The sequence below is a fragment of the Ostrea edulis genome, chromosome 7 (genome assembly GCF_947568905.1).
Source record: "Ostrea edulis chromosome 7, xbOstEdul1.1, whole genome shotgun sequence".
In the NCBI taxonomy this organism is placed as follows: Eukaryota; Metazoa; Mollusca; class Bivalvia; order Ostreida; family Ostreidae; genus Ostrea; species Ostrea edulis.
Window position 1 is genome coordinate 77,837,418 of NC_079170.1, and position 72,089 is coordinate 77,909,506.

Here is a 72,089-nt window from a genome sequence, read left to right on the forward strand (position 1 = left end):
AATATAAATGTTTAAACGGTCCCTATGTTTTTATGAAAGTTCAGGTTTTATTCTCCGTGTCCATTAGATGTTTTATAATGAATAGTTGTATCATAATAACAAGTAACACTACCAGAGCTGCAGATCAGTTGAAGTAGTTCTATTAGATAACAGATAGAAATGTGTAAGTTAGCTCTTTCTCTAATTCTTATCTACCTTATAACTACTATTCCAGTAGTGTACCAACAGTGTCGTCGTCATCTGGAATTTCGTTTCAAATTCTTTGGAAGATTGTCAAACAAAGGCTATAAAACGATCTTTTCGGCAGAAGGGTCAACCTATGGGGATGTATTGAAGAAATGTTCTACGTTCTGTAATGGGGATCAGCGGTGTATTGGTCTAGAACTCTGTCAAATCAGGGACGATATTTTTCGGTGTCGTGTTTGTTGTGGATGGAAGATAATTGGAAGTAATCATGTGGATGAACAAGCTGGTTGCAAGTATCTAGAAATGGTAATTATATTCAATGTTCACGAGTTAATTGACGTAAAACAAAATATGCAATAATACTTAAGTACATGAATGAGAAAATACTTAAGTGATCGGAATGTCTGCGGAAAATACGAAATTAAATGCAAAACAAAGTTAAACTTCGTATGCCGGTATATGACATTATTGTATTATGGTTTTCAGAAATTCAATGAAAAAAAAATTCCCATGTTTTAGCTTTATCTTTGAAATGAATCGAACATCGTTACGTATCAAAACGCTTGTATACCAAATCATTGTCAGAAATTGATAAAATTTGTTTTACAGGACCAAGAACACAGGGAGAACCGTAAGTAGAGATCGATGAAACATGTTCATATTGAAAAATTACTGAGTAGTACGAAAATCCATAGGTTTGTACTAGGGCTATCTGTAGGGGATGGTATTTACAATATTATGGACGGATGGGAAAACGTGAAACACTTAATCAAAGAGCACTAGAAAACAATAGTTTATCAATAGGATTATACATCAGTGTCAATGTACGACGACACAATCTCTATTGAATAGTAGACTAGTCTCTCTCTCTCTCTCTCTCTCTCTCTCTCTCTCTCTCTCTCTCTCTCTCTCTCTCTATTTCTCTCTCCATATAGACATAACACACGTAGGGATCGCCCTATCCATTTAATGACACTGAATAGTATAATCTGCTTTCATAGCATTATCATCATACAAAGTAGTATGTTAATCTTAAAGTATACATACACGATGTGACCGTTAGACCTAGCAAAGCATGACAGGTGAATATAACGAACAGTGATCAATCGCAAAACTCCTATAAACATTACAGAATAGGATGAAATGTCAATGACGTACCCCGAGTGATAATCATAGTTCAGTCCAGAGTGATTAATTAGAAAGCGACATATTAAATCACTTCTTAAATGGACAGCAACATCCAAATAATGACTATACAACGGAATACATAAGACGAACTACATGACTCGTCTACTCATTCAACACAGGACATATGATTAGTAAACATGTAAACGTATACAATATTGTATATTTTCATTTAAAGGAACTCGTGAACTCGTTCATCTAATTAGTTACATCACTGTTTTTCTAATGATTGATAATGTAATAAAACTGTTATAATAAGAATTATTTCATTTCTTTTGAACAAATTGAGTTAGCGTCTTGTATTTTGACAATGAAATCTAAAACACGAATAACTGTTTAGGCAACCGATGGAGGAAAATGGCGGCGTCCAAATGGCTCACAAAAGTTTCAGTGAACTTCTTTGGAAATCATCTCTTCTCTTTTGGCAATTTTAACTTTTTATCTTAGGGAGATTTTTTTCCCGCGTTTCGAAGTATAGCGGAAAAATATTGTATATACGGATTTTTAGTCATGTGATGTGTGTTATTCGTGGGCTGATAATTTTCAGCCAATGAAAATACTTGCGATGTGTTCGATTGTGTGTATCAGGTGCTCATTCTCTAGCCGCCTTTCGAGCTGTGAACTCAAGTTTTCTTATTTTCATTATAATGAAAATGTCATGAAATAAGATTTGGAGTAATATAGGATGCCCAGTTTTCAGAGTTTTTTGGTCCCAAAATTCAAGGGGTTCCATCTCTGTTTTCCCCCTAGGCTTCATATATTACATCATTTTCCCCCATAGAATATTCGAGAATAACTGTGAAGATGAATTTTGCACAATGTGTAGACACTGTTATGTTTGAATATGAATTATAAGTGAATATCATATATTAATAAATAGTCGGCGTCTAATAACTACGGCGGACTGTTGGCAAAATATATAATTTAGTTTTCGTCATCAGATATGGAAATATAGTGGATACCGCCATTTACTTTCACTTTTGTTAACGCCAATAACTCCCGTTATACATTCTACGAACGAGAAATATTTTCTCTTGGGAGGCTGAAAAATAAAGTTCTGAATTTAGGTACTTGTAAGTACTATATATATTAAATATTTTTTTCTTAAACCTTGATAAACCAAAATATGAAGAAGAAGAAGAAGAAGAAGAAGTAAAAACGCTGCGGAATTTTTTAACGTGCTGAACAAGATACATGTACGATGATTGTGTCGTTATTTCTCTATTACGCAATTACCTCATTTGGACCCAAAGTCTCATGACGCGTCACAATTTTTAACACACATGGAGGCAGCAACTACGACACTGTACATCATGAAGCGCACTATTTATTACACTTATTCCTATGTGGCATATTTTTAGATGTAATTGGAATCAAAAATCGAAATAAATACTCATAGTATTCGATCCACCATTGCCTAAATTAGTTCGATTACCTCATATTGAACAAGTGACAAACACCGAAAAAGGCACGATGAATGATCATGTTTACAAATAAAAACGCAATTGGATTTATTGTTTCACATTACGTTGATATCGATGTTTTGTTCCACAAATGGCTGGAATAGTAAAGATGGACATTTTACAACACAGATATTGGTAATCGTTTTGGAAATATTGATATCATACCATAGATTTGACTAAATGCATACTATTTAACAGTTGCAGCTATCGCATCGTTAAGTACAGTCTTTGTACACACTGGGGTTCCTTTATATGCATCAAACGCAGTAGATGGAAAAACGAAATGCATAAACCTTACACAAATTGCACACTCCAGGGGAGAACAAAATCCATGGTTACGAATTGGTCTGAAACGGGATACCAATGTGAGGAAAGTTTTATTATACAACAGACAGGACTTGGTTGGTAAGATATAACAGATATAGAAACAATTGCTTTCTCTATCTCCATCCTTTCTCTGCCTTTTACGACATACTACTTTTAGGATTATCATAATTTGACATATTATATCATAACAATCTAGTTTGCCAATACAACGTATATCAATTGTTTGCTTTCAAAACAATGACACCATACGTTGATAAAGATAACTGTATTATCTTTAATGACAAATCAGTTGAAAGAGATTTAATGAACATTTTGTAGGCGCAGGTATCATAGAGGATGGTAAAACACTTTGACTTAAACTCACATGCCAAAAGTATGTCACCTCCCCCCAAAGATGGCCGCTTATATTTTTGTTTACGTGTAAAACTTATACGGTACCAATTTTGATGCACCAGATGCGCATTTCGACAAATAGTATCACTTCAATGATGCTCAAACCGAAATTATTGGGAATCAAAATAACAATTAACTTGTAGGAGCTAAAAGGAAAACTAGAATGCCAAACCAACTAGAGCCAAATTCGTCCAAGGATAAGAGCTATGCATGAGGGAGATATTCCTTAATTTTCAAATGAATTTCTAAATTTTGATCGCAGCAATTGAATATACATCCGTAATTTCAAGCTAGTAACGCAGCACTAAGCTACTGGGCTGTAGGGACCCTCGGGGAATAATAGTCCACCAGCAGAGGCCTCGACCCAGGGGTCATAATGTAAAACTTATACGGTACCAATTTTGATGCACCAGATGCGCATTTCGACAAATAATATCTCTTCAGTGATGCTCAAACCGAAAGTTTGGGAAATCGAAATAACAATAAACTTGTAGGAGCTTTAAACTTGAATGAAAAAAAAACGCTAAATATATTGCTTCCTAGAATCCTAGTTGTGCCTCAATATTTTGTAATAAAGCCTTTCTATGCAATTACTTTCTGACTTCGTTTTGGTAGACTGAAATAGAGGAATATGATAAAAATGTCTGACAGATTCCAGGCACAGAATATTTTTCATTTTAAGTGATCGGTGGTACGGATATAAACAATTCTATGTTTTTATGCTTTTCCAAAACAGGCAAGATATTTTAACTTGGATTTAAGTCGGAAGATTGTGGGAACAAAACTTATGGGATTGTGTTTCGTTGTTTCAAATCCTCCGTCAATCGGGAACGTTGATCGGGACATTTGGGTAAATTTCCAAAATAGTTCACGATTGCAGACCACAAATACTCATTCAGTACACTAATATACCTTTGAAAATTAATATTACATTCAACAAATGCCATCATTCGAGTTCCCTGGTATGTAAATGTCCCCCAAACACACCATTTCAAACTGCATGAGAATCCCTTTCTAAGTTTAATAGTCCATACATTTTCCCGATATTTTCCTTCAAACACCTTTGCCGCTTTCCTTCCACGTTCAGTTAAATAACACTTTTCTTCTCATCAATGATAAATTCTCAGCACTTTCGTAATAAGTTGAGATCTGAAATGGGAACAACATGTGAAATGGATAACTGAAAAGGCCTCAAAGCGTTTATTATCCCTACGCAAATTAAAATACTCTGGATTAAGAGAGAGTTATCGTCTTCGAGTTTATAAGTCCCATATAAGACCGATTTGTGAATATTCATACCAGGTGTGGTCCACATGCGTCATATCTACTCTATCAGATCAAATCGAATCCATCCAAAAGCGTGCTCTCAAGATCATACGACCATTATACTCCTACCAAAAAGCTTTGGAATATACCCGACTTGAAAACCTATCTGATAGACGCAAAAATATATGTTTAAAACTTTTCAAGGATATGGAAGACCCATCCCATCGACTTCACTGCCTCCTTCCTAACATTTGCGAAAACCTATATAATCTAAGAAACTCCTCAAAATATTATTTACCAAAATTTAAAACAAACCGTTACAAGAACAGCTTCACACCCTGGTGTATACTAAACCAAACGCATACATAAGCATACATTGTATTCTGAAAGCTAGTCAGCAAACCTTTAATCCTTATTTCAGACTCATTAATTTGGTTGTTTTGTTTTAAGGTTAATCGATCCTCGTGTGATGTCATAGCTTTTTGCAAAAATCTTTATCAAATTAAACTTTACGCATGAAAGAAATATATCTTCAGAGGAATTTTATATACTACATGAAATAAAAACTTTGGTGAACTATTGATATTGAAAAAGTGTATATTTTCTATAGATAATCAATTCTTTATAATTAAAAAAAATGTTGTCAAGGGCAATAACTCCTATGCTGGAATTTCTTCTACTGCATGTCTATTGTGCATGATTTCCCTTATATCCACAATTAATTTATACATATTTATGAATTAACAGTTTTCTTAAACTGTTGACATTTAACATTTGTCATTTCAACAAGATTTTATCTATTTCAATTATTCTGAACAACGGAAATGTGTGATTTTCTGATGTTAACATATACTTCCGTTCTTTTATGTCTGACATCTTTAAAAATGTGGCAACATACACATTTTCTATGGTTATTGTTTAAATTTAACTATATTGAATGGAAATTAATACAGTTTTTGCACTTTTATCCATAGTTATTGATAAGTCACATGAGGATCGATCGACCTTAACTTATGTACGTCCATTTATTAATATTTTTCTCCAAATATTTTATTGTATGTAAATGCTTTTTAAATTATTCTTTGTCTTTAATTTCATGCCTATTCTTATCACGTTTATATTTTGCTAATATTCTTATGTGTTTATCTTAGTTATTGTACTTTCAACTTTGAAAGTTGCCAATGAATAAATATCTATCTTTCTCTTATGCTTGTTGTTTACATTGGCAATGTAGAATTAGCAGAAGGGAAGGGAACTTTCGGTTTACATACGATAAAAATTGTATACGGTGACTTGTCTTTGACTAAAGTAAGTACATTCGTAAGTTTGAAATAAGATTTTATTGATAATAAATATCGATTTACTTTTTTACGGTGGTCAACTTGGGAGATATTTACAAACTTTTGGCACGTGAGTTTACATTGCATAAGCATCTTACATTGGACAAGTGTTTGTCAATTACCCAGTTGATGCAAACTTCTAAATCTTCTTAATATTTCATTTCGTTTCCTTTCTTATAATTTGCATAGTGTTCGACGTTAAACACCCCCCAACAAAACAAAAACCTTTAGTTATTAATCTTAATTATAATGTTTTATTTTGGTAATCTTACATATATAAGATCATGTGCCATAATGCCATTTACTTTCATTTAATTTGTTTTATTGTATTATTCTTTTTCATGTCCTGGTAAACCGCCTTAGAGTAGTTTGTTTTATGTAAGGCGCTATATAAATTTTATTAGAACTATCATTGTTATTATCACATTCGATTGCCTAAAGAGACGTGTATCACCATCGGAATCCGGAACATAATATAAAGTCACGGATTATTTGGTAATTCTCGTTTAGTAATGGGCAAGAATCGATTGCATCTGAAACACCCGGGATTTTTCGTATACAGCCATGCCGGTCACGTAATATCAACAGGGGTACTTCCATTTAATCTTGTTTACACTGGTAGTAAAATTGTTTTCGACAAATACATAGATTTTGCGATACAAACGGTCGCAAATCAGATAAAGGATAGAAAGGGATGTATATCTACTTTGGATGATGTCAAACTTCATCTTTTTCCAAACCTTCAGTTCACGCAGAGGAAAGGATGGTGTCATTTATAAGAACACCACGAGCAGCAGAACAGTGCAGAGCGTCAGAGTGATTACTACATTCCATGAAAGCTGAACACAAAGAAAAACACACTTGTTCTGGCGAGTTTGCTTGCCAACCAAGATATTTGTGCTGACTCTTAAAACATAGATTGAGTAACATCCTGTCAATCTTAAAAATAGGCATATTTAATGGATACCCTCATCCACATATGCGCAGTGCATATATTTTACAATGGTGTTCATGTGAGATCAAGCTGATAATAAAGCATCACATATTAGGGAATTTCTCACATATAGAGAAATCCTTATGAATTTTACAAAACTAAAACCAATGATAAATCAATGATACCGATCAAGATTTTAATCGAAAAGTTAGTTGTGGTTGCAATCAAAACATGTTTAGGTTTAGGTCAAATTTGAGGTTTGGTCAACTGCTTAGGCAAGGCCAAAATTTGGATCAGAGCCAAATCTGAGGGCAAGGTAGGGGTCAAGACATGGGATGAGACCAGGGTTTATAGTATGTCCGAGAAAATAAATGCGCTGTTTCGTGTATGTTGCAGGAAATTGTCTGTGTATCAGCATGGCGGCTTTATGTGTAATACTCTTTGAGCGCAGACGATTAGTTTTTTGTTGAATATAGATATCCGTCAGTCATTTATAATTTTTATGAGAAATATTTATTAATCTTTATGAAGATTAAGTTTTAGATTTCATTCTTCTGTTAACAAAACACAAAGCGTAAAACCAATAAGGGGAAATTCTACAAGAGCCACGATATGTAGAAAACGGGAATTCAATATGAACTTAATGAATATTTATTTCTAAAGTTTCTTCTATAGTAGTATTCTGATATGTCAATGATGCCATCAGTTTAGAATATGCGAAATGGGTGTTATTCATCATGTTTTATTAACGTAGAATACTTCAATTTTATCAACAGGTGATCGACTCCATAATGTAAGGGTAACGGTCACAGGACATGGGAGGGATTATTCTTGTGGATTTTTCCCGGGACCAGCTGCAACTGGTGATCTCGTCCTGTTCATGTGTGAGAACGGTGTTACTGGTGTTAACGTCACAATTCAGATCCTATCTGAAAATCAGTCCTTGGATTACCTTACTCTCTGTGAAGTAGAGGTTTTTGATTAACTTTGACTGACGCTTCCCTACCACTGGAGATACACGATTAGCTGAATACATGTATATATATATTGTATGGTTATGTTTGTTTTACGTTCCGTTGACAATGTTTCACTCATATTGAGACGTCTATTGTATGGTGGTCTGTAATCATTGTCAATTCCATGACAATATCCTGTGTATTACTTTCTTTAATCATATATACTGTAAGGATATTCATAATCATGTTGATATATCAATACCTCCTCCCCTCGTACAAAATGTCTAATCTGTCTTTTTAAACATTGATAAGCGTCTTGGTATAATTCGTAATAAATTACCATAAACGCCAATGCGTACTCTGTTACCCAACAACCTTGAACTTAAATAGAAATGTACAGTGGAACCTCGGTAATCCGAACGCCATTAATCCGGACGCTTCGCCTTCCGGACGAATTTTCTAGGGAACAGAATTCTTATAGGTTATTTTGCATCATTAATCCGGAAATTCATGTTTCGGATCCGGACGGTCATTTTTTAGTACAAAACATTAAAATGCATTGAAAATTGTACCGTTAATCCGGACAGTAATTTTTTTAGGGAAGGTCTGTGTCGGACAATTTTAGCAAGGCGTAAATTGTAAAGAAACAAACCAAACTGTCTAATTGAAGCGATTACCATTTAATTAGGTGGTGTGTGATGATATGTCAGTTAGATAGCTAGCAAGTGCCGATCGAGACATGGTATTGCCAATTTTTGCACATAAGATCTGTATTGCTTGGAGCGTTGAATTTTGTAAATAAATCTGTAGTTTATAATTTTGATCAAATAGCCTAATCGTATTAATAAATTAAACATCATGCCATAATGACATGTTTTATCGAACTGCTAAACATATCAGTTGTACTGATTCGTAAATTGATAGCGGCTTATTCAAATTCAAAGAGTGTAGATCGTACCTCTAGATTCTGGATTTTATACTGTAGATTGACATGAAATATGCATGTTTGTTCATGCACATGTATATGTAGTAAGTTTTTAATGTTTAGAATGTAACGCATATAGAATGTACCAGTCTATGATTGACTTTTGTTACGATGTTGTAGAACTTTATTACTTTCGAATTTTTAAACTTTCAGTAGAAGTGAGAAAATTACCATTTTCAGGAAAATGACAATAATAGGTCTGCGTGGCTAGATTAAAGCAGTGGTAGGCTTTAATATCACTATTTTGTTATCCCGATTTTGGCTTGGATAATTATAGAATAAGAAATATAAACTCTGGCAGATGGAATTTTGGTTAAAAAATGTTGTCAACTGATATGATAAACCTGAAATTCTTAAATCAACTTTGTACGATGAAGATTGTTTTAATAGACCGCCGAACTCGTGAATCGTGACTGATGGGAATAACCAGCTTCTTTACGAAGTTAAATTGCGATGAAAAGTTTGAATTGTAAAAGATATGTTAGTTACTACACTGTAATGATTTATTTATTTATAGTTACATATATAATAGTGCTTCATTACTTGTTTTATTGCATACGATACAATTTTGTATAACAATTTGTAGTGCTAATATAAATGTACACTGTAAGCACAGGGAAATACACTGCACATGTATATTTCAATTTTATTACTTTGAAATGCATGTAAATGTTAACATTATCATAATTTATTTACTAATGTAAATGGTCAAATCCAATGATAGAATGTGGTTAATTCACTACGCATCAATAAAGTAAGCATATTGGTTACTTATGTAAAGATAGAAAATATGCGATTCAGTTATCCGGAGGTTTCATTTATTCGGACGATTTTGCTGGGAACCAAAGTGTCCGGATTAACGAGACTTCACTGTATATCCATCCTATATTCATTAATCTTAGCGGAAGATTGCCCTTCTCCAATACAGCAATCGACAATATATTTAAAATCCCCACACATTGTAAAACTTTTATATAACATAGACGTAGTTGTATCGTTCTTTTCAAGCTGATTTTAACTACGTTATTTTCACCTTTTCATGAACATGTGAACAATTACTTAAAATTTGATGACATCACCACTGCTTTTGAATTGTGTGGACATATCGTGCTTGGAATTATAATGAATGTAAACAAATACCGTTGTTACCTCCTGCACCTAAAGAGTCATAACGGGAGGTAATTTGACCGTAAAACTGGCAACATGTCGTGGATATCAATCTTGTGTTTAAATAGGTGACTCGCGTATGGGTTTTTTTCCGATAATTCTAGAATAAATGCCATTGTAAGCAAAATGTGTTGGTAAACTTTGATATGGTTATAGATTTGTTCTAAAGTCCACTGGATTTACTGCTTTTTAAAAGCAAAATTATCCCTGGAAAAGCAATATGATGGGTGAGGGGAATAATAAAGGAGTTCTTTTGAACAGAAATTAGTTTAACATATTTCCGAAGAAATAGTTTTTTCATAGCTGAAAAATGCATAGGCTATAAAACACACATATTGTATTTGTATTGCATTTGTATTATATTTGTCAGTAATGTATGCACATAAATTATCAATACCATTATGAAATATCATTCACGCACTCTGTGAGTGCTACGTTGTCTGTGCTAGATGTAGGTTTATAGTATTAGTGTAATGTTTAATATAATTCACTGTATACATGTAACTAATTTTTGTTGATATAATATAATTTAGACAGTCTTTTACTGATTTTTGTTGATATAATATAATTTAGACAGTCTTTTACTGATTTTTGTTGATATAATATAATTTAGACAGTCTTTTTAACAGCACAATTGTGTGCAGCATAGAGAAACAAATGACTTACTGACTATTGATTTTCTGTATTATCAGCATAGATGTAAATTATTTTTATTGGTTTTATTTACAATACTTTACATATAATATATATACTGCTTTTTGATGTGATATTGTGTCAGTGTTTATTTTAATATGTGGTAAATAAAAATAATAATTGGAAGTTCAAAACAAGATGGACAACATACTTTAGTGGGGCTATGTAGAGATTGTATTTCATATTAATTGAATATTTGAATGTCAGAACATGTTGTGTGATGATATCAGATATCGTGACACACACAGGAGTCGTGTAATCATACCAGACGGTGCACGTCCTCCGAGGAAGAATGTTGTGTTTGGTGCTGTGCGTTCTATTCCTATTTTATCCATTACAAACGGATTCGACAGAAATTAAACCCCATGCCTTTGTGAAAAGTAAGAATGTAAATCTTATACGGTACCAATTTTGATGCACCAGATGCGCATTTCGACAAATAATGCTCAACCGAAATTTTTGAAATCCGAAATAACTATAAACCTGTAAGAGATATTTTAGGGAAAAACAGAGTGCCAAAAATTGGAGTGAAACTCGCCTAAGCATGATGGAGATAATCCTTAATTTTGAAATGAATTATCACAACAATTAAATATACATCCGTATTTTCAAGCTAGTAACACTGAGTAATACTTAGTTACTAATAATCCTATTTATAGCAAACCATTCTAGATAATATTCAATTATCAGAATGCGTATCTATAACAAAATAAAATTATTTATAGCATTCAGCTTAATGGGATGATTAATTTTAAAGTCATTTAAATCATAAATCTTATAATAGATCGATCTATAATTCATTTGTCTAGAGTTATCATTTTATTCCCATATATCTGTACAATTACATAGGAAAATTTCTAAATTCTAAATTCTTCAATATTAAGTAGCAATGTAGAAGGAATAAATTTAAAATATCGTATTAAGTAGTATTTTCCTAAAACATTTTTCATTACACATCTTTTCTGTCACACGTTTTCTCTCCCAACAGGTGAGGTTGGTTCTTTTCTGAAGCATGCACCGTGGAAGCACACCGACATGTCCGCTTCTCTCAGTGGTCCAATGATTTTGACTCTCCAGTCCAAATATAAGTTGGGTTTTCAGAAAGAAGTGTAAGTATATGTAAACGGCGTTACGAAGAAATAGACTTGCTGTTGAAGGAGTGGTATCATTTTTATTATACGTGCATATTATAACATTCTTTTTTAACATCAGCATGTAGTCAATGAATAGAAAAACAAGAAAGATGAATGAAACAATCAACTATCGCAGAACACTTCTGTGAAAATATATTCAGTATATTGTCATGATCAATGCATACGTAGTCTTATACAAACATGTAGATAGTGCTTGATTTTCATTTTTTCTGGAATTAGACCTCTAAACATTCGACACAAATTAAGCACAAACCTTGATTCATTTCAAATGGAGGAATTATTTCTTCCGAATATAGTGTTAACTTTGTATTTCTTTTGTACTTAATACATGAACATACAAAACCGTCCTAACAATCTACATTCTGTTGATCCCCATAATAGCAAAGTTTTAAAAGATTTCAAAGAATTTGTCAATCATTGTTAAGCGAATAATTGTAAATATCAATACATTTAACAACCATCTGTGATTTTGCATCCACTATGAAAATTGCTTATTTCAACACTTTAACATTTTGTCCTGTCATTATGTTTAGTTCTTTTCTTGCATAAAATTCAAGGATACTCTTTTCCGTTATCAGATATCTCTGAGAAACATACTGAAAAATCAATGCAAGATTGTTCTTTACGTATTAGATTGCTCACTGCATTCTAGCTCCAGACTGCATCACGGAACTTATCCAACGCTACGTCCCAACATGTTATTCACGCTCAAAGATGTCGATCATGTCAACAGCTACATCCACGCGGACAAAACAATAATGATATATTGTTACTTTTCACCTCTTAATGATACACTATTTTGATTCTAGTTCATTATGTTCATAATTCTGATGTTATGGTTGCTTCATATATCTTACATATACCTAGAACATACCCGGTGGCGAGTATTTTTTAAAATCTGGTGATGTAAAAGTAATTTCATTGTGTTTTTGTGAAAGAAATTGGCTTTAAATTGTCATTAGCATTGTCTATTGTAAAATGAAATACAAGAGAATGATATACATGAATTTCTATTCTTTACCAAAAGTTCCTGAAAAGTACAAAGACTGCTCAGAAATTTTGAAAATGAAGCCACACAGGAAAAACAGAGATGGTGTCTATACCATCTACCCCACTGAAGGAAGTAAGATAAAGGTGTTTTGTGACATGACAACAGACGGAGGCGGGTGGACGGTAAGTCAATTAAATATATATTTGAATGATTACATTAATTCTTCAAAACTACACACCTAATTATATATTGAATATAAATCACAAGCTCAGGCAGGTGACGGACATGTTATCCGGTATGTCTGGGTATATAAAAACTAAACATTGTAATACAAATGTTACCACCTGCGCAAATCTAAAGAATGAGTCCACTCACTGCACAGAAATGGCCCGTGGTACTTTGCTTAAGAAAAAATCAATAATACTCTGTATGTTTTTGTCTCATCTTTGATTTCAAACTTTCTTAATTTCAATTTTTGCTTTTAACCCCACGCATCAAAATTAAATATTCGTTTAATTAATACAACAAGGATATGCTGCATACATAAATTTTTCATTGATTTCATGTCACATCCCTTTTTAAAAGCATGTACAAAACAGGAGCATATTTCTGTTCACATGTCTTTTTTTTCTTATGATGAGAGTGTAAAAAAAATCAAGTGTACTTTTTTGTTTTGTTAGTATACTCCGTTTACGATATTCAATCTGTCTCTAGTCTTATGAATAACGAAACAATGGTAACGGAAATAAATTATATTCATACCCACTGAGATCTATACCTATTCGATAAATAGAGCTATGTCTGCAAGTTATTCATCCTAATCCAGTAACGGTGATACTAAGTCTACATTTCCAATTCAATCAGAATCAAATACACATGTATAATAACTCTTTCATTGATCACTGTATAGTTTTCGGAACAATCCGATTTTGCAAAATAATAATAACCATACAACAAAATAAATTTAGCTACATGATATGGGGCTCACGTTGGGTGTGGCTGGTCGACAGGAAGTGTCATTTCCTCCAAAGCACCTGGTCCCATATCTGGTATATTCAGGGATCCGTGTTTGCCCAACTCCCTATTTTGGATTTCTTATAGCAGTTAAGAGGTTTATCACCGTTCGTTATCTTCACCTTTCATTTTGCTAAAATCAATTAATTTTTGAAAAGTGAAGAATCTAGCATATCTTACTGATGTAACTTACAGAGATCCTTTTCTCATAGGTTATAGCTTGGTGGTTCATTTACAATGTGTGAATATGGTACAGTGAATTACTTGTAAATCAAACATCAAACCAAATTCTGAATATCAATGTGTATGTGACATTTCTTGATCTCATTGAATTCAATTGATTTTGCCTCATGCTTTTTTTTTAAAAACTGTTCATTGTTTCTCAATTTTAGTTTTTTAATTCCATAAATAAGTATTGGTTTGGGTAATATAACGGGAACATTTTGTTTACATCAATTTATCAGGGACTTAACGTCAAGTCCCATTCATTTTACAAGCCTGTGTAATATATGATCGCATTAATGTTTGAAATTGTCACTGAAAAAGATGATGGTTACCACTTACATTCATAACAGAAATTGAAACAGATTTTGAATTATTTTCTATGGATAAAGTGTGTGAAACTCACCGGTACCTGTCTCATTTTCTATTGATAAAATGTGTAAACATCACGAGTACCTGTCTTATTTCAAATTAATTCGTCGACAAAAACCACGCCAAAAAAAATTCTATCCAGAAATACAATTCATTGAAAGAGTACGAAATACACCTGAGAGTGTCGCTTCAGTTTTTGCTGACTACTTCTCAACTCTGTACGAGCCTGGAATAAATTGAAATATATGACAATCAATTTTACAACAATGCCACTTCAGAGTACAATCGTATCAAAATACTAGAAATTCAAAATCCTATCGATCTTCCAAGGTGGATATATTACAGAAAATGAAGTGGTTGATTCTATAACACTAGCGAACTAAAAACCCCTGGGCCGATAAAACTCAATCATAACATTTGATTCATTGAACAAAGTATACTATCAAAATATCTGTGTATTCTTCAACAGTATAATAGAACTATGTATAATTTCCTCTGGATGGAAACAAAGTTTGAACGAAAGGTGAAGACAACGAACAGTGATCAATAAAAATAGTTCCTACAAGCAATACAAAATAGAGAGCTGGGCAAACATGGACCCCTGTACATACCTGACGTGGGATCAGATGCCCTTGCAAAATAGAAATTACTTGATGATCCCAGTAGAGAAGGTATATTTGCTAAAATCACCAGACATCGTATTATGGGGTCAGTATTTTTTATGAAAAACTTATACGGTACCAATTTTGCAGCACCAGATGCGCATTTCAACAAATAATGTATCTTCAGTTTATGCTCAACCGAAGTGTTTGAAATCCGAAATAACAATGAAGTTTTAGAGCTTTTATAGGGAAAAACAGGGTGCCAAAAAGTTGAGTCAAATTCGTCTAAGGATAAGAGCTATGCGTGAGGGAGATAATCCTTAATTTTGAAATAAATTTCTAAATTTTATAACAGCAATGTATGTGATATTAAATATCATCGTCCTGAATATGTATATTTGTAGTTCATCAGATTTGATCCAATGTCAGCAAAGATCCAAAATGTTCCATTTGTCCTAATAAATGATGTCTTTCAATTGAATCTTTTCGGCGAATTTTCCCTTCGTCACCTTAGCTATGATTCTCATTTACAAATGTGAATTGTTAGGAAAAGGAGCAACCGCTGCCTTAGTTTTGACGCGGTCGTGGTAAGAGCGGTGTTCAGGGGTTCAAACTCATATCTCCCGGATATAACGCGAACGTTTTACCACTGTACTACTGGCACATATTATGTATCATTTACTTATTTTTCCTTATTTTTCCATTTATTTTTCAGGTGATACAAAGAAGAATGGATGGAACCACAAATTTTCAAAACAAAAAATGGAAAGATTTTGCGGAAGGATTTGGTCATCCGGATCACGAATATTGGCTTGGTTAATATTTAATTTTTGTAGAGTGAAAATTATTTTTACATAGTTTAAACAAAGTACTTGAATATGAAAGGTGAAGATAACGAACATTGATCCATCTCATAACTCCTATAAGCAATACAAAATAGATAGTTTGGCAAATAAAAGTAGGGGGAATGGAAATGGAATAGAACATTTATTTTAATCACCGTTTCCTCATTTCTGAGATTTTTTCGAAGATAATATACTCTGTATATATATATATATATATATATATATATATATATATATATATATATCAATTGATTTATAAGTATCGTATATCTATTCGAAAATACTCTTAAATATTTTGAAATTTTATAACATGTATAAAAAGAAAATATACAGTTTCAATTTTGAGCTGAAATTTCAGAAGTACACCACAGCATAACTTACAAATAAAAATAGAATATTAAAACTGTTTTGTTTACAAACATGAAATATTAAGAATATGTAATTCATTAAGTTACTGATTGATCACTGTTCGCTATCTTCACCTTTATTTAGTTACGTACTTTTGCAACAAAATGTTAGGTAAGATGCATGTCTATATCTTCATACATCAAATATGTTGTTCTTATGTCCTTATGTGTTGAAAATTCTTTCAGGTAACAATGCCGTGCATGATTTAACTAAAAGCGGTAAAATGAAACTAAGAATAGACATGAAGAGGTTCAACGGGGAACAAGGATTTGTACAATACTCGACCTTTATTGTCGGAAGTAGATCTGATAAGTACAGGCTGAAAATAACGGGATTCCGGGGATCATTCGGAATGAGTAAGTATTTATTGTTATAGTAATTAGTATCACTAGTTCTATAAATTAATGTATATGGTGATTGTCTAAAGAGATATCAAACACAATGTCTATTTATACTATATTCTGCTTATACAGCAAATGGGCTCTACATAAACGGAACAGGGTTTTTAGTTCTTACAATGAATTACATTCAAATAATCAATAGGGTGTTGCTAAAACGCGGAACGGAAAACAAAACGGAAGACCGAACGGAAAACGGAAAATATTGTATGCAACAATGCTGTGAGGAGGGCAGCATTTTGCAGAATAAAAACAATTATCATGAAGAAGAGAAGCAGACATTACAGAGAAAGTGAAAAGCCATCCACAGAATCCACCGTTTATAACACCCTATAATTTTAATAGGTATACTGGGACAGATTTTCACTTTGACATGGACTGTAATTCAGAAATTCTGACAGTTGTTTGAAAAGCTGAAAACATTACCCTACGATATTTCAGTGGTAGTCGACCCCCACACCGCCGCGGTGGCCAAGAGGATAGAGCTTTTGTCCTGCATGCGGAAGGCCAGGGTTCGAATTCCGGCCGCGACAGACCTAAGTCTTTAAAAACATGTTCACTGTAGTGAAAGTTTCATCGTCAAACGCTCAGCATCAGGTGTAAATGTCACGGGTCCTCGGAGATGACCTTAAAAACGAATGGCGCGTGTCACAGTAGGTATGACACGCTAAATAACCCTCACTGCTCAATGGCCATAAGCGCCAAACAAAGGTCTTTTGAATCATATTATAAAATATTATTACACTGTATCATCTCGACAGAATAGAGCAAACAAACAAGTGTGTTGGCAGTTTTTGTCATGGCTTTACTTATTCTAAAATATAAATGACAGAACAAATTACAATACAATGTATAAATGATAAATGGAAATTCACAATGAGCAATGAGACATCAATGATTATATTCCATATTATCAATGGCCAAGAACCGTCAATGCTTAACCAATATTCACAATGAAGTCCATCATCAGTAAGCGTTCAATATTCATAGGTCAATGAAGTTCAATGGTAAATGTTCGATATGTTCGTTGTATGATACACATTAAATGATGATCAATGGATTTTACACACAATGGTCTACATCGACTTTTCCAATAGTGTATGATGTAGAAACAATGAAAATAGCACAATGGCGGAAGCCCAAATTATTGGTCAGAGACTGGAAAATTAGCAGAATCGGCGGCAGGGCTTCCAGCAAAATTCGGCCATATGTCTGAAGGCGTCAGATCCCATTATCTGATGCATGAAGACATCCGCCACAAGCGGGCATATTTTGCCCATGCCATGGCAAAACTGCACTACTGAGGTAAAGATGGATAAATTGGAAATTTTCACACAAACCTTCTTGTATACCAATCAAAAATACAGTTTGGGCAATATCAGAGAGATGGGTACCATCTGGGTATAACTTACGGGTACAGTTTTGTAAGTCAGGGTAATTAATGTAGCCACCATTTCTAGAGATCATGAAATTGGACATGAAACTGTTTATCCTAACCCTTGCTTTTTCGGCTGCGATGTGCGAAAACATGTGCCGATAATATTTCCGTGGTAAGATTTGAGACCAAATGATTCTACATCTAGGTAACATAGAATGGATATTAGCAAGTGTTAATTTCATAATTTTTTGAAGATGACGCAATGACACGGTACCAATACTATTTACCCCACATTATAACACTGACATCCGGATAGCCAAACTGTCGAACAACTTCACGTAACCGACGCTTTACATCTTCCCAAAGCATGCTTCTCTAGCCAAACCATCTTACGAAAATGTTTTGGGACTGAAGATGTACATGTATATGTTGGTTTGAATAATTCGCAAATGTATGCTGGTGGGCGTATTGCATTAAAGTTGAACCCACTATCCAAACTGTAATACCGGTACCTGCAAACTCAGCATACTGTTAGCAAACAGTTTAAATGTTGCAAGGTATTTTATACCCGAAGATAAGATTGAACAGCATTGGATTTCCAACAACCTTTATCCTTAATTTCGTCTTCGAGTACGCCTCTAAGAACAAATGTGTGGCCCCACCTATTTGAAATGAATGAGATTCAAAAGTACCAGTGTCCGGGCCAATAAAGGACAAGGTACGGTTTTAGCCAAAATCTGCCCGGCGTTTATGGAGGAAAATTATTTTGCGTTGCAGATATTTTCCTGTCAAATTCCTAAAAGAGTGATTTATAGTATCTCTCAAAAGCATATGGAAATCAACTCATCTACGCGCATGCGTAGTACATAATCAAATAAAGTAAGGGCTTTCAGGTTATTTGTGGTGTTTTCATGGTTTTTGTATTGATAAACTTGTGAAATTGAACACCTCTTCCCTCTTTTAAGCACACTATCTATAAATATTCGCCCCGCATGCGGAAGGTCCGGGGTTCGAATCCCGGCCGCGACAGACCGAAGTCGTTAAAACAGGTAATGACAGTTTCATCGCCAAAATGCTCGGCATCAAGTGTGAATGTTACGGGTCCTTGTAGATGACCCTAACACCGGATGACCGGTGTCACAATGTGGCACTGGGGGTCTTCAGTGTTCTACTATATCTGCAATGGTTGCAAAACTATTTAGTTGTTTGGGGAACACTAATTCACTTTCATTTTTGAAAACAATACAAAACAAAAAAAGTTTGTGTAGCTAAGATAGGGATTAATATACATTTCTTGCAAGGCACTTTTTACTAAGGAATATATGTTACTCATTAAAATTATTTTTAAATTGAGGTGCCTGAAAGATAATTTGCTCCATATGTGTTACTCGTATTACTATATGTATTTTAATTTACAATGATTGAAATAGATTATAGGCGCATAGATCGGGGTTTTTTTAAAAGGGGGGTGACTTCTCAAAACATTGACAAACACAAAAATAGGGATTTTGGTATCATTGGAGTGGGTTGATTACATGTATCCAATGTATCAATTACAAATACATTTCATCTATCTTTCTCTACTACTATAAAATGCAGTCCGGGGGAGGGGGGTTACACAAAGCGAATACACAACATATGGATAGATCTATATATAGATATAATATTGAGACTCGCAGTATTGAGCATTCCGTCAAAATTTTGTTTTTCTCCATTCGAGATAAATATACGATGTATGTATATACTTGCATAATCAGAAAATGCAGTTTAGATTTTAATGGTTTTCTTTTATCATGGGGCAGGGGTTGGTTAGCAAGTCTTAAGTTTTATTTCTCTTGTATAAACTATCGAATGATTTTTGTATTTTACAACTTTTAAGAGGGTTTCTTTGAGCAAAAGTGGATACGATGACACTAAATTGCGCAAACCAAGTGTTGGGGTGTACAAGCTTTGTGTCGCTCAGTTGTACAGTACCGAACACATTGACGATTTTTTGTGAAGAAACCTGATAGTGGTGAGTGAGAATGTGTTTGAATATGTGCATGAGAGACGGTCTGTTTGAGGCATGGTATATTTATGAGAGAGAGAGAGAGAGAGAGAGAGAGAGAGAGAGAGAGAGAGAGATTTTTACTTAAAAAGTTTTCATGTTTTGTTTGTTTATTTTACGTCCTTTCGAGAACTTTTCTCTCAAATTGAGAAATCATCAGCTGTATGTGAAGTACCACATATACCCTGGGTCGAGGCCTCTGCTGGTGGACTGTTAGTCCCCGAGGGTCTCTACAGCCCAGTTGCTAAGTACTTCGTTACTAGCTTGAAAATACGGATGTATATTTAATTGCTGTTATAAAATTTAGAAATTCATTTCAAAATGAAGGATTATCTCCCTCATGCATAGCTCTTATCCTTGGACGAATTTGGCTCCACTTGTTTGGCACGCTGTTTTTGGCTATATTTAGCTCTAAAACTTCATAGTTATCTCGGATTTCAACATTTTGGTTGAGCATCACTGAGGAGACATTATTTGTCGAAATGCGCATCTGGTGCATCAAAATTGGTACCGTATAAGTTTTACATATAAAACCTATGATTAGCACTTAAGGCTATAGCATTGATTTTTTTTAACGTGCCAATACCTGTTGTGACACAGGACCTCCTTTTTTAAGGTCACGAAAAGCTGAAGGTATCGAATAGTGATGAATTCGAATTTGCGTAATTTCTATAAAGAATACAAAATAAAGAGTAGGGCAAACACGGACCCCTGGACACAGTCGAGGTGGCATCAGGTGCCTATCTGAAAGACCCGTGATTCTCACTTTTGTCGAGCGTTTGTCGAAGAGCACATGCATGTCTACCTCTCAGGTTCGACGTGGCATGTCATGAGCGGGGTTCGAACACACAATACCTCCCGGTTACGAAGCGAATGCCCTACCACTGATAACCGTAACCGTTTCATAGTTATCTTCCCTTTGAAGTTGTGTTTCTAGTTTCTCAGAAACACTGAGTTTTTTCCTGAGTATACCTATGAAATGACATTTTGCTCCAACTTAATACCACGCATATAATATTGAGAATATACATATATGGAATATTGCGTATGCCAATTAAAAACAAATACCGATGAATTCTATTGTGTTCCGATTCGTGAAAAATTACATTGGTGATAACCCAAACTTCGCATAAAATTCAGTGATTTGAATTTGAGCTGCCTTTGATGTCATCATTTTTTTCCGAATGCACGCGAGACTCTAACAAATATAAAAAAAAAATCTTAAAATTCGCCACAATAAAGGAAGTTGGAGACAGAAATAAGAAATCACTGTTACCAGCATATAAATGTTTCTTTAATTAATTTGGTGTTCAAACCATTATATTTCTACACCAGAAAAGCTTTCCGCGAATACCTGCAGTTTTTGCCCCTGTGCGGCATATCTGATGTGGTTTCAATTTCCATTTAATACCCATTCAAATCAGTACAAAAACCAATAATTTCGCATTTATTAAGAATTAATAGTTCTATGTGTGATACAGTTTTTATTTCCTACTCAAAACATCGCTTGGGAAGAACTCGTATATTACGTCAAAATTAACGTCAAATTTGGTGACGTCGTCAGGTTAATATAAAGTTTTCCGTTGAATATATTACAGCTACTATTGTAGATAAAGAATAACAATGCTCATTTACATAAATGGCACATTCTCAAATACCAGATTTAGTATTTTGGTGAATTTCCTTGACAGGGCAGATTTTGGCTAAAACCGTACCTTGTCCTTTAGTTGACATGTGGAGTACCGCCGTAAAATGATATGATGTTAGAGGTTTTGAATTGAGGTGGCAAAAGAATGGGCCTTGAACATGTGGTCTGATTGATAAGAATTTATGTAAGTGGGGCAAATAAAGTGGATGTTTGTTGAGTAGTATTTGAATTGTGGCGCCTTTGCGAGGTTGAACAGTTTTGAACCCCGCAAATATGAACTTGATAGCTTATGCCACTCATGTAACATCTAGCAGGTAAATATATTTAATTTGCTGCCCGATATGCGATGTAATTAAAAAAATGATGGAATGGTGGTGGCAATGAAAATTTGTTACGAAATATGCTAAGCGAGTGAAACGTTTTCTTTTGTGAAATCTGTAAAGGAAGCGATCATTGCGCATGGTCAAGATGATGATGTTGCGGAGATTGACGATGATCGACGATGGGCATTGCACTAATCAAGGACATGGGAGTTGTCTATCTTGAGCACATAATTGTTCTAGTCGTTCTCAATAACGGGACTTAACTGGTATTGAGTTAAGTCTGATTATGTGTAAATTTACATGTGAATGCGCGTTAATGACGTTTTGCCACCCGGGGGAGGGCATGTAAATACCTGTGTTCTTTCCATTCTCTACCCATAGGTGTCGTTACTCGCGAACACATCTGTCAATGCCGACATTTAAATATTCTTGTAAAACGCATTGTAATTTCTTAAACAGACGCGTAACTTCAATTTATCAAGCAGAATTTTAAGATAAAATTGATCTACAGCTCGTAAACAAATTCCTACAAATTTAGATTTTAATCATAATAAAGTATTTTCTTCCGATTTTGGTGTTTTCTTAGTTAAATTAATCATTTTAATCCTTAAATCCTTAAATTTTGTTTCGTTTTCCATTCCGCTCCGTCTTCCTTTCCGTTTTCCATTCAGCGTTTTAGCAACACCCTTATCAATACGTACTGGCGTAACAAAATAATTTCGGTTATCACTTTGTCGGCATATTGCCATTGCACCACTTGTTACTTAATGTACTTATTTATTCACAGAGGATTCCCTTGCTTATCATAATGGGATGCAATTCTCCACAATAGACAACGATAACGACCGGTGGAAAAATAACTGTGCCACAACGTATGGAAATGGATGGTGGTTCAACGTCTGTCATCATAGTAATCTTAATGGTATATACTATAGAAAACCAACATCCGGTGGTAAAGGAATGAAGTGGTATTTCTGGGGTCACAAAAGCACAAATGAACCTTTGAAATATACAATGATGATGATTAAGCCAAAGGCGTAATGTAATTGGACATGTTCCTGATCAATAAATTCTTAGAACTTGATTGGTTATTCATATTCAACTATATCATTAATTTGATACGTTATCTCAACTTACATATAGTACACTACAAGTAACAGAATTGTTTTAGAAAGCGTTTTATTCCATACGATTTTTGTATCTAATATGACATTTAGTGTTTTCATAATGTAAAAATTATAGCCTTTCCATTCTTCTCACAGTTCTGCCAATTCACTCTTTGCCAATCGGAACCACGATATACGTTTTTCAAAAGAAAGGATATATTGTTTTAATTCATGGAAATAACCAATTAGTTCACACCTTAATGTAGAGGACGCACCAACAGGACTGAGGTTACACGACCAGTCTACGTCATAAATTATCTCTTTAAATTTTCTTGTTTACCGTTATTGGTAGCCTTGTGGTGAAGGCTTTCTCTGCCCAACAGGGGAGTTCCAGGTTCGATTCTTGATCCCGACTCCGCGTCTAACTCACGACATTTAACGTAGGTAGCAACATTTCCAAAACCAGGCGTCCAGCTTAACAATTGACAATCACGGTTTTGTTAACACGGAGATTCCTATTACAATATGCGTTAGGACAATAAAGAACGCTGACTGCTACCTCGACGACAGTTTACATTAACGCTGACAACCTCTTTACATAATTACATAATTGCCAAAATTTCCAAAGGAAACAACATACAAACAAAAATAGAAAGAAGGATTAAATAAACTTGTTAACACTTGCAAAAATTATTTTGAGTATATTGAACTTGAAAAAAAAAACATAACAGGCACGTAGTAAAGAAAAAGTATGACGATGTGAAAACTACTGCAGAACTTCAAAAATGATAATAAGAGGTGAAGATCACGAACAGTGATCAATCTCATAACTCCTATAAGCAATACAAAATAAATAGTCGGGCAAACACGGACCCCTGGACACACCAGAGGTGGGATCAGGTGCCTAGGATGAGTAAGCATTCCCTGTCGACCGGTCACACCCGCCGTGAGCCCTATATCCTGATCAGGTAAACGGAGTTATCCGTAGTCAATATCAGTGTGCCAAGAACGGTATGAAACAGGTCAGATAGCATTTGACCCAATGATAGGTTGCATTGACAAACTAGATCGTTATAACGACCATAGAATTTGCGAAATGCTGACTTCAATCGAGACTGTTGAAACCATTGTACCATCAACTTGTTTGTCAGTAGCTTACCTCGAATTAAAAACTGACCATACGCAGAACAAGCTCTTACGTATCGAATCAGTTAAGAGATATAAACACCATATGCAGGTGATAATGGAATTTTGCTATATAAATATAGGAAGTTGACGATAGAGAAGCTGAAATCATCCCGTTTGTCATACAGTTAAGTTGTCATTTTGCTGTTAATATCTACTTTCAATAAAATATCTAAGTATGAAGCAGAAGTAGACGACTCTGTGGTGTCTTTTATTTCGAGCTAACATTGTAGTAAAGAGTAATCATCGTGAAAATTGATTAATTATACAAATATATGAAGTATATGTTGTAAACGTGACGGTTAATGTTGTAATAGTCCAAATAGTGGAATGTAAATATCCCATAAAATTGGCATGATCAGCACCTATTTCAGAGATAAAGCGGTTTTGAAATTCGATCATGATTAGGGTAAAACAAATTAATGACTAGGGTAAAGTAAACTTGATCAATTCACTGACTAGGGTAACGCATATATATATATATATATATATATATATATATATATATATATATATACAACTTAGTAAATTAGTAAAATGTTGAATTAATTGGTTTTTTCAAGGTTTATCCCAAATGTGTTACTTTTGTATTAATCTTTGGAACAATCGGGTATCGAACCCGGGACCTATGCATTACAAGTTAGGTGCTACCCAGGCCGATATAAACTATATGGTAATGATACTGCAATATAGAATTTAAACCTATTTCGGAGATCATACAGACTATTCATACTGAGAAAACAATTTTAGAGAAAATGTAGGAAACGTTTGGAATGTCTTTAAACATCACGAAAATTTAATTCTCTGTGTCCGCAATTTTTAAGTGAACACAGTGGCAAACTCAAGCAGAATTTTAATAATGATTAGGGATGTACTCTACATCGTCATAATGGCTGACTTCCTTTAAAAACATGGAAGAAAAAATTAATATTATGAACATCTGACTTTTCCTTTTCAATTTAAATACCTATCCCAGTAGCTCAGTAAGTTATGATACCGATTGGTGAATTGTAGATCGCAGGTTCGAATCGAGCAGGGGTTTTAATATTTTTTCAGAATATCTTCTACTAAAACTGTATTTTTTGACAAAATACAGTAAATTTGAAAATTTTCAACTTGAAAATATTGTTGTACATGTAAAACTTATACGGTACCAATTTTGATGCACCAGATGCGCATTTCGACAAATAATGTCTCTTCAGTGATGCTCAACCGAAATGTTTGAAATCCGAAATAACTATGAAGTTTTAGATCTAAATATAGCCAAAAACAGCGTGCCAAACAAGTGGAGCCAAATTCGTCCAAGGATAAGAGCTATGCATGAGGGAGATAATCCTTCATTTTGAAATGAATTTCTAAATTTTATAACAGCAATTAAATATACATCCGTATTTTCAAGATAGTAACGAAGTACTTAGCTACTGGGCTGTAGAGACCCTCGGGGACTAACAGTCCACCAGCAGAGGTCTCGACCCAGGGGTCATAATGTAAACTTATACGGTACCAATTTTGATGCACCAGATGCGCATTTCGATAAACAATGTCTCTTCAGTGATGCTCAACAGAAATGTTTGAAATCCGAAATAACTATGAAGTTTTAGATCTAAATATAGCCAAAAACAGCGTGCCAAACAAGTGGAACCAAATTCGTCCAAGGATAAGAGCTATGCATGAGGGAGATAATCCTTCATTTTGAAATGAATTTCTACATTTTATAACAGCAATTAAATATACATCCGTATTTTCAAGCTAATAACGAAGTACTTAGCTACTGGGCTGTAGAGACCCTCGGGGACTAACAGTCCACCAGCAGAGGTCTCGACCCAGGGGTCATAATGTAAAACTTATACGGTACCAATTTTGATGCACCAGATGCGCATTTCGACAAATGATGTCTCTTCAGTGATGCTCAACCGAAATGTTTGAAATCCGAAATAACTATGAAGTTTTAGATCTAAATATAGCCAAAAACAGCGTGCCAAACAAGTGGAGCCAAATTCGTCCAAGGATAAGAGCTATGCATGAGGGAGATAATCCTTCATTTTGAAATGAATTTCTAAATTTTATAACAGCAATTAAATATACATCCGTATTTTCAAGCTAATAACGAAGTACTTAGCTACTGGGCTGTAGAGACCCTCGGGGACTAACAGTCCACCAGCAGAGGTCTCGACCCAGGGGTCATAATGTAAAACTTATACGGTACCAATTTTGATGCACCAGATGCACATTTCGATAAACAATGTCTCTTCAGTGATGCTCAACCGAAATATTTGAAATCGAAAACAACTATGAAGTTTTAGATCTAAATGTAGCTAAAAACAGCGTGCCAAAACATCAAAACATCAAAATCAAATTTCTCTGGTGTAGCATACCTCCATAAACAAACTGATTCTGGAAACAGTGTATAGTTGATTTGGATGGGTCAAATGTATATTTTTTCGAACATATACATATCAATGTATCATGAAAGATTAATACATTTGAACTTGAATTGTCTTAAAGTGTGAAACAGAATCAAAGAAAAACTGTCAATTGATGAAAACGAGGATGGAGAGCGTTTTGCAAAAACGAGTAGAGTGTTAGAATAGAGGAGGGGATGACTTTAGAGCTCCTCTGAAAATAATTCTTCGCCATCCTCTTGACGTGCGTTATCCGTTTCTACGGGAGTAAGAAAAAATCTTGAAAGGGACGTTAATCAATATAGAATCAATTACTCAATCTAAATACTATACGATATTCCGATACCAGTCACCTTCTGATATGTTGTATACAGGATGTCCCCATGGGTGTTTTAAAGTGACTGTGTCATTTGATGAAGACTAAAGTAAAGGTAATGGTACAAATACAGAGTGATACGATCCTCAACTTTACATGAATGGTGAGATTCTACGCCTTCCTCAAACCAGAACACACTACTTGGTGGTTAACAGAATCCTCCTTCAGGGTACTTGCTTCGCCGGGTTGAACAACCATACAGCTTTTATCGGATCCATTGACAACTGAATTGGGCACTGTTGCAAACTTACATAAACAGGAATCCGTTTTTGCCCAACTCTTAATTTTCCATTCTTTATAGGACTTATGAAATTACGGTTCTTTACTTTTTTGCAATAATTAGTTTTAAAAACAAAAACAATGTTGATAAAAGTTTCGTCAGCTAGAACCAGTGCATATTTCGCACGTAACCTATCTAATTATTTCGACTTCTTTCTTGGTTATTAAACACAAAAGGATAGATGGTATGCGGTTTTTGTTTTAGTGTTTTGTGATTCGATATTCCTCTTCTACAGTTTATCCATTCCGAAAAAGTATGTTAACGAGATATGACTTCAGAAAAGACAGACGTTAGAGTAGTAGGAGTTTTCTTTTTAACGTCAAAAATTCATTGGGCTCACACGTACCCTCGAATTTTCTCTGACCTAACCTTCAGCGTGTGTTACCTGACTAACTTTCAAATACCTTAATTCTTAAAAATGCCGTGCAATATGAATGTTGGAAGATTGCTTTAGTTTGGAGATTAGAGAGTACTAAGGTTTTAGAACTTGGTCTCAGAAAGAATCGGATTTTCTATTAAAAGGAAATTTTGAATTTTGTCAAACATACTAATTTTGTATTAACTTTAGAATACACAACGTATGCGCAACACATAGGACACACATGTTAATCGGGCCAAAAATGATGAACATGTATTGATAAGCATCTGGGTTATGTTTTGACGTATTCGTGGAGTTCATTAACTAGAATTTATACACGAAATGTTGTGTGAACCATCGTTGTTTACAGCTGACCAATATCTTGCGCGAACATTACTACATGGAAGTGCTATTTGTGTTTCATGGTTGTATCATACACAAACGGGGATGAACGATAACACATAAATGGCGATGAATGTTAGTTTCCTTTTATTTGTACTACTCAACCACATAACACGGGAGGGATAGTGCATATATTCTTATCTATAACCGGAAAGTATAGCGTGAGAGATTTTTTTTCCCTTCAGAATGAATTGATATCCGTTATGTGAGCGAGTTTGTGTCCTTGTAAAATTTGATTACATAGTTGCATGTTGAGAAAGTTATCGAAATTCTGTGTTATATTCTTACGAATGAGATGGGTTGTTCTTAATGCTACAATAATATTATATCAGTTTACATGATTTCAACTTATAGTTAGTCTAGTGTTTGGTAAGCTTATTGCATGAAGTAAAGAACTATGGAAAGCCAAAGGGTTCAATATTCTATCTTTGTAATTATGTATTTGTTGTTCCTAAATGCGCCATCGGTTCAATGTAAATAGAAAAATGTCAATCGTTATCTTCACATTTGTAGTGCATAACGGTATATTCGTCATTTGAATTGCGTAAGATGTAAATGGAATATATGTTTGTGTAGATGCGTAACAAGTGAATGCATTATTTATTTAATGTAAATTTGAAATTGGATCTTCGTCATCCGTAGTTGAGCATTTGCACATTGTAGTTTGTAAAGCCTATGCGAGTTAAATCTCTCACCAGAGGGCGTATTACGCTGCGTTACAACACCTCTGTCAACGTCTAAATGTCAAGATTCTTGGCAAAACTTACCTATACCTATAGCATCATGGATAATAATTTTATAAGTTTAAGTTTTATGCTTTAAATCTTAAAGTAGGTTCACAAAAACAACGAATTCCATGATTATACTAGTATTATTGAATGAATGAATATTTATATAAACCTTCTAATTCGCTCAGATGTCTCATATTTACCATCTTCTGATTTTAAAAAAGTCAGAGAAGTGTTTGATTTGCTCAGATATTATCATTACAATTCGATATGCTAAGTTAGTTTTTGTGCATTTTGATATAACTTTTTAGACGTTGACAGAGGTATTAGTGGAGCGTAGTGGGAACGCTAACTCTGGGTAGAGATTGATGCGAGTTGTGGTTAATGTGTTTTGGTAATCCGTCCGATGTTAATTCGCATTTGCGCAATTCAACATTTGTAAATTGTTCTACCATTATGACGACAGAGGGCGCGCGCTACATCGTATCTTTTGGGAAACAGACTATAGAATCATATAGGAGGATCAGTTAACACTCGGGACTACTTAGGTGTTTAGCACACTCAACATTAACCGGTTGGCGCTAAAAGTCGTTGAAAATGTGCTGCTGAAGTAGTTTGATCAGAGACTTGATGTAGAACATTGTTGTAAGCATCAATATAGATGACTGGACTGATTTTTTCCATGAGTTTACTTTAAACAAACAGTGTATGCCATTTAGTAACCATATACCACCAGGGACGTTACATTTATTTGTGCGAAACGAAGAATTCTTGTACATATTTGCTTTGATTGGGATTGATTTTCGTTTTCGCGCCCCTTCCTCACCATTTTTGCATTGCTGTCACTGAAATACGTAATTCACAATATTAAATAGTTAATATGTACATTTGGTAAGAATTCTAAAACATGCAAAAACTATTCTGCTTTCATCGGCGTCGGAAAGTGAGGGGGGGGCGGGCTAAACCAACAAAAAAGTTTCTACGTCGTTTGGGGGGGGGGGGGGTATTATGTCTATCTTTGCAAAAAAAGTGGAGGGGGGCTAAGCCCCTCCCTAGTCCCCCCCCCCCCGGTTCCGACGCCTATGGGTTTTATATTTGTAAACAAAGTGAATCAGTTATCATTTTACCAGTTGTTTTCATTAAATGACAGCCAACCTTGAATGTAACATATTTAAAGTTTTTATGTAATAGACCAGTCGGGCTATTTTTCCATAATTTTTACTAGGCCAGGCCATAAAACCAGTAGCGTGAGCCATGGCCTAGATTTGAATTTTACATTATTTCCACAAGCACTTGTTTCGTATCTGATCACCCCCTTCTTTTTCTCTCCACAAGATCGCTAACTCAATTTCAGACACCCAAATTTCAAAACTCCTATATTTTTGTTAAAAATGTATCATTGATCAACATTACCGGGCGTATTTTGATATAGTTTAATTTGAGATACTTTTCTCTTGTCAAAAAACTTGTTCCAGTTGTCCTCTGTTAAGCCTCTTTATTGTAAACCACTCATTTTGTCTGTTTAAAGCAGAGAAAGACACATTATCTTTTTATTTCATAGTCTAGCTGTTAGAGGTTATTTATAAATCTTGTTGACCACATGTAGAGTCCTTGTACATATATGTAAATATACGCTTCCTAGACTCTAAATATTTAGAGGATGTAGAAGTATTCTTGCAATTAATTTTTTACTTAAAGCAAACACGAGAATAGAGGGGAAACAACTGAAAATCCCATGATACAGTTAATTACACTAAAAAAGAGTAACAATTCCATTTTTAGTGTAATAATTGCCCTGTTGGGAACTTGTGTCCAACCTTTTAAACAATCGTAGTGATGAACCATCGGAATATTTTTTCATGATTGATTATCAGTATAATCGGACGCACTATAATTGATTAATAATCGATTATTTTCAAGTATTAAATTTGTTTATTATTGAATGAAGAATGAATTGGTAAAGAATTTGGGGTGATTTCTGAAATGCATTTTTATGTATTTTTATCATTGGATTAATTTATTAAATTAATACTTATGAATTAGTTACATTCACAGAAAATAAATCAAGAAAGCATGAGAATAAATCACTTTAAGTTATATTTTGATTAATCGATTATCAAAAATTTTAATAGATTATCTATAATCGGGGGCCATTTCGATTATATAATCGAATTTTTCTATTAATCAGTACATCGTCGGAGAAGAAACTCTATTTATGATAAACAGAAGGAATGAAACTCATAGTAAAAATATGGTGTGAATTTGCTTATCAAAATATCTTCCTTGCACAAAATAAAATAATTTACCTCGGACTTCGAAAGGCCGGGAAAATAATAGCTCCGAGGGAATGTCACATAAACTGGTCCTCCAATATGATTCTATAGTCTGTTTCCCAAAAGATTCGATGTAGAGCGCGCCCTCTGTTGTCATAATGGTAAAACAACGAACAAATGTTGAAATGCAGTAAACGAATGAGCAAATTCGAATGTCGAACTATCATCGAACGGATTACCAAACATTTTTACTGTAACTCGCAACTGCAATGTGCAAATACTCAAATACGGATGACGAAGATCTAATTTCAAATTTACATTGAATAAATAATGCATTCACTTGTTACGCATCTACACAGACATTACATTCCTTTACAGCTTACGCCATTCAAATAACGAATATACCGTTATGTACTACAAATGTCAAGATAACCATTAACATTTTTCTATTCTATATTGAACCAATGGCGCATTTAGGAACAATAAATACATGATGACAAAGATAGAATATTGAACTCTTTGGCTCTCCATACCAAACACCAGAAATGCTATGATTTGTGACTTTTCACTCTATGAAAATTTGTACTTTGGCTCTCCATAAAGAACACATTCAAAATATGGAAATACATGTTTAGTATGTATCTTTTATGTCTTTCAGTTTTTTCATCATGTACATGTATTTTTCTGAATTTGTGGAAACAGAAATACTTTTTATATGACATATCTGTTTGAGCTGTATTGCATTGTTTCTAAAGCCGTGTACATTTCCTGTCTGTTCAAATCCTCTCTTCTACTCCATCTTTTTTTTTCGTGCATCTTCTCACATCACTCTCAGATTTACAATTATTTCTTTTATGCAAAATGTTTACTTGTTATAATTAGATTTAATATTTGCTGAATATACATGCTCTCATATTTCTTTATGCTGGTCTAAGAAAGAGAAGGTTTGCAAATATGAACGTGTGTATCATTACTTGAATTAATTTGGATATGTCTGGACTAATGTTTAGAAATCAAAGACATGGAAACAATCTCTTTTATACAATGGGAAACTATGAGATAAATATGGCTTCGTGTGTAGAGTTACAAAAAGAATTATTTTCTCCCTACATTCCCTGAAAGGTGAAAATAACAGTGATCAATTTCATAACTCCTATAAGCAATACAAAATAGAGAGTTCGGCAAACACGGATCCTTGGATATACCAAAGGTGGGATCAGGTGCCTAGGAGGAGTAAGCATAACCTGTCGGCCGATCACACTCGTCGTGAGTCCTATATCCATAAAATCAATCTACATCGAAAATTGCGTGTACATTTTTTTTTTTTTTTTTGGCTTTGTAAGAAACTTTGTGATAGTTTCTGGATGAGGTGTCTTGATTATATTAAAATAAAACCTGGGCTAGTACACATATTAGATAGTTTGATTAAATACTTGTCATTACCTGTCGTATCTGCTTAAAATTCCCAATTGTCAGTACCATGACACCATGTTAGTAATTTGAAAATCATCGAATATAAGATATTCTCCACTCAATTATGCATACCAGCTTAATTGAGAAAGCGGTGTAGCGTATGCAAGTTTTGGTGATCTAATGAATTTCAGTGAGATATAAAAATATACTTATATGCTTTATCACGTTTGAGACTAGGAATAATATTAGATAACATTAAACGTTGTTCGCTTCCTCAAAAGGGATACAAGTACATGAGATCCTTTGTAAGATTCTTAACCCCCATTGTAGTCTCGGGTTGATGTTTTGTTTATACAATACATGCTGATGTTTTACACATAAATGCGAAGACCTCTGTTACTGTTGCTTTTGAGGAGATTTTTATTTTTCCTATATACAGTAAAACAGGGTTATAGCGAACCTTCGGGCCCAGCAGAAAACACCAGTTCGTTATAAGTAAACTTCGTTACATCCAACAAAAGTTTTGTTATATTCCTCTCATTGGGAAATGGAAATCACTTTGCAACAAACATGAATTCGTTAATTTCTTATAAATATGAATTCGTTATATGGAATTTTGCGCATTATAAATAAAATTCTATGCCTCATAAAATCTTTTATATGCAAGCTTTTACATTGTAATTTCATGATAATTTATAATTTGCAATTATCATTATTTATTGTATTATGATCGGGTTCAACTCAGATCGGGATCGAATTCCAAATAATGAAAATCCGGTGAAGCACGAAATTTTGCTCAGGAATTTTGCGCTTTATAAATGAATAAAATAATAACAATAATAAACATGAATTCGCTATAAGCGTGAATTCTTTATAAACAATAATTCGTTATAAGCGTAAATTCGCTATAAGCGTGAATTCAATATAAACCTGGATTTTTTTATAAGCGTGAATTTGTTATAAGCGTGAATTTGTTATAGGCGTGAATTCATTATAAGCGTGAATTCGTTATAAGCGTGAATTTGTCATAAGCGTGAATTTGTTATAAGCATAAATTCGTTATAAATATCAATTCGTTATAAGCATGGATTTGTTATTGGAGTAAAGGACTTATCGTAAAACTAGCAAAAAAGGGAGACCTCCAAATGTGTGATAACTGGAGAGGAATAACATTGCTCTCAGTCCCCAGTAAGGTATTCTGCAAAATACTTCTCAGCAGAATAGATGAAGCTATTGATGATAAATTGAGAGAAGAACAAGCTGGGTTCAGAAGAGGAAGAGGCTGCATAGACCAGATGTTTGCCATTCGTAATATTATCGAACAATGTATTGAATGGAAAATGCCACTATACATCAACTATATTGACTTTAAGAAGGCATTTGACAGTGTGCATAGGGATACATTGTGGAAAATAGTTATATCATATGGAATCCCAATGAAGATCTGTAACCTTATGCGAGCATTCTACCAAAACTTTGAATGCAGTGTCATATTAGAAAAGAACATCTCTGAGTCCTTTAGTGTCAAATCTGGAGTTAGACAAGGATGTATATTGTCACCTATCCTCTTCTTAATTGTCATTGATTGGATCCAAAGAAACAGCACAGCAGATAAGAAGAGAGGTATCCATTGGACTCTGTTCAGCAACCTAGAGGACCTAGACCTTGCAGACGACCTGGCAGAGATCTCAGGGAACAAGACCCATCTACAAGAAAAAACAGATCAGCTGAACAAATTTGCCAAACAAACTGGTCTTAACATCAACACCAAAAAGACCAAGATGATGACAATAAATACTCCAGTGGAACCTGTGGTTTTAAATGGAGAACCGCTAGAGGAGGTAGAGAACTTCACCTACCTAGGAAGCATACTTAGCAAGGACAACGGTGCCGGGAAAGACATAAAGGCAAGACTCAACAAAGCACGTGCAGCATTCGCCCAACTCCAAACCATCTGGAAATCAAACAGCTACAGTCTGAGGACCAAAGTCCAACTTTATAACAGCAATGTGAAATCAGTCCTCCTGTATGGGTCTGAATGCTGGCGTGTTATAGACAGTGATATGAGAAAAATTGAGGCCTTCCACAACAGCTGCCTTAGAAAAATAAACAGAATCTTTTGGCCAAACAAAATCAGTAATAAAAACCTACACCAAAAGTGCAAAAGCAAGAACATCAGCACAGAGATTAAACAAAGAAGAATGAGATGGCTTGGTCACGTAATGAGAATGCCCCAGAACAGGATTCCCAAAGTAGCTCTACACTGGACACCACCTGGAAAGAGGAAAAGAGGCAGACCACGTACCACCTGGAGGAGAATCGTAACATCAGAACTAGAGGAAATGGGCTACTCATGGGGACAGGCACAGTATATTGCCAAGGACAGAGGTAGATATAGACAACTTGTTGAAGCCTTATGTCCCACCGGGGACGAAGAGGATAAGTAAGTAAGTAATGGATTTGTTATAAGCGTGAATTTGTTATAAGCATGAATTCGTTATAGGCATGAATGTGTTATAAGCGTGAATTTGTTATAAGTGTGAATTCGTTATAAGCGTGAATTTGTTATAAGTGTGAATTCGTTATAAGCGTGAATTTGTTATAAACGTGAATTTGTTATAAGTGTGAATTTGTTATAAGCGTGAATTTGTTATAATCGTGAATTTGTTATAAGCGTGAATTCGTTATAAGCGTGAATTTGTTATAAGCGTGAATTCGTTATAAGTGTGAATTTGTTATAAGTGTGAATTTGTTATAAGCATGAATTCGTTATAGGCATGAATTTGTTATAAGCGTGAATTTGTTATAAACGTGAATTTGTTATAAGCGTCAATTCGTTATAAGCGTCAATTCGTTATAAGCATGAATGTGTTATAAGCGTGAATTTGTTATAAACGTGAATTTGTTATAAGCGTGAATTTGTTATAAGCGTCAATTCGTTATAAGCGTGAATTCGTTATAAGCATGAATGTGTTATAAGCGTGAATTTGTTATAAGCGTGAATTCGTTATAAGCGTGAATTTGTTATAAGCGTGAATTCGTTATAAGTGTGAATTTGTTATAAGTGTGAATTTGTTATAAGCATGAATTCGTTATAGGCATGAATTTGTTATAAGCGTGAATTTGTTATAAACGTGAATTTGTTATAAGCGTCAATTCGTTATAAGCGTCAATTCGTTATAAGCATGAATGTGTTATAAGCGTGAATTTGTTATAAACGTGAATTTGTTATAAGCGTGAATTTGTTATAAGCGTCAATTCGTTATAAGCGTGAATTTGTTATAAGCATGAATGTGTTATAAGCGTGAATTTGTTATAAGCGTGAATTCGTTATAAGCGTGAATTTGTTATAAGCGTGAATTCGTTATAAGTGTGAATTCGTTATAAGCGTGAATTTGTTATAATCGTGAATTTGTTATAAGTGTGAATTCGTTATAAGCGTGAATTCGTTATAAGCATGAATTCGTTATCAGCATAAATGTGTTATAAGCGTGAATTTGTTATAAGCGTGAATTCGTTATAAGCGTGAATTTGTTATAAGCGTGAATTTGTTATAAGTGTGAATTCGTTATAAGCGTGAATTCGTTATAAGCGTGAATTTGTTATAAGCGTGAATTCGTTATAAGCGTGAATTTGTTATAAACGTGAATTTGTTATAAGTGTGAATTCGTTATAAGCGTGAATTTGTTATAAACGTGAATTCGTTACGCAGTTGTGTTAAGTAGGGCCATAGAAATATGTCGGAAAAAAAGCATTAATAAACAGATCAATTTGTGACAAATTCTGTAAAAACAACCCTTTTATACAAAAACAATATGTATATATCATTAAGTGTATATTGACCTCCTATACATTTTTCACCAGACCGACAGTCTCTACATCAACTCTGTATCACGTGATCAAATATCAAGATAAAAACGTATCGTGTATGCATAAATCGTTGAATTGGCACGATATCCAGATATCATTGCAAGTTGAAGTTAATATAACTTCAAAGCATATTAATTTCTTAATTTGAAAAGTGCTGAGAGCAAGTTTATTGCGACTTGCAACATGTCTAATTTTTGCATTGAATATGCAAGATGAAGCGATTTTTGCACATACGAAGTTGAATCTAGCCTGAAAAACATATTTTCTGTTGAAGCCTGAAATTGCTCCCCTAACTTTCCTTTTGCACTGAAGTTCACATGTCGCATAAATCAAACATCTTTCACTTAAAAACCTCGGGGTGTCGTGCCAATAATGAAATTTTTATATACGGAAACCCTGTTTATGCAAATGAGTCCATTGTGAAAGTAACTATACGTGCAGATTAGGGGCGATATCAAGATCACAATATAATATGGATATTACTTTAGCATGTATGTTATATAGAAAAGAAATTGAAACTTTTTCAATATCAAAGAGAATTAATATAACCCATTTGACAGAAACTTTTACGCGATTACAGTTTACCGTTTGACAGCGGTGGTAAATAACGAAACAATATTTTGACATTTCCAACCACAAAAGGACTGTAGATATGTACGTCATGACCTTCATCATGACGTATTTTTCATTGTGACGTCGCGCAATGTGCCAGTGCGGTAAAGTACATTTATGTACAGGACTGGTGTTTATGGGGAAAGCCTTAACTCAACCGCGTATAAGCGTGAATTCGTTATAAGCATAAATGTGTTATAAGCGTGAATTTGTTATAAGCGTGAATTCGTTATAAGCGTGAATTTGTTATAAACGTGAATTTGTTATAAGTGTGAATTCGTTATAAGCGTGAATTCGTTATAAGCGTGAATTTGTTATAAGCGTGAATTCGTTATAAGCGTGAATTTGTTATAAACGTGAATTTGTTATAAGTGTGAATTCGTTATAAGCGTGAATTCGTTATAAGCGTGAATTTGTTATAAACGTGAATTTGTTATAAGTGTGAATTTGTTGTAAGCGTGAATTCGTTATAAGCATGTTTTACTGTATATTCTATAAAAACTTGTATTTAGAACATCATAGAATAATCAATTTATAGTAAATGAATAAATGATTAACAAATGTCCATTCCAAAGTCCTTTATAAATACCCAAATTGCAGTATTTCATTATAATTGTATACATTTATTTTGATGTAGCCTTTGTATTTCAAAAATTAATTGTCACCATATTTTTGATTTTCTTAATTTTCATTTTTATACAAATTTTATAAATTATGTGTATGTTCACTTTAAAACAAATATTTCATTTTCCATAGTCACCATTGTCACACAGAGATCATGCTCTGCGTCGACGCGGTGGCCTAGAGGTTGGAGCCTTCGCCCCGCATGCGGAAGGCCGGGGTTCGAATCCCGGCCGCGACAGACCGAAGTCGTTAAAACAGGTAGTGACAGTTCCATCGCCAAACGCTTGGCATCAGGTGTGAATGTCACAGGTCCTCGGACATGACCTTAAAAACGGATGTCCCGTGTCACAGTAGGTGTGGCACGCTAAAGATCCCTCACTGCTCAATTGCTGTAAGCGCCTTTGCAGCCCTTCCCGGTCTTGGCGACGTATCCATATGAGTGAAAAATTCTCGAACGAGACATTAAGCAAGATACAATCAATCAATCAATCATATGTCATTATTATGAAGCGTTATGGTAAGTTTTGTTAAAATCCAAGATTATTAATGTGCCACGTTTTGCATGATTCTTACATGTACTGCTAATGGAGGCGGCGGAAATACCAAAATATTGATATAGGACATCCATGGAAATGTCACTGAAAATTGTACGTTTTTACAATGGCTGGATCTACAGTTCTCTAGTTCATCACATTGTACGTTTTTACAATGGTTGGATCTGAAGCTCTCGAGTTCATCAAATTGTACGTTTTTATAATGGTTGGATCTACAGTTTTCTAGTTCATCACATTATACGTTTTTATAATGGCTGGATCTACAGTTCTCGAGTTCATCACATTGTACGTTTTTATAATGGTTGGATCTGAAGCTCTCGAGTTCATCACATTGTACGTTTTTATAATGGTTGGATCTGAAGCTCTCGAGTTTATTACATTGTACGTTTTTACAATGGTTAGATTCACAGCTCTCTAGATCATCACATTGTTTTGACGGAGATACAGTTCTACTGCTATAAATTTATCATTAACAAAATTGAATTTGTATAGAGTCAGACAGGAACACAGATATACGTTCCGTTTACAATCTTGGATAGTGGTCTATCTGTTTACAGTCTTGGGTAGAGGTTTACAGTCTGGGGTAGAGGTCTGTATGTTTACAGTCTGGGGTAGAGGGCTTTGCGTTTACAGTCTGGGGTAGAGGTTTACAGTCTGGGGTAGAGGTCTATGCATTTACAGTCTGGGGTAGAGGTATGTGTGTTTACAGTCTGGAGTAGAGGTATATATGTTTACAGTCTGGGGTAGAGGTCTATATGTTTACAGTCTGGGGTAGAGGTCTATATGTTTACAGTCTGGGGTAGAGGTCTATGTGTTTGCAGTCTGGGGTAGAGGTATGTGTGTTTACGGTCTAGGGTAGAGGTTTACAGTCTGGAGTAGAGGTATATGTGTTTACAGTCTGGGGTAGAGGTATGTGTGTTTACAGTCTAGGGTAGAGGTTTACAGTCTAGGGTAGAAGTCTACATGCTTACAGTTTGGGGTAGAGATATATATGTTTACAGTTTGGGGTAGATGTCTATGTGTTTACAGTCTGGGGTAGAGGTCTATGCGTTTACAGTCTGGGGTAGAGGATTACAGTATGGGGTAGTGGTATATGTGTTTACAGTCTGAGGTAGAGGTCTATGTGTTTACAGTCTTGGATAAGGTCTATGCATTTACAGTCTGGGATAGAGGTATGTGTGTTTACAGTCTGGGGTAGAGGGCTGTACATTTACAGTCTGGGGTAGAGGTCTGTGTGTTTACAGTCTGGGGTAGAGGTCTATGTGTTTACAGTCTGGGGTAGAGGTCTATGTGTTTACAATCTGGGGTAGAGATATGTGTGTTTACAGTCTGGGGTAGAGGTTTATAGTCTGGGGTAGAGGTTTATGTGTTTACAATCTTGGGTAGAGGTATGTGTGTTTACAGTCTGGGGTAGGGGTTTATGTGTTTACAGTCTGGGGTAGAGGTTTATGTGTTTACAATCTGGGGTAGAGGTCTATGTGTTTACAGTCTGAGGTAGAGGTCTATGTGTTTACAGTCGGGGGTAGAGGTTTGTGTGTTTACGGTCTGGGGTAGAGGTTTACAGTCTGGGGTAGAGGTCTATGTGTTTACAGTCTGGAGTAGAGGTCTATGTCTTTACAGTCTGGGGTAGAGGTCTATGTGTTTACAGTCTGGGGTAGAGGTCTATGTGTTTACAGTCTGGGGTAGAGGTATGTGTGTTTACAGTCTGGGGTAGGGGTTTATGTGTTTACAGTCTGGGGTAGAGGTTTATGTGTTTACAATCTGGGGTAGAGGTCTATGTGTTTACAGTCTGGGGTAGAGGTCTATGTGTTTACAGTCTGGGGTAGAGGTCTTGCGTTTACGGTCTGGAGTAATGGTCTGTGTGTTTGGAGGGGAGGCATATACATGTATACTTCATTAAAGTTTTGGTGAAGTGAAAGTATTTGCCAGGCTCTCATTAACTCACGCTCGTGTTTCCGCATTGTTTGGCATTTGTTTCCTTTTATTTATCATTGTGTTTAAATGCAACCCTTTTATCAACTTCCGCCTTCGCTGAATTAGCGCTGTACTTAATATTCAACATGTTTATATTTTTGTAAGTTCATCATGTCTTCTACACCACACGTTTGTACCTGCGATTGCACTTCAAAAGGTAAATAGATATCAGAGCTTATGATACGTATTGCTCTTGTAAAAATGTGCTGTTAATTTACTCCATTTTCAGCTGGTGTCGATGGAAACCATTGTTTCATTTTCTAACAGTCAACACTGTAGTTGTCAGAGTAAGCTATGTTTATGAGGATTACTCTATTGAATTTTGAAGACCGTAAAATCATTAAATTTTGTTGTGGTTCAAGTTTCGTGTATTCCGTGAGTACCTCTATCACATGAATGTCAAAGCACACCGAAAATACGACATTCATATGATAATTCAATGTACGGAAATCATAAACACGAAGTTACATCCAAATGTAACTGTTCTACCCCCCCCCCCCCCGAATGTAACGAATTCCATGCTAGTTGACTGGGATTGGTTTATTTTTCATTTTAATTGCATGAATTTAAATCTAAATCGGTGCATGCTATTTATGCGGTGTTTATTGAATGTTCATTCCTACAAGTACTAGGCACCTGATCCCACCTCTGGTATATCCAGGGATCCGTTTTTGCCCACTCTCTATTTGGTATTGCTTATAGGAGTTATTGATCACTGTTCATTATCTTTTTCATGAATAGTTGCATTCTAAAATCCTGCTATTGATACATCATTACACATGGCAAGTGGCTCATAAAGTCAAAAGAAGATTTCTGATTTTATTACTTAAAAAATCATACCATAATACTTAATCTTTTCATGTGTTTCTGTCTTCTAACACAGCAATTCGCGAATAACTCATCTAACTTCGTGTCGGTCTTGAGTTTCAAAACATATCATTAATTTTTATTATTTCGGATCCTTGCACATAATTTTTGGATTCTTAAACAGCGATTCAAGTGGTAAATTTAATCTAACGTACAACTTATCTTATCGAGTTCACGGTGGGTCTGACCGGTCGGCAGCGGATGCCCACTCCTCTTAGACAATCAATCCTAACTTTGGTATATCCAGTGTTCCATGTTTGCCCAACTCTCTATTTTGTATTCCTTATAGGAGTTGTGAGATTGATCACTGTTTGTTATCTTTGAATTCTGCCTTTCCAAAGAATCTGATATAAAAGCATCCATTAGATTGAATTGTTTTTCTTTTTTATATTTATTCATATTCACACTAAGGCCACACCAATTTGTAAAATAGTACTTCGGATTTTCAAACAAAAAAAGTGAGGCGAGAGGGCGAAATTATTTAACAAATATTATTTTTCATTTTGGAGATAAAAATTATGAGGCGAGTGAATACAAGAAATATAAATATTTTTCGTTGAATTAAGTGTGATTTTAAAAGCGAGCGCCTAAAAATAAAGATCTAAAATCATCAGATATGATTTGTTTACCACATAAACTTAATATTTTTCAACTTTGTTGATATAGTTTACAATAAAGAAGAAGTATTTCAGGTTTCAAAGACTTATTTTCTTTATACCTAATACATGTACTTTGCAACATTAACTGATACGGCCTTTTTGAAGAATTTTATCTAAGTTTCATTTCTACAAACTTTCGATTCAGAGATATGCATATTGCTAGGGACATGTCCAGTTTTGAAATCTCCATTGCGTCGCTTTGAACATTTTCTTGAATTTTGATAGGACATCATCAAACCTTTTGTGAATTTGTCGTTAACTGTCGGTCCAGTTTAAGGTGGCTCACTACACCCAGAAATACTTTCTCAAATCAGTACGAATTGATATGATGATATACAATAAGCATATATGCCAGAAAGGCAAAAAATATACAAATTTTGATAAAAACACGATTTTCAATAAAAAAAAATTATTTCAACACATATAAACAAAAGATTCTGGGGAATTTGAACTCGAGATCTGCGGTTCACCAGCCCAATATTTTAACCACTGAGCTACGATTCTAGACAAACAAATCGATCGATACAAATAATTTCACAAAACATTTAAATCACCATCTTGTGACGTGGTGTTATACAGAGTATAAGCTTTAGTGTAGTGAGCTACCTTAAAATAATCCTCAGTACCCTTTGCTTGTTGTAAGAGGCGAATAAATGGGGTGGTCCTTCAGATAGGGCTGCAAAAACTGAGATCCGTGTCACAGCGGGTGTGACACGATAGATCCCTTCCTGTCATAAGCGCTGGGCATAGGCCTAAATGTTGCAGCCTTTCACCGGCAATGGTAACGTCTTCATGTGAGTGAAATATTCTCAAGAGAGACTTTAGACAATATATAATCAATCAACCAATCGTTCGCTGTCGATGTTCTCTAAATAGTGGCATCGAAAGTTCCATCGGCTTCCAGTTCGATTGCAGCATAAGGAACAACTTCCAAACCAGTGTTATGAAGTATCGTACATATTAAGATAGACATAATGAATAACTTAACCGTATTACACTGTTAAGAAATTTCTCGAGAGCCATTGTCAGCACAAACATCAAGGTCATTTGTGCTCTTGTTGTAAAACATCGAAAATATTTTACGGATATTTCTAACACGCGGGCGGATATTATTTTTTGATGATATTATAATTTGGATTTATTCCAAATAAAAGCGGCGAATCCGAGGAACTAGATTACAAATTGTTCCTATTGTAAATCGCTGTAGAGGTTATACAATGATATATCGCTGTATAAATTTTATACGATTACCACTATCTTATAAGATTACCACTATCTCTTCCCTCGTTTACAGGGTGCACAGCGGGGTCAGTATTTGCCGGGATCATCGTCGGAATCCTCGTTACCGCCATTCTCCTCCGCGGCAAGTGGAGTGGAATCAGGCTATATATGTTTGTACCAACATTCCCTCCTCTTCGCAATTGACAGATGTGCAATACTCGTGGTTTTGATTTTATATTATTTTTCTTCTATTTGAGCAGATTAAAGAGATTTCGAAAACCCAAAGCAGTTTCAAACGCAGCGTATGACGCGGAGTTCAGCTTTGATCCGGTAAGTCTTAAAATATACCACGGTAGTAATCCCATGATAGGTTTATAGTACTACCCCAAAAACAAACCAAGACTGGTTATTTCTGTCTTCCAGAGTGCGAAACAACTGAAGAAAGAGGATAGTCTGTACCAAAATATTGTAATCAATGATGAGAAGAAAATAACTATCGAGGAGACCCCGCCCACTGACGAGATCTCGCGAGAGGAGGAGGTATATGCTGTCAGTCTCAAGCAGGCGGTGAAACAACCCGGTCTACCCAGTGGCATGGTCCAAAAGATTGCCAGTCTACACGGACATTCGACCCAAATCGTGGCACGGAAGTCACAAGAGCTGGAGGATTACGTGGATATTGATAAGGTACCTTAAATGAGGATAGATCTATACAAAGGATAATTTATTTGTGTGGTGATACACTGTTAAATGGTAGTGTGTGTTTCGGCTTACTTGATCAACCGCATACAATCACACGAGCTTAGCTAATCTAATTCTCACTCGTACTGTTGCTTAATTTAAGAAAATCTGGGTAATTCTAAAACCTTCAGATATTGTATTTATATTGCGAGAATTATAACCAATTGTCAATTAAATCGATCACTTCTACTCACCAAGTTTATATATACTACACGGAAGTTCTTATGATGCAAATATTTTCTGATAATTAGAATTCCCAGAATCAAGTCACGACATCTCGCTCCTTGACTCTGCCGACATCAATAAGACCCCCTCAATCCTCCCCGGTGAAGGCTCCCAGCGATAAGAAGTCAGGGAGTAAAAAGAGCGAAAAGAAGAAAACCAAGCACGTCCGAATCTCAGCGGACAGCGTCCCCCCGGAACAACAAGAGGAGACAACCGGACTAATGCCGGAGACACCCACCCTTGTCATGAAAGAAGTCTCGGCGAACGGAGAATACTTCGTGCTGGACAAAACGTTTTGTTAAGTAAACTGACAAGTCGTGGACTAATGCTTCCAGTTCCTAGTGTGTAGTCGAAGCTACATGTGTTGATTCTCAGACATTGATATGGCTCATTGCTGGGATATTTTGTAGACATAATGACAAGACAATCGAGCTTTTAAAATTGATTATTTATGACGTCAGAAGAAATGCAAGAGGAAAACTGAGATGAGGGTGAACTTTGACAGTTTAAGTTTACTACTCACTTGATTACGTGTGGAAATTAGATAAAATTATTAACTGGGTATGATTGTGGATGTAACCGTTTACGGGTGACAGATTTTGTGAGATTGATGTATTCTTTGCAGGATACACAGGATAGAGTTTAGTGTAATCAGCGTTAGAGGGGGGGGGGGGGGGTATTCAAATGTTCTTGCTCATGATTGTACTATAATGCAATAATGAGCAAATGTCTTGAAAATTAACATATTTCAATAAGAACATAACAAAAATCGTTAAAAAACGAGTCAAAATACACATAACTCTATTATAAAAATTTTGTGTAGTCTTAATTGTTACGAATTAAACTGATTTGTATATTTTGCTTAGTTTACATTTAGTTCTTTTTGTGACCAACTATACATGTACTAGATGACACTCCATTCCGAAGTGGGGTTGGAGGGGAGTCCTTATAAAAGAACCCTTCGGTACTATCGCCTAACGCTATATAACAGTAGATGAGCTACATTTGTACATGTGATGATACGACAGATTTTGATTACCAAACATTAATTTAGAACATTATACATTTATTGCTATATTTGTAGGTCAATACGATGCATACCGGCCGAGAGGTACAAAATTAATATTGACTGAGCAGCCCGGAAGGGAGGGTGGGTGTTGTACCACAAGATATGATTGATTGTATATATCCCTCTCGAAAAATTTTCACTCATATGGAGACGTTACCATTGAAGGGCTGCAAAATTTAGGCTTATACTTGGCGCTTACGGCCTCTGAGCAGGGAGGGATCGATTTTTGCGGTCTCATTGAAAGGACTGTCCCATTTAGTCGCCTCTTGTGACAAGCAAATGGGTATTTAGGACTGCACTATACAAGATAGCTGAAGCATCGTATTGAAATCCGAAAATGGTCAATAAATGTTTCCTTCTATAATTGAATATTTTAAAAAATCGAAACTGACTTCTAGTTCTAGATCCAACGGAAAAAAAAAATTCCTGGTCGGCCATCTTTGTATGCAGCTAGACTTCAATACCTAATCAAAAGTTTTCATTTACTGCATGACTAAGTAATTTAAAACATCGAAACCGGCTGCTAAAACATGTAAAACTTAACCAAACGATGCCTGGTTGGTCATCTATATATAGATCGGGTTCGATGTTACTATAAAACAGCAATCATTATCCAATTGGAGGGGAGATATAAAACAATTCAATCACAAATACAGCTGTGAACAAAAAACACAAGCACATCTTATTAATATTATAACGCTTGAAGTTCCATGACCGTCAGTGTCAAAGGAGGCATACAAAATGTCCTGAATGGCCATGTATATAATGGAACATTCACACCTGCGACATCAAATCCAAAACCTATCATTGGATCAAATGTTGTCCGACTTGTTTCATACCGATTGTTAGGCCGGTCTTGGCACACTGATTTTGACTACGGATAACTCCGTTTATCTGATCAGGATATAGGGCTCACGGCGGGTGTAACCGGTCGACAGGGGATGCTTACTCCTCCTAAGCACATGATCCCACCTCTGGTATATGCAGTGGTCCGTGTTTGCCCAACTCTCTATATTGTATTGCTTATGGGAGTTCTGAGATTGATCACTGTTCGTTATTTTCACCTTTCATATTTACAAAATCATAAACTGAACACAGATTTGAAAATATAATGTTATATTCTACCAATTTGTATCCAATCTTAGAGACCGTCGCACACCAGGTGAAAGATCATATGACATTTTTACGAAGTTACATGTATTGCCTCCAAATCAAATTTGGTAAATATACACGAAATAAAATAAAGCCAGGTTTTCACATATGAATTACCTGGAATAATGTTTTATCGGAACAGCTTATAACCAGCTATCCAACTTGTATGTGTTGAAATCTATATCTGATATAGAAGAGCGCGGAAGAATTTTGGTCAGTGAAATTTAAAGCTAAGGAGGGTTAACGAGAGTCACGATTCAGATCTATTAAGTAGAATAGCATAACTAATAATCCGGTACGTGACTATGAGCTGCATGAATGACACCAATCACCGGTATACGTGTTTTGCTGCATCTTATTCATATGTTTATATACATACATGTATATATCTGTATAACATTATTTCTGTTGGGCAGAATTTCCTTTGGACCACTTGATGAACTTAGTAAACTTTTAAATAAATGAAGGGTTTCCTAATTGATTTTAAGTGGGAGTCATAGACAGCGTGAAGTATGGGCTAAAAGTAGAGAGGGTTAATTACAAAGTCTACAATAACTAATGAGGCGTGACACGAATCGTCAATATTTGTTTTCAACAAGTTTGAAAACTACCTGCACTTTCACATATGGGGTTTCAGACCACAATGAGTATGGTTTGTGGAGCGAGGTGTAAGTGAATACTCAACCACAAGATAAACTGGTCCCCCATTTCCGCGCAGGTCTAGTAAAGCACGGAGTTCATTGGCGAGGGAAAGTTCAGTATAATACATGATATAAAAGTACAATTGCGGTAGCATAGTGGTACTAGAACGTTAGTTTCGCAAATAGGAAGTCCTGAGTTCGTGCCCCGCTCGTGCCATGGCCGCATCAAACCTACAAATTTCCCATGGTGGGATATCTTCCTGGGCCCATCCCCCGGAGGGGGGGGGGGGGGTCTGTGTTAAAACACCAAAGTCACCATTCATACACTGTTGAAAGAAACCTACGTCAATAAAGTCATCTCCATCGCTTTAGGGAGGTGGCCAACGTGGAGATTAGGTGACGTCACGTGGGTCGACCGTACCAGTTTTCTTGTATTATTTGTATGTAATGTAGGAATGGATTGTGGTTAATTTTATCAGTTGATTGAATGTAATTTCTGATATCACATTGTTTTGTTGATTCTGGTTGGTTTGTGGCTAGGTTAGAAATCTCAATGACGTGGTGATGTGGTTAAGGTAGATGTTAACGATTAGAAGACGGGCGCATCCCGGGGGGATAAGGCATTCTGGCAGGGAAGTTTGATGGGTACCCAGGCATGGGATTTGGGGTCGCTGGGTGGCGGGATATTCTGGGGGTGACTTCATGTTGGGTGTGCGACGAGCAACCGAGAATGGAATACGGGGCTACGGGGGAAACTTAGAATTGACCGAAATGGCCTACTCAAAGGGTTATAGCTACCCACCCATTGGATTGTGGAGTTTGGGGATAGCAAGGAATAAATAACCCAGTTATTCGACCTAGAATTAGTTCTTGTACAGTTTCATGCCAGATTCAAGGCCAAGAGGAAAGATTCTCAAGGTGAGTGTCGAATTCAGGACCAGCTGAAGAGTGTGACTGATCAGGTTTTGCGAGTGACCGGACATGCAAATCGCAACATTTCCTGTTAGCGGCTCAGCAGCGCGTTCTGGTAATATGGGCAACTCTTCCCCGGGGGTCTCTCCCAGGGGTGATCTCACCGATAGGTTCGGGTTGGGATAGCTTATTTGTAGGTCAGGTAGAGTGTTGTGCTGAGCTAATACGGTAAGTTATATTGGACGATCGGGTGAATGAACTACACCCTAAATCCTTCAGCAGTAAAGGAATGGCACCTTGGGTAACACATTTCATGTTAGCCCTACGAGTAGTGATGGAGGGGAACACAGTGACATTCACAACCAACACGTGCCTATCCGCACAAGTTCTTCCGGGTCCCCATGTCACCAATAAATCTCTAGGGATCGCTCATATGTTGGTGGAAAGGTGAAGATAACAAAGTTAAACAGTGGTCAATCTCATAACTCGTACAAGGAATACAAAATAGAGAGTTAGGCAAGCATGGACCCCTGGACACATCAGAGGTGGGATCAGGTGCCCAGGAGGAGTAAGCATCCTCAGTCGGCCGGTGTGTCACATCGTTAGGGTCACAAATGAGAGATGAGGAGCCAAGAAGGCAGTTGTTCAACATATTAAGTGTGTTTGAGTCTGTAAGCATTGCAGACTGGGATATGATTTTATTGTTCATCACCAACTAGACAGGGTATATCCCATCAGGTCAAGGTCGCGATCTCCACTGGTTAGGCATGTAGTACAGAAGGCTGTGTTGGATAGTGAACATAGAGGTGCAGGACTTCCGGAGAGGCTGTCTGTGAAGGAGTGTGCTCGTCCACGGGTGAAGTCTGGCGGGAGTAAGTACAGGTGAAGTCGGGGGGGGGGGGGGGGGGGGGGGAGGGGGTAAGCACAGGTGAAGTCTGGCGGGGGTAAGCACAGGTGAAGTCTGGCTGGGGTAAGCACAGGTGACGTCTGGCGGGGGTAAGCACAGGTGAAGCCTGGCAGGGGTAAGCACAGGTGAAGTCTGGCGGGGATAAGCACAGGTGAAGTCTGGTGGGAGTAAGCTCAGGTGCGGTCTGGCGGGGGTAAGCACAGGTGAGGTCTGGCGGGGGTAAGCATAGGTGAAGTCTGGCGGGGGTATATACAAGTGAAGTCTGGCGGGGGTAAGCAAATGGTTGGTGGTTCAGAGGACTGGGATTTGGATGACCTTGTATAGACGTGCGTGGAGGTACATGTAACTGCCAACTCAGCAGCTATGTACTGTCGCTATGACATGTCGAAAAATGTGCCCCTACTTTCATAGATCCTTACGAGTGTGTGCGAGTTGTGACGAGTTATTAACGGATACCGACGAGTGATTTACGAGTGCTTGCGATTGACTACGAGTCGGAGATCCATAAGGACTCGTAAGAAAAAGGTGGTATTAGCCCTAGTGTGATGACGGAATGTCACCAGGAATCAAGTCTGGCGCAACTCTAGATCTAGGACAGGGTGTTGTGTTGGGAGACTTGTTCCTAGGGATGTCGTAGTGTTGGTACATGTATATATTTGATGAGAAACGTGACTGTAATTATGTTTTACTTTAATATTACGCGTTACTCATCTTTATCAAGACTTTGAAACAACACACGAAAGGCGGCTACTGTGTTACGTCAAACAAACATCAATTAACTGACAGGTAATTACGGTATTTCCATCAGATACAAACAAACATCAATTAACTGACAGGTAATTACGGTATTCCTGTAGTCTGTATTAACTGACAGGTAATTACGGTATTCCTGTAGTCTGTATTAACTGACAGGTTACGCAAGTTCCGAGTTACCCAAAAGTTATTTCCCTTTGTCGAACTCTTTCGCATTTTATGACGTATGGTGGGTACACAATGTATACATTATATCGTAGACTGGCATTGTACATAACGATTACGTACGATTAATGTAATAAAAGCGTAACATTTGTTTATATCAATAACTGATATGCATATTCTGGCCATATTAAGCATAATCTGTTTGAATAAGATCATCAAATTGGCTATTGAATCATTATTCGTTTCCTCTTCTACATGAGTGACGCTTTTATCAGAGAAAAATGGCAATTAACAATATCTGTTTGAGCCATTTTGTTATCCAATACTCATAAACTCACTAAGTTTACGGAAGAGTTCGACAAAGGGAAATAACTCTTGGGGAACTCGGAACTTCCGTGTCTTTGTAAGTTACCTCGTTAATATAACAGCATAAGTGATTATTTTGTAGAAAACAGTTTAATGAATAATACATGTATAATTAACTTTAGCAATTTATTTTAATTTTGATGCTGAGATATACTTCCTGAACAAAAATAGATAAATAATTCCTTCTCAATTTCCTACGAGGAACATATCATTCGATAAAATCAATTTCCAGGACACACTTGAAAGGTGGTGAAATCGGACGTTTTCATAAAAACACGTACACATGTAATTTGTCCCTCATTAGTACAATAATTATAGTTCATTAAGCTTGCAACTTACTTTAATAAATACACGTTACACCTGGTCAGATTCATGTTAAAACTTTTCCTTTGTGTCAAGCCTTCATTCTTTGACAAAAAGTAGCCATTTGAATTAAAGGCCCTCATATCGAAGAGCATGTCCGGCATACCTTCAATAAAGTAGTTGCAGATTTAGAGGGGGGGGGGGTGTAATGACTTTTTAAAAGTAGAACAGCAGCAAACCTATAACATTTGACATTATAAACACGGCGGATGTGACCGGTCGACAGGGAATGCTTACTCCTCTAAGGCACCTGATCCCACCTCTGGTGTGTCCAGGGGTCCGTGTTTGCCCAATTCTATATTTTGCATTACTTATAGAAGTAATGAGATTGACCACTGTTCATTACCTTCACCTTAGGAAGTGCATCAAGATCAATAAATCAATTATTTGTTATGTATTGATTGTATTATGTATAAAGTATGGCTAGAGCAACCCATAAAGGTAACCCAAAAACCTCAAAACTATGAGGCCTCTAGCCTATCCCCCTCCTCCTTTTTTATAAATCCTGGATCCACTACTAAAAACAGCCCTCCAAAACCATCTCTAACACCATCACATATAATTAGGGTGTGTTGCACAATATGTCATCTATGGCATTCAGGAAATTAAAAACTTTCCCCAACAGAGGTACATGTATTGAATTCCGATTGGGACATGATCCCCAACCTGATTAACTCTTATGTCCGAATGATAAAAAACAAAACAACATAAGTTGTATCACACCTTCATTATTTGACAGAAACATTACCCTATTTTTACTTCACACACCGTTCAGATCATGTGAATAATAAATAAATGATTAAAAGAGACAACAAGAAACCCTCTATAAATGCATACTCTGCACTAGACCTTTAGAACAAATGTTCATGTTAAATCAGATATCTAGATACAATGTTCTAATAAGCACTTCCCAATGTGAACATTAACTCATGTCAGTTTATCCCTGTACCGTATTCATCCAATTGAGCGCCCCGGGTGCTTACATAATATTGAAAAAGGGCAGCTATTATTGAAATATTTCCAGTGAAATTTTGACTTTGTTTTATAGAAATACATGCATGTATATAATTCAAAATGAGTCATTGTTGTACTTTCCTTTACAATAATGTAATCCACTCAAGATTTTATTGATTGATTTATTATTTCAAATCGTCAAAACAACTTAGTAAATACACAACGACAGAGCAGCTATTCCCGGTATAAGGCAAGTCGTACTGTATTTAAATGGGGAGGGAGGGGGGGGTAACTTAATTTTTAAGAGTTCAAAAAAGTCTCCGGAGGTGTTTATAGGGGTAGGGGTTATCAATAGGATGAATATGGTATACTTATCTAAAAATATAACAATTCCAAATCACACCATTTCTACATCAAAGAAAAAGCAGGAAAAAAAACAGTACATTATTACATAATGAATGACATATAACTTAAATGTTTAAAATCGCTGATTAAAGACCCCATATATTATCAAATACATCATCACATACATTTCAATGCCAGTCTCTTAGAATATTATGCCATCATATTCCAACAGATGTTTGTGTTATAAAGACATAATCTGAATTTCTATCTTAAAATATCTGAAACTGGACAAATCATGCCAACTCTCTAAGCTTTTGACAAACTTTTCATGATGTGGCCAAACCTTTGACACGATCTCGAATTATTTAACAACAGCTTAAAAGATCATTAATAAATGATTCCTATACATGTATTAGTAAGTAAAAAGAACCTGAATAGTAAGCTTGAGTGATATAAATGTCGACTATTCAATATCTATAAATGTCAAATGTCGACTGTTCAATATCTATAAATGTCGATTGTTCAATATCTATAAATGTCGATTGTTCAATATCTATAAATGTCGATTGTTCAATATCTATAAATGTCGACTGTTCAATATCCATAAATACGCACGTTTTAAACAAACTGAAATGTTTACAAAGTCCAGATGCATTTTAATCTGGTACGTCAACAGGCCCAGATTATGTCATATGTGAACCTCCTTCTTAAGGATGAATGCTACATTAGTGAAATGATATGGGTGAAAAGTGGAGAATATATGTATGTGCTACAATATTTTCAAATTGAAAACTTCCAAATTGTCTTCATTTAGTCAAAAACTGCAGTTACATTTCAGGAGTCAACGTGCTAAGCTACTGAGCTACTCAACTAGGCAATACAATTTTAAATGAATAAACAAATATTGCTGCTATTTATATTTTCATCCAAGTTTTAAAAGGAAAATAATGATGATGTAGAGTATCTCCTTAAACAGGTAATTTGACACACAAAAATACAGAAAAACTGATATGTACGGTGTTGTCTTTTATGAAGGACCAATGCATGCTCTAAATGCCTCACCACAGCAGTTTTACATTTACGTGTAAAAATAAAACTTTCACCTTCTTCACATTTTGAGACAGATCACTGTAAACTTTACACTTTTTTAATCATTGCTCACCGAAGTCAATACATAACCTTTATATTAACTTACAATAAATGATTCACATCCAAAGTATACCTTTACATTCCAATCAATATATTTTGTGCTTATGTAAGTTTTTTGGAATGTCACAATGCATCACAGTGAAAAAAAAGTGACAGTGTTTTAGCTTTATTTCAGGAACAGAAGTCCTGGCTGTTGATATGTGTATTATAAGTGTGTATAGACAATAGAACCCTGGGGGGTGTATTATAAGTGTGTATAGACAATATAATCCTGGGGGGTGTATTATAAGTGTGTATAGACAATAGAACCCAGGGGGGTGTATTATAAGTGTGTATAGACAATAGAACCCTGGGGGGTGTATTATAAGTGTGTATAGACAATAGAACCCTGGGGGGGGGGGGGTGTATTATAAGTGTGTATAGACAATAGAACCCTGGGAGGGGGGGGGTGTTATATCAACAGTAGGTCTGATAAACCAGAAATTACCCAGCATGCTTCTTTTGTTTACACCACATAACACAAACACCCTACACATTTCATTCCCAATATCTTTCATAGTCTGTACACACTTTTTATGTTGAGTTGAAAGGTCAATACTTTTATCAAGAAATATAATACATTGAAACAAATTAAGATTATTACTGATAAAATATTAGTCAATGTAAGTACATGCACTAATATAACAATATAATACTTAGTCTAGTACATTGAAACAGAATAGGGTCATTACTGACAAAATATTAGTCAATGTAAATGCATGTACTTTAACATAACATTTTGGAAACTTTTCAATAGATTATTTTCCTTATTTGATCAACAACTGAATTTTGGTATCCAGTTCAATACTGTTTCAATTCTGGAATATCGTAAAAGTGATCAATGCTTGTAGGGTTTGCCAATGCCCCCCGCTGAACCACCTCCTGTCCGTGAATGGCCCGTCTGACTGCTACTTCAACCTTCTTCCCACTAATTGTATACTGGAATAAAACAACATGGAGTCAAAAGTACAAAAACATAATATCTATTTAAGAATATTCATTGATTGGAGGTACAATGTATGTTGTTTAAAGCCATTTTGATGTCCATCAACAAAAGATACACATATGTAAATGTACTCTCAAGAATATGATTCATTAATCATCGAACATTTTTTTCCATCAGGAATAATGAATGAGTGCTATAGTAACTCCTGAAGTCTACAAGAATTATTGTTGTGGAAGCAATCCTTTCTGTAAGGAATAAACCGATATATGTGGACATCTGTTACACGGGATAAAAAGAGCAATGTAAGGAATAAACCGATATATGTGGACATCTGTTACACGGGATAAAAAGAGCAATGTAAGGGGAATGTCTTAAATAGGGGAAGCAGATGGACTAAGAGTGGAATGTCCGCAATGGCGAGTTGATTAATTCCTAGAATGTTTTGTTTGGGGAGTTTGTGAAATTCCTAGAATGTCTTGTGTAGGGAGTTTGTGAAATTCCTAGAATGTCTTGTGTAGGGAGTTTGTGAAATTCCTAGAATGTCTTGTGTGGGAAGTTAATCAATTAGTAGAATGCCTTAGATAGGGAGTTGATCAAATTACAAACATGTCTTAAGTGGGGAGTTAATGAACTTAATTAATGGAATGTCCTGTATGGGGAGTTAATAAACTTACTGGAATGTCCTATGGGGAGTTAATAAACTTACTGGAATGTCCTGTATGGGGAGTTAATAAACTTACTATAATGCCCTATGTGGAGAGTTGATGAACTTACTGGAATGTCTTGTGTGGGGAGTAAATGCACTTACTGGAATGTCTTGCACAGGGATTAAATAAACTGACTGGAATGTCTTGTATGGGGAGTAAATGCACTTACTGGAATGTCTTGTGTGGGGAGGATGACTTCTGGCACGTGTCTGGCAGACAGAAGGCTCCTGATGTTGACTTTTATGCTCTTGACAAGCTCTTGAGTGAAGTCTGCTCCAGCCACCATTTTCAGGAACAAGACAACTCTCTCCTCGGAGTTATCTGCCTTTCTCTGAGCAACACACACACTGTCCTGAATCTCCTTATAAGATTCCACTGAAATGGAAGAACGGCTATGAAATTCTAGCTTGATTATAAAGATAAACCTGTCTCCAAGATTCAAATGAAATGAATTCATAAAAGACCTGTGGAATTTAGTTTGAATATCAAGTTTTAAAAATATGTGATAAGTGATATGTTTTGAAAACACAGAATTCATTATGTACAGTTTATACCAAGTTCTTACCAACATTATAGATTTCTGCACTTCCAAATCTGACTCCATTTGGATTCAACACACCATCACTAAAATTGAAAACAATCTAGAACAGCACTTAAACCAAAAAATAAATTGTTTGGAATTCGTAGTAGACTTAGCACAGGTGACAGTTCATCATTAAATCCATCATGGGGCATCATCATCACAAATTCTCCCACAATGTTCATCACTGCCTGTGACCTTGACCTACTGAACCAAATAATTGGCCTTTCTATCGCCCCACTAGCCATCTCTGTAGAAAGAATGAGACTCAATTCTAGATTGGTACACTTTGAACGGTGTCTGTAACATAGCTATACTCAGACACGCCCACTAGTCTGTATCATTACTACAGACACGCCCACTGGTCTCTCTGTAACATTACTACAGACACAAACAGACACACCCACTAGTCTGTCTGTAACATTACTACAAACAAGAAATAATACACAACAAGATATGATCATAATCCACCGATTGGAAAGTCTCCCAAATGAAGTACTGGCTGTATAGATGTGGTTTGTTCTGAGTACTACTATTTTCCTCCCTTGACAAAATCCATGCCAATTTTAGCTTCATTTAAAAAATCTAGATTACGAAGACTTTTTTTCTTCAAAATATTCTTTTTTTTTTCCCTTCAGTAAAACTGCTGTCATTTGACCTTGATCCTAGTTTGTAGGTCCCAAGACCCTCTCTATCAGTCCTGGTTCTAAAGTTATACAAGCTTTTATAATCAAGGTCAAAGGTCAAGGTCACTGGAGGCAGTTTGTAGGTCAATAAATCATTTTATCATTCCTGAAGATTCCATGTCTCTATCAGCCCTAGTTCTAAAGTTTTACCAGATTTACGTTCAAGGTCAGTGGTCAAGGTCACTGGAGCCACTTGACCTTGATACCAATTTGAAGATCCCATAATCCTTTTATTATTTTTTAAGATTATATCTCTTTATCAAACCTAGTTCTTAAGTATTAAAAAGTTTATTACCTAAGATCAGAGGTCAAGGTCACCGGAGTCACTTGACCTTGATACTATGTAGATCTTATCATCCTCTTATCATTTCTGAAGGTCCAGTGTCTCTAACAATTCCAGTTCTAAAATCATGAGTTAATATGTTCAAGTTCAGAGGTGAAGGTCACTGGAGTCATTTGACCTTGATACTAATTGATAGATTTCATCATTGTTTCATCATTTATGAAGATCCAATATCTCTTTCAGGCCTGATTCTTAAGTAATAACAATTTCATTTTCTAAAGTCAGAGGTCAAGGTCACTGGAGTCACTTGACCTTGGCATTAGTTTGTAGGTCCTGTCATACTCTTGCCATTTCTGAAGATCCCATCTTGCTATTAGTCCCAGTTTCCAAGTTACACAGTTTTTAACGTTCATGGTCAGAGGTAAAGGTCACTGGAGTTGCTTGACCTGATGCTAATTTGTAGGCCCTGTAATTCTCTTTCCATTTTCGAAGACCCACAGAACTTTATCTATTGTATTTGCCAAGTTATATCTGTTAAATTTTGGAATTAACCCCCCCCCCCCCGAGTTCCATGTTAAACCTCACTTCCATTTGATCCCCCCAAAATGTACCCTACCCCCCTTCAATATGAAAACAAAAACATTTCTGCACATCTAGATACATTGGTCTATCATATCCTTGAATATCTATTACTTTTATCAACTGATTACGGAGAAAGGTGTCGGACAGTTTTGGATGCAAGAAAGAAGCAGAAGAAGAAACAAGAGGCCCATGGGCCACATCGCTCACCTGAGTCCATATCAGAAGACTTTCTATATATATTTGCATGTAAAACCGTAGTCCTTATTATGGCCCCAACCTACCCCTGGAGGCCATAGTTTTTGCAAACTTGAATCTACACTATGTCAGAAAGCTTTCACGAGAAGAAGATATTTGAAGATTTTTCCTATATATTTGTATGTAAATCTTTGATCCCCCTTGTGGCCCCATCCTACCCCCAGGGGCCATGATTTGAACAAACTTGAATCTGCACTATATCAGAAAGCTTTCATGTAAATATCAGCTTTTCTGGCTCAGTGGTTCTTGAGAAGATTTTTTTTTAAAAATTCCTATATATTTGTATGTAAAACTTTTATCCCCTATTGTGGCCCCATCCTACAACAGGGGGCCATGATTTGAACAAACTTAACTCTGCTCTATGTTAGGAAGCTGTTCATGTAAATATCAGCTTTTCTGGCTCAGTGGTTCTTGAGAAGAAGATTCTTAAAGAATGTCCCTATATATTTGTATGTATAACTTTGATCCGCCCTTGTAGCCCCATCCAACCCCCAGGGGCCATGATTTGAACAAACTTGAATCTGCACTATGTCAGAAAGCTTTCATGTAAATATCAGCTTTTCTGGCTTAGTGGTTCTTGAGAAGAAGATTTTTAAAGATTTTTCCTATATATTTTTATGTAAAACTTTGATCCCCTATTGTGGCCCCATCCAACCCCCGGGGGCCAGGATTTTAACAATTTAGAATCTGCACTATATCAGGAAGCTTTCATATAAATCTCAGCTTTTCTGGCTTAGTGTTTCTTGAGAGGAAGATTTTTAAAGATTTTTCCTATATATTTGTATATAAAACTTTGATCCCCTATTGTGGCCCCATCCGACCCCCGGGGGCCAGGATTTTAACAATTTAGAATCTGCACTACCTAATAAAGCTTATCTATAAATTTCATCTTTTCTAGCCCAGTGGTTCTTAAGAAGAAGATTTTTTAATGACCCTACCCTATTTTTACCTTTTCTTGATTATCTCCCCTTGGAAGGTGGCCTGGTCCCTTTATTTTAACAATTTAGAATTCCCTTTACCTAAGGATGCTTTGTGCCAACTTTGGTTGAAATTGGCCCAGTGGTTTTTGAGAAGAAGTTAAAAATGTTAAAAGTTTACAGACGGACGGACAGACGCCGGAATACGGGTGATCAGAAAAGCTCACTTGAGCTTTTAGCTCAGGTGAGCTAAAAACAATAAGTCTCCAAACTTGGTTTGGGAGACTTAATGAGGTGGTGTACATTAGAACAGAACCCCGCGTATATACACACCTCCTCCCTAGCATCACGGTCCCACCGGTCTTGGGATTGATACAACAATAATCACCATGGGCCCAGACACCTACAATGTACAACAGTATGATTAACATTATATTAAGTAGTTGTCCATTCTCATGTTCAGTTTAAAAAGACAAAATATTATATAACAAATTTCAACACTTTTATAGAAAGGAAATTCTAATACTTCAGAGTCAGAATATTTATACTTTCATAGTGACAAACTTTTTATTCCTTTCTATTAATTTTTTTTCCATATATATTTTCACATACATAAGTGATGAGAGAAACCTAGGAATTATTTTTGAAATTTCAAGAAACATTCCATCTATTCATTCATCACATTACAGCTTATCGTATCTTTATTATGACCATCAATCATAATCATTATCAAGCAGTCCTGAAACGTGAAGCAGGTTTTACCTGGGTACATCGAGAAGTAGGCACCGGCATATTTTTCACCCTGGGGGTCATTCCAGAAGTAGACAGGCATGGAGGGGAATGGCTTCAGACAGACCAGTTCTCCGGGCTCCCCATATACAGGCTTACCTACAACAAAGGTCAAGGTCAATTCAAATCATTGAAGGGTACAAAAAATTTGGTTCTGTGCCAGTCAATACTGATAATGTATCAAAGATAACATTTTTAAGAAATAAAGTTTGCGTTTTTGTAGATGCTGCAGGATAACCTCCGAGGTCGAGATATGTTGTTTAAAATAAAAAAAGCTGTCGCATCGCCATGTTTACACGTGTATTGATGTCGAAATGCAGACAATTGATTTATATTGACAATAATGGTTTGCAATAGCCATGGTAGAATTCATGACAATGATTTCATCAACTCCATATATAAGCTGAACTTGTGGAAAGCTCATGTTTCACCATTCACAATCCTAAAGGACACAATATATTCTGCATCTCAAAATTAACAGTTAAAGATATTGCATTGAACTGTACAACAGTACTACAGACAACACCCTTACCCTCGTCATTCCAACACTCCATGTGACAGCCCAGGGTAAAGCTCTGGACCTCCCCCCTGTACACCGGGATCGTCCAGTTCTGACCCATGAAACAGGCGATGATGTCCGTACCACCTTCAGGTAATGAGAAATAATTAAGTCCTTTTAAATAAGTACTCTCTGCATGTTAATATAAACAAACAATCTGCGGAATATATTTCAAATCCATGAGAATTTTTTATCTATAGATACAAAACGAGAGCTTCAGAAGACAAGACATCCCCTTGCAAGACTTTTTCAACTATGTCCCCTAAGTGATCTTGACCTTTGACCCCCCCCCCCCCCCCCCCCAATCAATAAGGTTCTTTCTCTCTCATAACAAAGCTATATGAGAAGTATCAAATTAATTGAGCCTAAGAAATGGACCCTATAGAATTTCCACAATTCATTTCTATTAAGTATTTTAGTGACTTTGACCTGTTGATCCCAAAATCAATAGGGTTCTCTTTACAACAAAGCTACATGTGAAGTATCAAATCAATCTGACAAGCAAAGAATGCAGCCTCTGAAGTGTCTACAAAATTACAAACACTCACTCACCATGGGAATGAAATTATGCACAATATATGTGTACCAAAGACATGTACTGTAAACCAACTATTATTCGTGACTACTTTATTTCGCGATTCTTGTGGTAGAATGGTTTGCGGCAAGTAATTTTCGCAACCGAGCCTTTCTGGAATCTTTGACATTCAAGGACTGGTTCCCAATGAGAAATATTCACGATGATGAGGTTCTCGTGAATCTCACAAAATTTTCTCACACACTTTGTTATGAAGAACAACACATCATCATGATGGCTTGCTCTCTTTAGAATTACAAATGGAGAAATAACTAACAGTAACATATTCCTTTCTCCTTTTAAATCCCATTGCCCGACTGGTTAGCTCTGTGAGATAATGAGTAAAGCATTGCCCGGCTGGTTAGCTCAGTGAGATAAAGAGTAAAGCATTGCCTGGCTGTTTAGCTCAGTGAGATAATGAGTAAAGCATTGCCCGGCTGTTTAGCTCAGTGAGATAATGAATAAAGCATTGCACGACTGGTTAGCTCAGTGAGATAAAGAGTAAAGCATTGCCTGGCTGTTTAGCTCAGTGAGATAATGAGTAAAGCATTGCCCGGCTGTTTAGCTCAGTGAGATAATGAATAAAGCATTGCACGACTGGTTAGCTCAGTGAGATAATGAGTAAAGCATTGCCCGGCTGGTTAGCTCAGTAAGATAATGAGTAAAGCATTGCCTGGCTAATTAGCTCAGTGAGATAATGTGTGCCCGGCTGGTCAGCTCAGTGAGATAATGAGTAAAGCATTGCCCGGCTGGTTAGCTCAGTGAGATAATGAGTAAAGCATTGCCCGGCTGGTTAGCTCAGTGAGATAATGAGTAAAGCATTGCCCGGCTGGTTAGCTCAGTGAGATAATGTGTGCCCGGCTGGTCAGCTCAGTGAGATAATGAGTAAAGATGCAGATCAGTAAATTGTTCGAATCTCAAATAAATAATTGATATTTCAGGTAAATTTCTTCTAAAAACTACATTTTTCTATCAATTCAAGTACAATTTACACTTTGTAATTTCAGGATACTAGTATGATATTGTACAATAGTCTACACTTTCAAACCACCTCAGTTTCCTCTGAAATGTCATTCTTCCTTCAACACAGTTAAGCTACCAGTCATTATCAACTTCTGATAAGGACTTTTTAAATATAGTAACAAAGGTCACCATCTTTAACCCCTAACCCCTGAGCCAATCTCAAACAAGCATTTTATTACACTAACTCATAGCATAGACATGAACATTCATGACCAATGTTTCTTCAAATTGTAACTGAGAAATCAAATAGCTATTTCACGTAAGAGAGGTCACTGTGACCCCATGAACTGGTAACAGAGGTCATGCCCTATGACCCCATGAGGCAACCTTTTGATTACAGTGACACAAACCTATGGTGTGCAGATATGGACATCTTGGTTTAAATGCTTCTTAAGTCATTGCTGAGAAACCAGATATCTATTTTCAGTACTGTAGACCCCACCCTTTGACTAGTGACCTCATAAGAAATCAAACCAATCTTTTCATTAAATCTATTCATGGTGTGTGATTATGAAGACCATATCTCTTATGTTTCAAATGTTAGAAAGACAGATAGTCAGAAACACAAAACATAAAGTTAACAATATTGTTACAAATAAATACATTAATATGCTTCCCATTCTACTGGGGCATGATAATTTTAATTTTACAATCAGATGAAGAATATACCTTTATCAGAACAGAATACTGTTGCTGAAAATTTACTTCTAAGAAAATACTTACATCACAGGAACCAACAAAATTTTAAAAGCAGGGCTGTAGTAGCATAAATTAAGCAGATCGTCATACACATTGAACCTCTCCATTTCTCCCCTCAGGATATGATCTCTGAGTGTGAACCATACCTGATATAGAGGCCAGCAGCAGGTCCTTTTTGATCTCCCTGTATACATAGTCATAACTCTGGGGCTTCAAGGGGGACCCTGTTGACATGATCATTTTCAGGGTTTTCAGCTTGTGGGTCGCCCCTGTGATGTCAAGTAATGAAGACATGTAAATGGAATTGTTCTCCAAAGTTGTAATACAACATATATCATTTAACATTTAACCTCAAAGAAAATGATTTCATATTAAAAAAGAATTACTGGTAGTTAGACATGGCTTTCGCAACACTCGATACTCAACCCCCCCCCCCCCTCCCCCCCCCCCAACCCAAATAAAAACCTAGTGATTTTTACATTAACCTTCAGAAAAAAATACTTAAACCCTAACATATACATAAAAAAACAGCATTCCTGCCAGTTTGATAAAAAAAAAATGGGATGAGAGATATTGTTTAAATGGTGTGAATTGAAATTTTCCCACCTGTGACCTTGCCCTTTGATGTTACACGACCTTCAATATCAATAGGGACCCTGATCCATGATTGTCAGCATTCAGGCAAACTTCATTGAACTTTATCATGAAGATGCTAAATATTTTATTGATACAAGGAATTTCAAGCTTTTCCCCTCAGTGACCTTGACCTTCAACAATCATTAGAAAGTTGATTCTCATGGAAGGTAGCATTTCAGAATATGCTTAAAATCGAGGTAAAAATGCAGCATATAACACTGCACGCAAATAAATTAACACAAGACTCAGAGTGTGAATGAAACAACAGGCAGGATACTGAATCTCCAGTGCGACATATTGTTTTTATGGAATGGGATAATAATTAAGCTTTATAACATATGGATTCATTAAACTGGTTCATTTATACAATGTCTGTGAAAGAAATATAGAACATTCATTACCTGGCCTCAGTCCCCTGTCTTCCATAACAGCAAGCCATTTAGCACTAGTCCCAAACAATGTGATTCTATAGGAAAGTAAAATAGATGTGATATCAAATTCACTGTGAATTCTTAGAATTATCAAAACTGTCAGCAATATCTAATCAATTTCATCTCGACAATAAGTCTTAAATTCACAGACATTTCACCATAATGATTAGGAGTCACTACAAATGTTGACAACCCACTTTCAAGTTTTAGGAAAATTGCTGCCATTTTCCACTGATTCTATATTTGCAACCAATATGGCCACAAAGTAATCACAATAACATTAGTGCAAGTTGTATCAGTATTTACCCCAATTCATCCACAAGGTCCCAGAGATGATTGGCATGAGGAACCAAAGGAGATCCATCATACAGAACAATGGCTGCTCCCGAAACGAGACCCGAGACCAGCCAATTCCACATCATCCACCCGACCTGTCAATCATAAAAAACATCATTCACCCGACCTGTCACTTATAGAAAACATCACCCACCCAACCTGTCAATTATAGAAAACATCACCACCCAACCTGTCAATTATAGAAAACATCACCCACCCAACCTGTCAATTATAGAAAAAATCACCCACCCAACCTGTCAATTATAGAAAAAATCACCCACCCAACCTGTCAATCATAAACAACATCATCCACCCAACCTGTCAATTATAGAAAACATCATCCACCCAACCTGTCAATTATAGAAAAAATCACCCACCCAACCTGTCAATCATAAAAAACATCATCCACTCGACCTGTCAATTATAGAAAACATCACCCACCCAACCTGTCAATTATAGAAAAAATCACCCACCCAACCTGTCAATCATAAAAAACATCATCCACTCGACCTGTCAATTATAGAAAACATCACCCACCCAACCTGTCAATTATAGAAAAAATCACCCACCCAACCTGTCAATCATAAAAAACATCATCCACCCAGCCTGTCAATTATAGAAAACATCACCTACCCAACCTGTCAATAAAAAAAAACATCATCCACCCAACCTGTCAATTATAGAAAACATCATCCACCCAACCTGTCAATTATAGAAAACATCACCCACCCAACCTGTCAATCATAAACAAGAGGCCCATGGGCCACATCGCTCACCTGAGTCACCTTGGCCCATATCTGAAGACTTTCCATATATATTTGCATGTAAAACCTTAGTCCCTATTATGGCCCAAACTACCCTTTGCAAACTTGAATCTACACTATGTCAGAAAGCTTTCATGTAAATGTCAACTTCTTTGGCCCAATGGTTCTTGAGAAGAAGATTTTTAAAGCTTTTTCCTATATTTGTATGTAAAACTTTGACCTCCCCCCCCCCACTTGTGGCCCTATCCTACCCCCCGGGGGCCATGATTTGAACAAACTTGAATCTGCACTATGTCAGAAAGTTTTCTTGTAAATATCAGCTTTTCTGCCTCAGTGGTTATTGAGAAAAAGATTTTAACTATATATTTGTATGTAAAACTTTGATCCCCCCTTGTGGTCCCATCCTACCCCCGGGGGCCATGATTTGAACAAACTTGAATCTGCACTATGTCAGAAAGTTTTCATGTAAAAATCAGCTTTTCTGGCTCAGTAGTTCTTGAGAAGAAGATTTTTCCTATATATTTGTATGTAAAACTTTGATCCCCTATTGTGGCCCCATCCAACCCCCGGAGCCCATGATTTGAAGAAACTTGAATCTGCATTATGTCAGGAAGCTTTCATGTAAATCTCAGCTTTTCTGGCTTAGTGGTTCTTGAGAAGAAGATTTTTAAAGTTTTTCCCTATATATTTGTATGTAAAACTTTGATCCCCCCTTGTGGCCCCATCCTACCTCCAGGGGCCATGATTTGAACAAACTTGAATCTGCACTATGTCAGAAAGTTTTCATGTAAAAATCAGCTTTTCTGGCTCAGTGGTTCTTGAGAAGAAGATTTTTAAAGATTTTTCCTATATATTTGTATGTAAAACTTTGATCCCCTATTGTGGCCCCATCCAACCCCCGGGACCCATGATTTGAACAAACTTGAATCTGCATTATGTCAGGAAGCTTTCATGTAAATCTCAGCTTTTCTGGCTTAGTGGTTCTTGAGAAGAAGATTTTTAAAGTTTTTCCCTATATATTTGTATGTAAAACTTTGATCCCCCCTTGTGGCCCCATCCTACCTCCAGGGGCCATGATTTGAACAAACTTGAATCTGCACTATGTCAGAAAGTTTTCATGTAAAAATCAGCTTTTCTGGCTCAGTGGTTCTTGAGAAGAAGATTTTTAAAGATTTTTCCTATATATTTGTATGTAAAACTTTGATCCCCTATTGTGGCCCCATCCAACCCCCGGGACCCATGATTTGAACAAACTTGAATCTGCATTATGTCAGGAAGCTTTCATGTAAATCTCAGCTTTTCTGGCTTAGTGGTTCTTGAGAAGAAGATTTTTAAAGTTTTTCCCTATACATTTGTATGTAAAACTTTGATCCCCCCCCCCCTTGTGGCCCCATCCTACCACCGGGGGCCATGATTTGAACAAACTTGAATCTGCAATATGTCAGGAAGCTTTCAGGTAAATTTCAGCTCTTCTGGCCCAGTGGTTCTTGAGAAGAAGATTTTTAAATGACACCACCCTATTTTTGCATTTTTGTGATTATCTCCCCTTTGAAAGGGACATGGCCCTTCATTTGAACAAACTTGAAAGCCCTTCATTCAAGGATGCTTTTGGCCATGTTTGGTTGAAATTGGCCCAGTAGTTCTGGAGAAGAAGTCGAAAATGTGAAAAGTTTAACAGACAGACAGACAGACGGACAGACAGACGACGGACAAAAAGCGATCAGAAAAGCTCACTTGAACCTTCGGTTCAGGTGAGCTAAAAACATAATCCACCCAACTTGTCAATTATAGAAAACATCATCCACCCAACCTGTCAATCATAAAAAACATCATCCACCCAACCATACAGTAAAATATCTGTATCTCGAATATGGTTTATCTCGAATACCCCGCTTGAGTCGAAGTCGACCGCTGGTCCCGGTCGTTTTCCCTATATAAATGATTAAAAAAACTTCTGATATTTCGAACACGGTAATCTCGAATACTCCACTTATATCGAAGTATTTTCAAGGTCCAATGCCCTAAATTCTCCTGGTTTATCTCGAAGTGCAGTCAATTTTCCACTCTGCTTACCATACCTAGCATAGTTAAGTCACACATTCACACCCGCGGCTACATCAATTATAATTAATGACCGCTAATCCACGTTTGCCTTTTCCAACCAGTCCCAGGTCACAATAAATGGTTCAACAGCTTGGGTGATTAGTGAAGTCTTCCAACATTACTGCTAAAGTTCGCTGCCAACAATGAACTAACACACCCGATTCCAGGGATGGTGTTTTGAATGATACACGCTATATCATTAACATGTGGGTTAGATAAACGCACAGAATTGTCGAATTGCGTTTGAAAGTAATGCTCATAATAACGATAACACATTTAATAATACACGCTTCATCATTACAACTAGAACAGAGAAAACATGAAAATTTATTCAATAAACATTCAAAAGGTTTTTTTTTAAAAATCCGTCTTTTTGTTTTTTACGTGATAGGTTCTTTCACTACAACGCAATAGCTACATCCCAGTCGAGCCTGGACATCAGTAAACTTAAAGTAAGCATACAGGCACGATCATTTTAATTTTGAAACACATTGTGAATTCAATTGGATGTTTATATACATTAAAAAAACCAAAATGTTTATCTTTGAAATTGCACAACATTAATTTATCAACTTGTATTAAACTATAAGAAACGGCAACGGGGTTGTTGTTTATAATGCAAATCCCATTCTATGCATCAAATATCCTCCTTCAAAAAAATAATAAAGATCGATTTTGGATATCTCGAACCCCCGGATATCTTGAAAAATTTTCGAGGTCCCTCGGACTTCGAGATAGAGATATTTTACTGTATTCCATTTTCAATCCCATTCTTATATATAGGTGCCCCCACAATACAAACACATTGAGGTTCATTACATGATTGATGGCGATCCACCCAGATTCTTACTCTACTCACTGTGGTGTAATAAAAGACGATATCGCCCTTTATCTAATATTGCTGTACTCACTGTGGTGTAATAAAAGACGATATCGCCCTTTATCTAATATTGCTGTACTCACTGTGGTGTAATAAAAGAAGACATCGTCTCTTCCCATGTTGCTCTGGATGATATGTTCTTCTAAATGCTTCAGCAAGGTTCCCTGTCACCAATAAAAACAAAAACTTATATACAAATGTATAGCATAATTATTATCAGTATTTAGTATTGTAAAAGCAGCTAATTAAAATTTGTGGAGTTCAATTCCATTTGGTAATTTACACTATTACATAATACCTATATGTACCCATATGCATGAATACATATATATTGCGATTGTTATCACCCACAAAACCTACACCTTGTTATCATCCTTTCTTCCTCAAACTGTCATGACCGTATAACGGTCATTTTCTGCAGTTGGAAATTTTTGCGATTTAATCCATAAATGGTAGCAAATTATATCCAATTTCTGTGGTTGCATCATACCTATATTTATCATATACCCATCAATGTATCGTTCTTTGATACTGTGGATTTCACAGAGTGTGATTTGGTTTTCCGGATCACCACACTGTGGTTTTCTGATTCCGTATCAGTATCCTCTGAAACTGATGCCATCACAATAACGTTACAATGCATCAACGCAACGTTATTTGTGGAAAATATTGACCGCATCACAAATGAAACTGCGTACACAAAACATAATTTCATGGTATGTCTGTGTTTTTGATAATTTGGATTACATTTATTATTTTATAAATGTGGATTTAAAGGGGTATATAATAAATTTATCATTACTACAGTAACTTGATCTGAAGAGTTGGATCACGTCTCGTTGACAGGCACGGATCATCAGATCAAACTCGATGCTTCGCGTCTCGTGTGATCTGATGATCCGCGCCTGTCAACTCAACGTATCCGACTCTTCGGATCAAGTTACTGTAGTGATGATACATATGTACCCATATGCATGTATACATATATATTGTGATTGTAATTTTTGCGGATTTTTCATATCCACAAAAAATAGACAACCGTAGAAAATACCTGTTATATGGTACATGTATTTCACTCTTAGACTAACTAAAATATACAGTCAACTCTCGATAAACCGCCACCTTTTGTTCTTATGAAATTATGGCATTATAACGAATTTGGCAATGAATTGAATTACTGCCATCTTGAAGAAATAGAGTTACCGTTCTTTTATATGTAAGAGTTATCTTTCCTCTATTTACAATACTTATGTAAGTGAGCGATCCTTTGCTACTAAGATGTCGCCCACTGTCCTTCTTTTGATATAGCATTTTCCCATAAAACAGAAAATGATTTGCAATATCCTGATGGGTACATTTTTTATGATGTCCTTGGTACGTAATGATTTTCTTTTTCTCATCGAAATTTAACAGGACCCTCTTTCGTGGCGAAGCCATAGCTAAATTGTATAAACAACTTGACTACAGTTCATCTCGAGTATTTTTCTTGTTTATTCAATACAGCAATTACTGGGATCCTTCTGTCCAGGTGTACGCCGGAGATTGATAATGACCAATTTACTGCTTCACTGACCACGTGCACCCGTGGCGGTTTATTGAGATAATTAACACGTTGAAATAGACTTTTGTAATGAAAACACTGTGGCAAATGGCGATAGCGAATTTGGCGTTTTAACGAGAGTTTTAAGTAACAGGAAAAATGTTCCAAGAAAAATACGGCGTTATAACGAAAATGGCGATGAATTGAGTGGCGATAATTCGAGAGTTACCTGTAAATGATTTAAAAGTTCCAGCAATTTCAATAATGAATCCGAGTTATTTTTTTTATACTTTGATCAATGTAATCCACTTACCCCAACTGAATGGACCATACATTTAGGGGCTCCCGTGGTCCCAGATGAGTACATTATAAATAGAGGATGGTTGAAGGGCACCTGCTCAAAGTACAGCTCCACATCAGAGTCAATGGGCGACAGGAAGTCTTCCAGGAGACAACTAAAACAACAGCATGGACACTGGTCAGGACTGTTGTTCATGAAGTCGCGTATCACACAAATATCACGATTAATCTTACACCCAACTAAAACAACAGCATGAAGACTGATCAGGATAATTGTTCGTGAATTTACACATCACACAAATATCATGGTTAATCTAACTCCCTGAGGTTCATTTTCACTGTAGTTTAATTTTTGCTATTTTCAATATAAGTCAAAACCATGCAGTCAAAACTTAAGCAAATATTATGATAGCATCACTCTAACAGTTACATCAAAACTGGAATATTACAATTGTGTTTTATTTTACCTCAGGACATCTCACCTGTTTGATATTGCAGAAATATCACTGGATGCATCCGGAACAAACCTCAGAACCACAACCTTTTCCAAGTCAGGTAGCCCTAGGGACAAGACAATGATGTCATTAATTGAGTGAGGATGAGAAACGAAGAAAAGGTCATTAATTGAGTGTGGATGAGAGAAGATGATAATGTTTTCTATTGAGTGTGGACGAGAGAAGACAATGTCATTGACTGAGTGTGGATGAGAGAAGACAATGTCATTGACTGAGTGTGGACGAGAGAAGACAATGATGTTATTGAGTGTGGACGAGAGAAGACAATGATGTTATTGAGTGTGGGTGAGAGAAGACAATGATGTTATTGAGTGTGGGTGAGAGAAGACAATGATGTTATTGAGTGTGGGTGAGAGAAGACAATGATGTTATTGAGTGTGGGTGAGAGAAGACAATGATGTTATTGAGTGTGGGTGAGAGAAGATGATGATGTTATTGAGTGTGGTAGAGAAGACAATGATGTTATTGAGTGTGGACGAGAGAAGACAATGATGTTATTGAGTGTGGGTGAGAGAAGACAATGATGTTATTGAGTGTGGGTGAGAGAAGACAATGATGTTGTTTAGTGTGGGTGAGAGAAGTGAGGGTGGTAGAGAAGACGATTATGTTATTGAGTGTGGGTGAGAGAAGACAATGTTGTTATTGAGTGTGGTAGAGAAGACAATGATCTTATTGAGTGTGGGTGAGAGAAGATGATGATGTTATTGAGTGTGTCAGAGAAGACGATGATGTTATTGAGTGTGGTAGAGAAGACAATGATGTTATTGAGTGTGGGTGAGAGAAGATGATGATGTTATTGAGGGTGGTAGAGAAGACGATGATGTTATTGAGTGTGGATGAGAGAAGACGATGATGTTATTGAGTGTGGGTGAGAGAAGACAATGATGTTATTGAGATTGGGTGAAAGAGGACGATGATGTTATTGAGTGTGGTAGAGAAGACGATGATGTTATTGAGTGTGAGTGAGAGAGGACGATGATGTTATTGAGTGTGGGTGAGAGAAGACAATGATGTTATTGAGTGTGGTAGAGAAGACGATGATGTTATTGAGTGTGGAGGAGAGAAGACAATGATGTTATTGAGTGTGGGTGAGAGAGGACGATGATGTTATTGAGTGTGGGTGAGAGAAGATGATGATGTTATTAAGTGTGGGTGAGAGAGGACGATGATGTTATTGAGTGTGGATGAGAGAAGACAATGATGTTATTGAGTGTGGGTGAGAGAGGACGATGATGTTATTGAGTGTGGATGAGAGAAGACAATGATGTTATTGAGTGTGGGTGAGAGAAGATGATGATGTTATTGAGTGTGGGTGAGAGAAGACGATGATGTTATTGAGTGTGGATGAGAGAAGACAATGATGTTATTGAGTGTGGGTGAGAGAAGACAATGATGTTATTGAGTGTGGATGAGAGAAGACAATGATGTTATTGAGTGTGGGTGAGAGAGGACGATGATGTTATTGAGTGTGGGTGAGAGAGACAATGATGTTATTGAGTGTGGGTGAGAGAGGACAATGATGTTATTGAGTGTGGTAGAGAAGACAATGATGTTATTGAGTGTGGTAGAGAAGACAATGATGTTATTAAGTGTGGGTGAGAGAAGACAATGATGTTATTGAGTGTGGGTGAGAGAAGACGATGATGTTATTGAGTGTGGGTGAGAGAAGACAATGATGTTATTGAGTGTGGGTGAGAGAGGACGATGATGTTATTGAGTGTGGTAGAGAAGACAATCATGTCATTGTAGTGTACATGTAACCTTCCATTGTACAGCTGGAAAAACAGATGCAGTATTTTCCCAGCGAGTTAGCGCTCTACAGCTATTTATTGTACAGTTCACAATCTCACCTGTATCAAACTTACTGCAGCTGACTGACGTAATTATAAAGATACAGGAGACTTCTTTATTTTATCTGTGATAAGTACATGGAATTATTGAGAATGATACGATTATTTATTGGGATTGATTGATTGTTGATTCAATCTAATCAAAATCAGATCTTCTCTAACCGTTACACTGGAGAAGGATCTGACAGCATTTCATTTGAGATCATATGTTATTGACCCCAGTCTCATAAAATTATTCAATACATATTTAACCAATAACAATTATAGCCTGACAAAGTATCAAGTACCAATCAGAAATCATTTTATTGATCAGAAGCGTATTTGGATTGGAAGTTCGCAAAAAAAATAGTGTCAATCCATGAAATGTTTATTAAACGAATTCCAAATATCAGCATTATCAACGGAGGAACGTAGGAAGATCTTAGATATTATACATCCATTATCGTTAAAATATATTTTATTTGTGTGGTTAACATCGCTCATGGCCGCTACCATCTTCTTCAATTATTCCCCCGTGCTTCTCAGTAATAATTGACATGCATATGATAAATGCCAAGTATGTTCCAATATAACAGCAAAAACTTTCATGTTAGCGAAAGCCATCATTTGATTGGTCAAGTATGAAAGGTGAAATAACACGACCTCAAACGCAATGCTGTCGGACCCTGCTCCAGTGTAATGGTTAAAGAAGATCTAATTTTAATTAGAATGGTTGTTGATTGTATATTGTTTAATGTTCCTCTTGAGAAGTTTTCACTCTTATGGAGATGTCACCATTGCTGGTGAAGGGCTATAGAATTTAGGCCTATGCTTGGTGCTTACACCCTTTGAGCAGGGAGGAATCTTTATTGTGCCACACCTGCTGTGACACTGGACCTCGGTTTTTGAGGCCTCATCCAAAGGATTGTCCCCATTTAGTTGTCTTTAATGACAAGCAAGGGGTACTGAGGACCTATTCTAACCAGGATTCCAACAGGAAATCGACGTCAGGACATTCTAGTTGTGAAATGTGAATGCACATTGTAAAGCACATAGAAAAAAGGGAATAAGAGAAAGGTCAGAGTTCACAGGGAGATGTAGTGTACAGGTGTCAGGTTAATCAGGTGTAACTGTTATAATAAACCATCAGATTACACTCAGTCATCTATAACA

The 72,089-nt window shown here is 36.1% G+C and overlaps 2 protein-coding genes and 1 pseudogene across 3 annotated transcripts in view; 2 read left to right on the top strand and 1 right to left on the bottom strand.

Moving 5' to 3' along the window:
• The first annotated feature begins 11,146 nt into the window (after positions 1-11,146).
• On the top strand, positions 11,147-23,379 carry LOC125656275 (ryncolin-1-like; annotated as a pseudogene).
• A 17,091-nt stretch (positions 23,380-40,470) lies between these two features.
• Positions 40,471-45,026, top strand: LOC125656940 (uncharacterized). The gene is made up of 5 exons (XM_048887556.2): positions 40,471-40,611; positions 43,275-43,371; positions 43,462-43,531; positions 43,625-43,888; positions 44,194-45,026. The coding sequence occupies exons 1-5, from the start codon at positions 40,566-40,568 to the stop codon at positions 44,467-44,469; spliced, it is 753 nt and encodes a 250-aa protein (XP_048743513.2). The 5' UTR covers positions 40,471-40,565; the 3' UTR covers positions 44,470-45,026.
• Positions 45,027-51,205: 6,179 nt separating this feature from the next.
• Positions 51,206-72,089, bottom strand: part of LOC125655023 (acetoacetyl-CoA synthetase-like) — a 33,988-nt gene continuing 13,104 nt past the window's right edge. For both annotated transcript variants that reach the window (XM_048885138.2, XM_048885139.2), the window contains exons 8-19: positions 69,055-69,133; positions 68,586-68,727; positions 66,816-66,896; positions 62,956-63,080; positions 62,620-62,684; positions 61,729-61,851; positions 59,260-59,373; positions 58,701-58,826; positions 58,272-58,341; positions 55,201-55,259; positions 54,805-55,010; positions 51,206-53,921 (exon numbers count right to left, since the gene is read on the bottom strand). In XM_048885138.2, coding sequence (XP_048741095.2) covers positions 53,784-53,921; positions 54,805-55,010; positions 55,201-55,259; positions 58,272-58,341; positions 58,701-58,826; positions 59,260-59,373; positions 61,729-61,851; positions 62,620-62,684; positions 62,956-63,080; positions 66,816-66,896; positions 68,586-68,727; positions 69,055-69,133 — 1,328 coding nt within the window. In that variant the 3' untranslated portion in view covers positions 51,206-53,783. The remainder of the gene's footprint in view (positions 53,922-54,804; positions 55,011-55,200; positions 55,260-58,271; positions 58,342-58,700; positions 58,827-59,259; positions 59,374-61,728; positions 61,852-62,619; positions 62,685-62,955; positions 63,081-66,815; positions 66,897-68,585; positions 68,728-69,054; positions 69,134-72,089) is intronic.

Bases quoted from the DNA above. Each gene is read 5' to 3' on its own strand.
- LOC125656940 (XM_048887556.2), top strand. From the start codon at position 40,566: ATGTCTTCTACACCACACGTTTGTACCTGCGATTGCACTTCAAAAG. The intron at 43,532-43,624 runs GTAAGTCTTAAA...TCTGTCTTCCAG, and splicing joins CGGAGTTCAGCTTTGATCCG to AGTGCGAAACAACTGAAGAA. The intron at 43,889-44,193 runs GTACCTTAAATG...TCTGATAATTAG, and splicing joins ATTACGTGGATATTGATAAG to AATTCCCAGAATCAAGTCAC.